General features: G+C 38.1%; 3 protein-coding genes and 1 long non-coding RNA gene across 4 annotated transcripts; 3 read left to right on the top strand and 1 right to left on the bottom strand.

The window, feature by feature from the left end:
* Positions 1-6,675: 6,675 nt before the first annotated feature.
* On the top strand, positions 6,676-9,929 carry LOC125179199. The gene is made up of 2 exons (XR_007157175.1): positions 6,676-6,799; positions 8,828-9,929. It is a non-coding gene; the product is annotated as an uncharacterized LOC125179199 (long non-coding RNA).
* Positions 9,930-10,900: 971 nt separating this feature from the next.
* Positions 10,901-21,514, bottom strand: LOC108678492 (D-2-hydroxyglutarate dehydrogenase, mitochondrial). Its single transcript, XM_018166938.2, has 8 exons — positions 21,397-21,514; positions 16,031-16,149; positions 15,243-15,360; positions 14,013-14,188; positions 13,376-13,604; positions 12,741-12,912; positions 12,010-12,160; positions 10,901-11,582 (listed from the first exon to the last, which is right to left on the bottom strand). The coding sequence occupies exons 1-8, from the start codon at positions 21,512-21,514 to the stop codon at positions 11,370-11,372; spliced, it is 1,296 nt and encodes a 431-aa protein (XP_018022427.1). The 3' UTR covers positions 10,901-11,369.
* A 2,210-nt stretch (positions 21,515-23,724) lies between these two features.
* Positions 23,725-31,610, top strand: LOC108678490 (kinesin-like protein KIF1C). Its single transcript, XM_018166937.1, has 5 exons — positions 23,725-23,880; positions 24,383-24,517; positions 24,789-24,958; positions 25,581-25,613; positions 31,493-31,610. The coding sequence occupies exons 1-5, from the start codon at positions 23,725-23,727 to the stop codon at positions 31,608-31,610; spliced, it is 612 nt and encodes a 203-aa protein (XP_018022426.1).
* A 5,190-nt stretch (positions 31,611-36,800) lies between these two features.
* On the top strand, positions 36,801-70,112 carry LOC108678489 (kinesin-like protein unc-104). The gene is given in 38 exon segments (XM_047884592.1): positions 36,801-36,840; positions 37,515-37,597; positions 38,159-38,246; positions 39,768-39,934; positions 40,429-40,594; positions 40,892-40,947; positions 40,949-41,034; positions 41,657-41,796; positions 43,470-43,532; positions 47,082-47,219; positions 47,643-47,742; positions 47,744-47,867; positions 48,325-48,475; positions 49,596-49,798; positions 50,890-51,007; positions 51,650-51,822; positions 52,121-52,170; positions 53,377-53,664; positions 55,592-55,729; positions 56,256-56,374; positions 56,730-56,912; positions 57,593-57,761; positions 58,519-58,609; positions 59,887-60,002; positions 61,262-61,318; positions 61,729-61,877; positions 62,501-62,665; positions 63,334-63,454; positions 63,941-64,043; positions 64,329-64,512; positions 64,902-65,421; positions 65,653-65,710; positions 66,819-66,921; positions 67,208-67,727; positions 68,223-68,383; positions 68,649-68,770; positions 69,799-69,857; positions 70,007-70,112. Coding segments are annotated over 38 exon segments (5,478 nt in total).
* The last annotated feature ends 1,977 nt before the right edge of the window (positions 70,113-72,089 follow it).

Raw genomic sequence — 72,089 nt, 5'->3', positions numbered from 1 at the left:
AAATGCTGTAATGAAGGTTTGGTCAATGCATTTATACTCGTTCGATGTTTTTTTTTTAAATTAATGACAACTTCTGCGTAAATTCTAAAATTCCAAATTATCATAGTTAGATAAAGTGCGGGCTGTTATGCAAAGTCAATTCTACTTTAGATTAGGAAATGACGGATTCATTGCAACTTATCATATGAACTAATCATATAAATAAATAAAAACGCAAAAAAAATAAATTTTGTCTGCAGTGAAAACTTATCGGAGTCCAGCTCCATCATCAGTACAAAAACTTCATTAATACGATTTTGATCAAAATAGAACCTACAAATTGCCTAAGGAATGCAAAACCTATTGCATAGGTTTCCACGGTTTCAAGTGGATACGAACTCATAACATCGTTTACTCAGGTGACGTCATAGTTTAAAGAAGATGAGAGAGTACCACGGGTAGCTATCGCTATAAAAGTTTCACCACGATGGTATGCTGCTAATCTATCCACTGCAGCTATTTATAACCGTCCAATTGTCAAACTCCAAAGAAGATAATGTGATAATAATGATTGAACGGTAACCGATGACGTGAGCTCTAGGTACATGAGCAGCCACTTAAGACTCTGCATCAACGCGCACAGCTGCGTTGGTCGCTTACGGAGTTTCTGAACTATTACTAGGTTCAATAACTCCCCTCATAAATAAGATCCAAGTCTGAAATTTGGAATTCTATCTTGGCTAATTATTTTAAATACGTAGACATTAAGATAAATTATGTAAACTTTTTATTTCAACTGTTATCAGGCAGGACGAAATTTTGCACCCCGGTGTTCGTAAAGTGTGTGTCTTTTCCAGCATTTTCTCGATATACGTCAGTTTAACTATTTTTTCTTCATTTATGGCTACCACAAAAACATTTCCGAATTATTATTCTAGTATTAGATATGTATAAGCACTTGAAGCCGAAAGGTAGGTGAAACTTCCGTAGATTAAAGCACGACCAGACCTTTGGTTGTCATGCTCTCCTGCAGGCATTAAATATTCTCTTCAAGGCATACATGCACTCTTCTTTCCCTGCCCACTGGTCTTGTTAATAAATTAATCATTGAATTAAATGAGCTGGAATATAGCATTTTAAATTCTATACGTACATGATCTGTGCAGTAATTAGAACATTCATGCAAATGTGTAAATTTTTATCAGAAGTTCGTCAAATACTGTTAAGACATGCATTTGAATTGATATTTTATTTCTGTAGATATTTTTTAAAGTCTAAAAATTAGCGTGTAACAACACATTGCACATTGCTTAATAATTTGTAATATTAATATCAAATTAAATATTATAGCAGCCCACTGAATTATTAGCATTCTGAATTACTTATTAAATTATTATTACTGTGATTGTAAAAAATATGATTTATATGATAATAAAAAGGCAAAAATAAATACTTGATTTTAAAGCAAATAACAGGAGCGAAAACCATAATGATGAGAAGTAACATGGTACGGATTACCATTATAAAAAATTTGCAGCTACAGTTACGCCCATATTTATTGGCAACTTTCAACTCTAAATTTAAATATTGCACTTATGTCCAAGATACTGACAAAATATTAATGTGCTTGTATTAAAATGCTAGCCTGTAATCGTGTAAACTAATTTCTTACCTTAAAAATATATTATTCAGTTAATATTTTCAGATATATCTTATTTTGTAATTGATTGTTATTTTCCTCGTGCAAAATTAATGGCAACCTTTACATAAAATAAATTTAACTCATCATTGTTGATCAAGAATATTCTAGGCTGACCTGAGAATTCTTTTGCTTGCGATGTTTTTCTAATAAATATAAATACAACAAATCTCTAACGCTTTACTATCCGTTATGCACAATAATTAGATGTTCTTTGATCAATTTAACTGAAAATAAATTCAGAAATTGCAATAAATGCTTCAAATTATATTATTTCTCAAATTAAACATTTTTAAGCGTGTTGCCAATAAATATGCGCAACTGCTACATTAGTATTACATGAGACTACATGTTCAAATAAAGTTTGTATCCTTAATTGTTGAAGTCAAAACATGCCCATGCAGTGGTTTGTGAGGGAACCGCAAGCTCATAAATCTCTCTCTCGGCGCTGTCAAGTGCCCCTTCAGTGCCTTCTTTCCTTCCCGGACCGTGGGTGGCCCTGAAACTTTAAACGCGTGCTGCGTCTAAGCTTTACCAGGATTTCTAAGTAGAAGCCAAGCCAACTGCCACAACCAAACATGATTGAGACTGCATCTTTCCATCACAGAAGACCCGGTGCGGTACTCAATAGTAGCTATATCGTCCCCTTAGATAATATAATTATTAGAAATGATACATGAACGTGCGTTGATGTATACAATGGCAAGTGCGGATCCTAGGCCATCAAAGTTCGTTGATGCATCATTGCAAAACAAACAATTTTTGTTTTCTTCAAAGTTCATCTTATGAACAAATAATCTATTTACTCGATGAATCGATACTGAACTTTTTTTCACCGCGACATTGACACGGCAAACTGTTTAAACGTTGCTAAGGCGTCAGTAAAATCTAAAGGCTTCAACTATAAATGTAGCGGTAGCGGCTAAACCTCGTATCGCTACTTAAATATGAAGCGGATGCTACCGCTACCGCTACACTGTCTTAAATGTAACGCCGCTACCGCTACCGCTACTGAAAATGTAGAGGCCGCTAGTAGCGGCCGCTACATGTAGCGCGCTACTGCCCACCTCTGACTACTAGTATAGATAGGAGAGAGACTAAGAGCCCGATTCAAATTTTATGATTGTATTGATAACGACATCCGGACAATTGGAAATTATCGGTCACAAGGCCTATTTAACAATGTAAACAACTTTTGAGGAACTATCTTTATCTTTGTTAAGACGACAGCTATAAAGACAGAGCTACTGAGAAAGGCAAACGCGGGGACGCGTGGCGACCGCTGTAGTACGGTTTGTGTCAACAATACGGCCGCAAGCTTTCACGTAAGGAACGGTCGTTTAGGACAGTCTTACTACGCAACGGAAATGAGCATCGGATCAACATTTCTGTTAAATAAGAAATTCGAGTTATTTAAACTGATGGATTCCCAACATTGATTGTATTACCCTTTTCTTGTGCTAAAGATTTTGTATTACTAGAGATTTAAAATTTGCATGCCTATCGACATGAGCGCTCCATTGATTGTATTGTTGTGTGAATTGTGTTGTTTATGCATTCGTTTGCTTCATATTTTGAAACGCAATTAAGATTATTTCTCAGTAATCATCGTAACGCATGACATTCATTTAAGACCAGCTTAACAACATTTCCATATTATTGACTATGCATGTAAACATGTATTGTCAGTCTTGTGAATTAGTAAAAGCCACACAAGCACCAAACAAGCACATTGAAATCTGAGTGGACTGCAAAGTGTGTGGGGAGGGGGAGCGGGATGTTTATCGAGGACCCACAGAAGATTTATAGCCATAGGACAGACCTGCCTTTCGTCCGAACTCCGAACTACGACAACGGAGGGGTAAATCTCGATTAAATCTACGGAAAATAACACCATAAACATGATTCAGAAACGCTTGGTATAGCGATCGATGACGAATAAAGAGTTAAACCTACTGGTATCGCGAAAATGTTGATTGCGATTGATTCACCTTAAAATAAGGTGATTGATTCACGTTATTTCATCACTCCGCACTCTCTGGGTTGAATATTTTCTGAGTTATAAGCGTTGAAGTAGTTAAACCGTACGAGGTCGTTTTGCGGTAAGCACTATTGGCGAGTGCTAAATGTTGTGGTCGAGTGCGGAGTGATTATTTACAGTGAATAAGTAATTGATTCACGTTATTTCATCACTCCGCACTCTCTGGGTTGAATATTTTCTGAGATATAAGCGCTGAAGTACCGTAAGAGGCCGTTTTGCGCTATGCACTATTGGCGAGTGCTAAATGTTGTGGTCGAGTGCGGAGTTTTACTGATAGTGCTGTGTGGTGGTTTAAATCGAAATGTGATTGATTGATTTCCGCCTTGTTTATATAAGATGCTTTCATAGTCGTAAGATTCGACTGTTCAAACCAAGATAAGGCAATAAGTTTAATTGTATGAACATGAGTATAGTGCCGTTTTCAGCATATGTTATTTGTCAGATTTTTTAACTTTTTGATTTGTAGAACACAAAAAGGAGATATGCGTAGTTTGAGTGCTTAATTTTTCAACATAGGATAATGAAAAACGTTACTTTACTTCTTGGTAAATTCGCGGAATTCGTTCAGCCGCGGCGTTCCATCGATCAATCGTTCGCCACTTCAGCGACTTCAGCGTCTTCAGCTTTTAAGTGTTACCCTTCCACTTTTCATGTTTGCCATTGTCAGAGTGTTGTCAGGAAATGTTCAGCATCAGCTACCTAGGTATCATTAGGCTCCAAGCCGCCAAGGCAAGTAGTAATTAGAGCTTTCAAAATGAGTGCAACAAAATGTCGGTGACGATTCGAAATTCCAAATGAATGAATTTGATGAATAGCAGAATAGGTATTTCGTATGAGTTAGTCATAGAATCATTAGAATTTATGTACCTAGGGTTCAAACACGTCAGTTAAATCTTAATAATCTAAGGCACCACTGCCAGTCTGCCACCACACGTCCTCTTCTTCCAACGTCCTACGGTCCTATCGATAAAATTAACAAGAACTGAGATGAGTTACCTGACGGCGGACATGCCAGCAATTTTAATGACTGACTGGCGTCTGGCAGTGGCAGGAATCGTCTACGACTCTATACCTACGTTAGGCTACGAGCCAACGACGCGACGTAACCTTCAGCGGGCTGAAGCTTTCCCAGAGTCCCACTCCCAGACTCGGCTCGGCAGTCGGCAACAGTGCGAAACTTCTCACCTTTCAGAAGCGCAGCCGTGGGTAACAAAATTTACTCGTAAACAGGCCCTGGGCCCAACGCCAAACATCAGCATGCAATATCTACAGACTACACATAGCCTCAGATCAATGAGCTGTGGGTAACTCCGGCTAACAATAAATCCGCTTTGCACAACACGGCCACTACTTCACAGAGCCGGAGCCCAACTGGCCGGAGCGCAACAGGCCCTACCGCAACAGGCGGCGCAGATTAGGTTAGGTTACGTTACGTTAGGAGTAGCTGTTGCGGTAGGGCCTGCTGCGCTCCGACCAGTTGGGCGCCGGCCTGTGACTGAATGGCGCTGTTATGGTGGCGCTTTGTGTCAAAAGCCGTGAAGATGCCCGGCTGTGTTACGCTCGGGAAGGTATATGAATAGCACTGTGGACTTGGGCTATGCTGACCTCTAGCTATCCACCCCACCTTTCCACATGAATTGAAAGCGTAAATTCTTACCTTTCCACATGACTTGAAAATAAAGCGTAGGCGTGACGAAACTGATGACGTGAGGATCACCATGTTTATCCTTCTTCATCACAGTTCTTGATATATCAATAAATTACCAGCTTAATTGTTTAATGATTTTATTTTCATTTTGAGCCATTTGCTGGCGGCAACAACGCGGTCAGTAAGTATTACGCGGTGTCATATCATATCGTATCATATCAAATTCATAGTGAAGTCGGCGCTGAAGAATAGAAGCATGACTATATTATAATTATTTGGTTGATTATCTTACATTCATTTAATATTATTTACGTAGTAAAATCTCTTCACTTGTGACCTCTGAGAGTGACTTAACTCACAGTTCTTGGTTTCCATAACTTGTAATTGTATTGTCAAACGTCCACTTGTAATTGTATTGTCAAATGTCCACTTGTAATTTGAATTTGCATTTTTGGGGCCTTTTAAAGACTGGTAATGTGACGAAAGGTTGGAAACAAATAAGTATTTACACCCAAAAATTGAGTTCAAGTTTTTCACTTAGTGATGGACTAATGTCGGTGAGTAAAAAGGTCTAAATCGGCGGATTAGTGGAGCATATTTTATAATAAGCGTTTTTCATAATTTTATCAAGTGTTGGTAGGATTTTTTGTGATTGAAAAATATTGGGGGTTGGGGGCTTTCATCAGTTTACTGTTGACTGAAGAATGACGAAGAACGGCACAGACCGGCAACGTCATGGTCATCAGAATTGGTACATCAAATAACCGCTTATTACGATTTACGAGATGATGATTACTAATATTCCTAATAGTCATTAATGCGGGAATCACAAACAAAGGAGAAATAAAATGATTTTATTGTTCCTAAGGTTTATGATGGTTTAAGGTTTAACATGATGTATGGCTTCTTGCGTATGTAAACCTGAAAACTTGCGAACCTGCATTCAAAATAATTGTTTAATAGTTAAAAATAGAGGTAATAATATTCCTTGTGGCATAATGCATATAATTGAATAAGATTTTCCATATATTATGTTGATTGCCACTAGTGTGGGGGGGAACGAATTATGTCAATCATGGCACGAAATGATAAATAACATGATAATTTAATTGCTCATTTTGCAACAACGATTGGGATTCGCTCATCACTTTTGAGGAGAACTCAATATAAATTAAATATTTCTACCACAACATTGATGCGTATTAGCATATAGCACCCGAGCACAACTGGTGCAAAGTTTCTTGTCCTCATCAGACAACCATATAAACTTCGTATGTTTACTGTGACATTGATAATTTATTTACTTCTAATCGGAAGCTTGGCGGCTGCACTTTCCCATGAGTTTATCTGGCATGTAGCCAGCTGCTCGAGGTCGAGCTGTGGCGCTGATGCTGATGCTGCTTCAGTGCGACCTAGGTCGTGGTAGGAAAAGGTGGGTGTAATGTTATCTTCCTAATGTGCATCCAAAATTCGCGAAATGTGGGGTGCATGACAATATTTTTAGCAAGTTTTATTTTGGAAGTTGTTCTAAGATGACACTATAACAAAGTTATAAGGTTTCACCCATAAATTATGACCTATAGACGGAAAAATAATTTTTGTCCGCTTCTAACCTTGAAAATTAAGATTTATCGATTCATGCCCCGCGGCAAGTTGGGGCACAATTTTCGCTCTCCACATTTTCATTTCCGCTTATTATATGTCTAGCTGTTCATACTCACTTGCTCAAAACTCACTGAGTTGAAGTACACTTTTTTATTTACCGGCACTCATTTTATATTCTATATTATATTTAATATACAATATAGAAGCCAATATTTATATTCCATATTTTAAGCGCATTTTCTCATTTATGGAAAAAATTCGCTATTGTGCTCGCCATGTCCGTCTGTCCGTCCGTCCGTGACCTCAAGTTTTTGTTGACGATAAAATGCGCTCTTTGTCACTCACTGCAGTGAGTCATGAGTTATATTTTTTATATTCTATAAATGTTTATTATAAATTTATAAATATTATTATAAAAATTTACCTCTGTTTGATGTTTAGCTTCTAAAGAGTAAGTCATTCGTTCCATGTTCTTATGCTAATTCAATGTTTGTAAAAAATATATAAAGTTCTTTAAAGCGTTATAGATCTCGGTCGTTTAAGTAAATGAAATGCATAGTGACAAATCCGTGGATTAAACATCGGATTTGTACACGAGTAATCTGGAGCCGAATTATTAAAACATAACTAAGTGTCTATTTTACAACTTACATTCATACAGAATTCTAGATATAATATCATTAAATATACGTTGTTACGTTGCGATACACGGTTATTCCGTATGTTTTAAAACACGAAAGAGCTGGGCACCCGAATCAATCTAATTTCAATCAATCTATGAAATTGGCACCTTCGGTAAAATTGGGACTGGTAGGGTTCGTATCCAGTATACTTATCGTGTCCTGATGTCACTCAAGACCTGAAAATTTAATCTTAGAGGGAGAATAATTAGACTTAGAAAATGGAAAATATGAGGAAAGTATTGGATCAAAAAATGTCATTTGTGATTAAAATAGTTGCAAATAATTTGATTTGAAATACAATTAAAATGTTTTTCAATATTTTGAACGGTAGTCAAATGGGAGGAGTTGCTTGTAAATTATGATTTTAAAAAAGGCTCATTAAATAATAAATAATCAATAGTAAGAACAATTATTGTTTATTAGAATTAATAAACATTAAATTAATTCACTTATACGGGATTGCAAAATTGTATGCAATATCGATCATAGGCAACGTCGGGCTAGTCTGCTAGTTTGCAATGTGGCTCAAATTTAGTACGAAATTTTTTGCAATGTAAAAAAAATCCTTCAATCGCATTTGGAAGACTCAAGACATGACCAGCCTAGTATTGTAACATCTGTCGTTAAAATTTATCACTTAATGTTTTTACATCATTTGCAGTTGAGCTTAGTTGGCGGATCTACAGTATTTTTTTTTTACTTTTGGCCCATTGAATTCGTGAATACAGTGCTTTATAATAGCTGGAAATTCTTTATTTTTAGAGCTCTTCATTGAGTGTTAAATAATATCAAAACTACCCCATGGTGTTAAAGGCGAATTGCATCTTACTTGCTTTTGAACTACCTATGACAGCCCAACACTCAAGTATCGTAATTGTTCAAAAGCTCTCACTTACTTGCACCCAACTACACAGCACACAGACTTTGTTTGACCTTTCAAATCCAGGCGAAGATAAAGAAAATCTTGAAGATCACTCAACTGTTTGTATAACTAGCGAGTAGATGACTTAGATGTACAACTTAGATCTCCCGTAGACAAGATAGAAAAAGTATAAGAATCAGTAACAGGCCATGGGTCTAGATATATTTCTCCAGCGCCGATATTACTATACTATACTTTAGTGTCGCATTGGAACTTGATGGCAATGAAGTAAGCATTGTTCGTTCTCCAGTGATGGATGACGTCGGCACTTTGGACGTCGAGGAACCCAAGCCAATAATAGAAGACTTCGGAGCTGCAGACGCGTCCGTGGCGACCGTCACGGTCGGAGGGACGTTCGAGGCCGCCGTTACGCTGATGGTCGAAGACGTTCTACTCCTCATCGACATGGACTCAGAGGCCATGTTCCTGCAGCACATTTAGTGAGAATGAACTGTGTATGTTCAAGTGTAATTTTGTGTTTCAATTTTTCTTCGGGACCAGTATAAATATCCGTAGTGTTTAAAATTATACCGGTTCATTATAGGGAATATTGATGAAAAGTGCATTTCAAAGGCTTTATAAGAAGGAAGTGTAAGTCAGAATACTTATCTATCCGAATTTCCAGATTACCATTATTTTTTGGAGTAAATGAGAACCGCATAATCGGGAGCCGACCGTAAGCCGTTGTCTCACCTCGCTATAATTAGATGTGATATCTTTACCAGAAATTGGTAAAGTGAATTCTTTTATGAAGATATACTTTTACACAATATTTCTTCCACAATTTAAGCGTTATCGAGTGTCCCAGTTTTGTGTACTGTATTTTTACAATGATAATGAATCATTGGAATATTGAATGATTTCCAATGATAATTAATCATTCACATGCTTATGAATGACGGCGAATTTATGCAATCCATTCTTGATGTATGTCTTCCAATGTGCTTCCATTAGTGTGCAGAAAATCAAATGCAGAGGAACTCTGTCTTTTCGTTTGACCAATCAGCAGATTTTTGATTGGGTAGACTCTTATATTAAGCATCTTTATATTTCACGCAAAAAAAGTCTCTAGTTGAACAACAGCCCTAGGTATTTCCCAACAAGCTCGTGATTGGGATTAGGTCCTTACTTCGAATATTGCATGTTGCTGCGAACGTGAATTTATTGTTATAATTATACACTTTTTCTTGTATTTGTACGGGGCTTTTATGCCTAGATTGTTCAATATTATAAAGGAGTAATTCTCTAAGCAATTATTACTTGAAGAATGGAGCGTTGCAGCGGTTCACCGTAGGCCGTTACAGGTCTGCGAAAGTGATGACATGTACATCCTAATAAATTGTGAATTTACAGTGGTTTTATTCATAACTTCATACCTTATGATCGCCCTAGACATGATTATCAGTAATCAATATAGAAGTCACAAATGCTAATCATCAGCACACGAGTTACCCCACGCTGCAGCCTCCTTACACAAGAAGACCGATGCTTAGCTTAACTTCTATAGACATGAAACAGCAACAATTGTAGACCACAATATTTAATTCAGGTAAAAGTGTGTAATATTTATAAAAAAGCTTCTCAAAAAATATTTGATATTTGTACGAAAAACTCTCCCTGATGCAGCATATTTGGCAGCTGCATTTAAATTACATGAGATCACACAGTAAAGATGGCAGGAGCGAAAGGACTAAATTTCACTCTGAAACGCGTAACAAAATAATATTTCACTTTGTTTGAATGCTTCAGCAAAATAAATAATCTTTTACTGCATTTTGTTCATATTGTTACAAGTTAAAGGAAGATGGGTTCGATACAAGCCCATGAGTTGTACGAATACAGGCCACGAACGCGAAACACGCAACGAATCTCCCACAGCAGCACATACACTATCACAAACTCCATCTTGCCTGGACGAATTCAAAGTTATTTTACAACCATTGAATACTTCAGTTAGCTGCAGAGTATATTAGATTACCAACAAAAAAACACGAAAAAATTAACTTATTAACAATATTTTAAATAACAATGAGAAATATTTGTATGCACGCTATCACAATAAAATAAGGAACATTGTACCATAACAACAATCTACTGTTCATGAGTTGGAACAACCGAAAGATGAAATCTAGGTTAAGCTACAGGTTCATCAATGGCGTTATTTGAGCATTACTAATGAACTAAACTGAGCATCTAACTTTATAAATTTCCTAAACGAAATAAAAGGTGAATCCCTTGACAGAATGAGCGCGAAATGATTGCAAGCAATGAAATAATTGCTGTATTAAAGGCTGAACTTTGTACGTTAGGGTAAAACTTAATATAAGACATATAACCCACATGACAGACATAGACGTTTCTTTGTATTGAGGTATAAATTTTTCGAATATATTCAGGAAGTATCAAATAGGCCTGAGAGAGTAGACAATTTATCTCAAGGAAATTTGTTCTTTTTTAGGCCGGGTTCACACCAAATTGCCGGACATATGAAAGTCACGGTCCAGTCCATTATTCTTAAATATATTTCTGTAGAAGCATTCGCACCCTGGACATGGCAGGTGCCTTGCACGGCTGGTGTGAATGTTTCTTTACAATCGATCAACTCGAAAAATCGATAAATAATATGTGAAAGGCATTTAATTGTGATTCAGGATCTATGAGTTTCGCGTTTGGTTTGCGGTTAAACATAGATTCAGGAGAATTCAATTTTTGTTCACGATGTTAGGTAGATTGAAACTGTCTTCAAATGCACGCAAAAACATTCTCACATCACCAGATTCTAAAAAGATGAGTTAGTATATATCTGGAATGCATTTATAGGGGTTCAAGATGGCTTTGGGGTCCATAAGCTTCTTGATTTGCTGCATGAGAGCGACGGCGGAAGCGGCTTTGGAGAAGTGGATATCGTTTCGCTTCTTGAAGCCCAAGCCGTGCTCGGCGCTGATGCTGCCACGACACGCGGCCACCTGCTCCCACAGCCACGGCTCCAGCATGCGGGCAACCTCCTGCACTCAAATACAAAATAAAACTTTAATGATATCAGGACCTATACTTGCAATAAAAGTTAAGAGATCGTAAGTTTATCAGCCAATCATTGAAAGTCTTTCAAGCAAAATCCACCAATCCCAGACAAGAAAATAGAGCGTAAGTAATTACGTTCACTTAGCGAGTTTTGAAAGTATGGCTCCAGATTAATACGTGGAGTTTGATCTCAAGAAACTACTCATATGAAGTTATTTCAGCCAAAGAGAAAGCATGCGTGTCACTCCCTGCCCTCAAATAATGAAATATGAATTTTCTAAATTAATGTGCAGGGCTTAATCTCACGGCGATCTCTCAAACAATTACTCGTGAAGATCTTCAGCCAGAGCTCCAGCATGCGGACAACCTGAATTAGTGAGGGACGGTGATTTTAAGGTGTAGTTTACTCACATGACTGTAGTGAGGGACGGTGATGTTAAGGTGTAGGTTGCCATCTCCGAGGTGTCCGTAGCCACAACATCGCGACACTTTGTTTCCGAGGTGTAAGCGAGTTTTCTCAACCAGAGCATAATATTCGGTCAGGGGCAGCGAGATGTCTTGCCTGAGTGGTAGAAGAAAAAATTTTTAATTTTGCAGACTGAAAATCCATTTCCTTTAAAATTTCAGTGAGTAGGGAAAATATGTTTTTTTTTTAACATAAGCATCAAATATTTCAGGACGTGCAGCATAATTTTGACCCTGTCCATAGATGACTGATTTTCAAGTTCAGTTGAAAAAAGTTGATGATTCTTCAACTATGACTAAATTTTAGCTAAAACAAGTAGTACAGAAGAGGATTAATTTCATGAATTAGATTGTATCGATTATTACAATACATAGAGTAATTACATAAATTTGCCTAGCAAATTTGAGACAGAACTTTGCAGGGAAAGAATGTTGAAGCACTTGGCAGTTAGACTCAATTTATTCAATTACGTATAAAATTCAGAAGAAGTAGAATTCGTAAGAATTTTGAATTATCAAAAAAAAAATAAAATAAAAGGATTGATGATCTTAAAACTACTACAAAAAGTTAAAACTTAACGTCATCAACCATTGATCATACTGTCGCCTAAATTTAAACCATACATAAACTTGCAATAATATTAAATAATCGAAATAAGAAATCAGGGGCAGCTCACTTGAAAACATAACCTTCGAGCAGCAGAGCTTCAGCAAGTCTCTCTCTAAGCTGCCAGATTTTGCTCATGCGTGAGGGCTCGCTGGCCAGCGTACCGTCCTGTACGCCCGACTCTTCCATGCTCCGCTCCAGGAACGCCTCCAGCTTCGCTTGGTCGTGCTCGCCGTTTGAACCTGGAACATCCGATTCATATATCAATTAAAATAAGCAAAGAAATCGACTACGATTATTATGTTACACCATTAATGTTGAACTTGGAATATTACTCAGAAAAAACATACTGAAGCTATATACTGCCTTTCAACATGCCGAAATATACAAGTGAGTATTTCTTACTTGCTTGTGAGTACTTATAGGCGAAAATTTGATAAATGAAGTTTAGATATTTACAAAAAGAATGAAGTCACATCGAATTCAATGTGAAGTAGAACATGAATTGAAATCCGAAGTCTATAAACAAACTTGAATTTAAGTGACCGGTACTGCATTATGTGAGGTTCAAAAGCATGCAGAGAAGTGACTCATAAAAACCAAGCACGTTCAGGAACAAAATCTTGGCTAGAAATAAGAAAATAAGAGCATCATAAGTTTTATATACGACAATCAGCCAAGGTGTTTGTATCCTCACAAGCTGACCGGAAGTTTCAAGCAGCAAGTAGCAGTTAGCAGCGGCAACAGGACACACGAGGTTCAGGTTCTTGGTGACGCACTCCATGGACGAGGCGTCGATGAACTCGCAGGAGCTCAGGATTTCGCCGAGCATGGACTTGGCACGGCAGGCGGTCGCGAGGGCCGTCGAGAAGCTGTCGAGGCTCAGCAACGCAAGGCTGATAGCTTGTGGCCGGACAGGGCACAGGATAGCTACCTGAGAAGCAGAAACACAAGGTTTAATCCTCCTGTCGTCTTCGAGTCAAACTGACTCGCAATTTCAACCTTATGCCCTGAAAACACAGGGTCATATACCGGAAATGAAGACCATAGGAGGGTTAAGTTGATGATTTTAAAATTCCTAAGAACCTAAGCAATAGTACTATTTAGAGCAGAATGAAGTAGTACTATCACCTAGTCATTTTAGTTGATCTCGTTAACTATTCTATAAATTTCAATAATGACCGAGTGCTACATTATATAGACTTTCCTATGACGCAGTTTCGACATCTGTAAAGAAATCCACTGTTACATAAAGTTACCTGTTAATTACATGCAAGATCATAATTGACTCATGAATAAGAGTCAATTACATGCAAGATCATATATTCATAAGCACAGCTACCTTAGTTATAATGCCCAGCGTGCCCTCGGAGCCGATGAGGAGATTTTTAATATGATAGCCCGTGTTGTCCTTCCTGAGGGACGACATGCAGTCCAGCACCGTGCCGTCTGCAGTCACGGCCTCCAACCCCAACACCGAGCCCTGCAGGCTGCCGTACCGCAACAGACGCAGCCCTCCTGCAAGTTTTGGTGATATCCATTGACATTTGCGAATAAAACACATTGGAATTAACACCCTAGTGGTCGGCATTTTATCGGAAACGACTCGCACATGATGAAATGATTTTTCTACGTTTTTAGTAACTGCCAAAGGGAGTTTTTGTGTTAGTGGTCGATATTTTTCTCATGAAGGGCTCAAAAACGAATAATTTTCTATACAATTTTATAGTCCGAAAGCCAAATCATTCATTACGTGAAAATAAAAAAAACTGTTCACTGTACATACAAGTTCAGAAAAGATGGCCAAGCTAGTCAGAGCGAGAGCAGCATAGTTTATACATTACTATACATTTCCCAACTAAAATTAATCTAAGCAACAAGTAATTTTAGGCTATTTTCTATGGTAAATGACAAACTGTCTGTTGGAGTACATAGGTGAGTTGGATTTAAAATTTAATTTATGAGCGGGAAAAGATTTTGAGAGAAATATATTAGTTAGCATATACCTAGCTTAGTCAATGGCTCTCAATCTGGGCGTAAATCATTCAGTGCCCTCTATCAATTTTTTCTGGAAATTAGCAGGCAAAATAAAGTAATTGTTTAATTCATTAAATATAATATTCTGGGGTAATCAAGTGTTATTTGTTGTTTGACTAATGTCAGTTTATGATAATTTAGCATCAATATGTGGTGCTCTTAGTCCCTAAATTTGGTAATAGAGTCTTATTCTGGGTTTGTCTGGAGCCTGTAAGTGCTAATCAACGATAATTTAATATCAATCAATTCTTATCCAGCTTCAGTCATTAGTTATTTTGAATCAACGCATGGTAATGTAGTGTCAATACATGCTAATCTGATAGCATTGCATGTACCGTAATATAATGTCAATCGTTCATATTTTGTAAGCAGCCTATTTGCGATCAGTCAGGAATCTACTGACAATCATCTTTAATTCAGAGGGATTTCAAACCAGTTTAGATGGCAGCAAGTTTCAACTCCTTCCAAAACAGACGGCAGGTTCACGATTCATTATTTTAAATAATGCAGGCTGCAGCCAATAACATCAACAGACCGGCATTGGTGGCGACGTTGCCGCCGATGTGGCAGCTGCCCTTAGCACCCAAGTCTAGTGGCATCATGAAGCCGAACTGCTCAAGGTGCTGGTCAATAGTTTCCAGCACACATCCTGCCTGCAAAACCAACCATTAATAAAATTAATATGATTCAAAAAGAATAAATAATCTAATTACATGCTATTGATAATAAAAAAATATAACTCAGTACCGTACTCACTGCAGTGAGTGACAGAGAGTGCATTTTCTCAGAATAAAAAAATGTGAAGTCACGGACAGACGGACAGACAGACATGACGAGCACAATATGGCATTTTTTCCATAAATGAGAAAATATGCGAAAAATAGAAACAGTTTCTTCATCTAAAAACAATTAGGGAAGCTGAACTCTCAAATAATCAATAGGTAATTATTTATTGATTACCGGTAGCTGTTGTATTCACGTATCTTGCAGCATTTTTAGAATTCTCCCCTTTTTGATAGAGTTTTGTAATGGAAATTCAAAGTCACTACATAAAGTGAATAACTCAGTATGAGCAATCAATTAATTTGGTAAAGATAAGCTGAGTCAAATAACAATATAAATATAGCAAAGTATAAAATCTAGCAAAGTATAAAATCTAGCAAGTGCTTGATGATGAATATTGTTTATCTTTAAAGGAATTGCCATATTTACTTACATTGTTTTTTGCAAGAAGTTACAGAAAATGATGTTTGCAGTGAAAAGTAATACCTAATATTTAAATCTTTAGACTTTTAAAAAGTAAGAAGATAAGCAGCAACGCACCTGACAAACAACAACTCCACTGAGCTCATCAACACTCTCAATATTTGACATCAAAGATGTAGAGATGACTACTTCATCAAACACAGGGACACTGCCTCCAACCAGTCCAGTGTTGCCACCTGAAATGTGGTTATTATAAACAAAGATATAGACATGACTGAATCATCAATTATACCTAAACCTAAGAATTGTTGTTGCCAGTCACCTGTTTCCATAAAAAAATACAATTTTTTACACGAGTAATGTTGAAAACCCATCTATACTGAAATAGGAATACTGCTACTTGTGATAATCCATATTCTAATAAATATGTATGCCTATGATTCGATGAACAAAAGACAATACCTTTGTCAGCTAGGTATCTAATAATTAATTTCTATGGCAAGTTCAAAGAGTCCCTTTGAATCTTAAAAAGGTGAAATGTTTTTTCATGCAGAGATGGTACCTACTAAACAGGCAATTAAATAAGTTCATATGGTATNCGAACAAAATGCGAGTTTTTTTCCATTTTACATATGTGTACCAAGTTTCAGAGTGATCCGACTGTAAATAGCCGAGATAATTTTTAGGGTAGACGCTCCCCTTAATGTTTATATTGGATTTTGAAAAAAATCACCAATTGGAGAAAATCACTTTAAAGAATTTGCATACCTTTTGTGTGTTAGCTCCACTTCATCCTTGAAATGAACTATTGATGAAGACAGCAATCTACAGGTCTGCACTTCAAAAGCCACTAATTTTTTTGACATTAAACATAATGGAGAAGCTAGAAGCAGTTTTTCAAGGGGAATAAGAAATTTGCTCTTAGATATAAGTGAAAACATATTTTTAAAAAAGTGCCTAGTTTAATAGTAAGAAAGTTGAATGAAATAAGGCACTGAAACATAGATAACATTGAATTTTAAGAGAATTTAGTGGCACTGGAGCTTAAGTAATAATTAGATGCAAGAATATTTGAGACTTCAATGTATTTCTGCATGAACCCATATAAATCTACTAGGAAACTACATGAAGACATGGTATCCCTAATCCCATAGCCTAAAATATGTCAGGAAATTATTATTGACATGTAATTCATGTTCTTTACTATGTATGAAACTGAAAGTAAACATGTATACTAGATAATTAACAGTTGATATTGACAATAAAAATTACAATTATAAAATTAAATTTTACCAATTCAAAGTAAATTCAAAACATTAAAGCTCTAATATAGCAATAGCTCCTAACTTGGCCTCTATGCTCCTAAGTTTTTGAGCAAAAATGTATTTTACAAGTTGATCTCTAAATTATATAATAATATCTACCATATTATATCAATTGGCTAAAAATGTCTTGGCATGAGAAAATGTAAACTCTACCTTGTACCTTCTACTAGGTATAAGCTTACCTGCTTACCAAACTAGAAAATTGGGCATTTGAGTGAGACAAAACTGGCTTTAATTTGATCTACTTCTAAGACTTTTTACTAACATATAACACCTTTAATTATTCACTGCAATTTTTTATTTGTACTAACGATTCTTCAGTTAAAATAAAGAATAGCATAATTATGCCTAGTTATTTTTTCAAATTACATATGAAATTATTTTTAACAGTCAATTTTTAAAGAAATGCTGTTACCGGGGGTTGTAAATACTATTTTTATAGCACAACCTTCCTGCGTTCATGATCTTTATTCTCATTTTTAATAATATATTGAGTGGACAGGTAGATCATTCATTTTACTTTGTGTTAGTTAATATTGTTCTTTTCTTATTTTCTTTACAGTATTACAGAATTACAGTATAAACAGAATTCAACTCTTTATAAGAACATTATTTTTAATACTGATAGCTGGTTAGTGGTTTATCATATTTCTAAAAGAAAAAATATGATAATGAAATGAAGTAATGGAAAGGACCGCTAAGAAAAAAGTAGCAACGGTCCCTACATTTCTAAATGCGGATACGTTAATATACTCCGGAGTACGGATTTACTCTGTGTAGATCAGTCCCAAAGGAAACACAGGCGTCGAAGTTGAAGGCCAAGAAATTCAATTCAAATCCGTGTTTTCCTTATAAATAAAGTGAAATGATATAAATAAATAATAACATTTGAAAGTGCTACTTCGTAGATGTGTTGAAATGTGAGTAATTACTTGCAATAAGTGCATTGTCTCAGCTTTAGTTTCTGGATCCCAGTGTCAACATTGGTCAGCTGATCAATGATTCCGGAAATAATTTTTTGTCCGCATTAAATTTTTAATGGGATAAAAGTAAAAATTCCAGAATAGATGTTGTGTTGTTCTAATTCATACCATTAGTAACTTCGCATAATATTTGGTTGGATATTCAATTTAGATTATTTGAAGAAAAGCATCATTCATGTAAAATTATTTTATATATGCTATCATTATCATTACGAGTTGAATCTTCTTGAATGATAATTGCAAATTTAAGGAGAGTTTGTTAAGTAGAATGGTCGAGCAAAAACTCTAATAATGAGGCCTAAATTCTATGTTACTCTGCGGAATACGCTCACTGTGTATATTATTTTGAGCCATGAACTGAACTCGAAGAGAAATAGATTAAAGAATCGTTTAACTTTCCCTATGAACAATAATTTCATTCTTGTTCTGGATAATTTCTTAAGCTTTATCTTAGACAGCCATTCTATTTTCCTATGTGTATCCCACAAAATGAAGTCAGATATGGAAATAATTGCGATATAATTATTACATTAGCTAATCATCATTCTGATTAGGATGCCCATAGGAACCCATGTAGGCCATTGGAAGATGTGAAACCCAGATTTATTATCTCCGTATAACTTGCGATCATAGCAGAACTTGGGCCACCACAAGAATTTGCAAGCATATCACCGTTGATACTTTGAAGGCCTGTCATCAGCGGCCATGTCCCTCTCCTGAGGCCCCATTTGCGTAGTTAGAGCCTCTAATTGGCCATGAAGGAGAGCAATGACGTCATCAACATGTGGGCGAAGCGTGCCATACGGTCTCCTCTTCTTACCCACTTATTTTTTACTTATCATTAAGGGGAATGTTCATCCTATGGTAATAATTAATACAGACAATTTAGAATTTTATTTTTCATTTCGTCTTTACGGCGAAAGAAAAAAGTTGTTGACCATCGTTTCTTCATTTGCTACTTTTTCGTGATATCATTATATTGCCGTACCACTGATTTATTCATATTATATCAGCGTATCACTATTTTGTGGAAGTTTGCTCTCAGCGCAGTTATTTTAAGAATATTTTTGATCGTATGTCGTCATTTGGATGGAAATTGTAGCCGTTGTGTGAAGGAGATTATTTATAAACCATTAATTCAAACGCATTTATTTTCAATGTTACTAGCTTTTTATTTTTTTATTATGATTATCTCATAGTATAGTTTTTACTATATCGCCCTTTATTTACTTAATTTGTCCTCCTTGGCAATTATTGACCACTGCAGATATCTGAAATTCGCTTGTGACAATCAACCTTTTCCTCTTAGTATTGGGTAAGAAGTTCTAATTCTTATCAATGTTCATGTGAAACATTAAGATTTTATGTGGAAGAAATTCGAATTGAATTTCATGGTAAATTCAAGCATGAAATTTTGCTTGTAATCTCTTGGTGATCATTATAATCTTTAGTAATTGTATGCTCGCAAATCCGGAGTTGTTTTCGCTAGTGTAGACTCAAGCTGAGATAGAATATTTCCGAGTAACTTGCAGTGTAAGTGTTAACAATGCATCTCACTCGTTTACGATTATAATGGGACGTGTGATTGTTTTATTAGCACTTAAATTTTCAAATTCTATTTTCTGAGTTGTCAAGGTACTTGAAATAATTTGCTTTTCACTACGGTGACACACGCACCTGACTTTCGAAATGAATTCACTTAATTGCAGCATACGTGTTGACAGAGATATTTTTTTTACAGTCTTTGGTGTGAAGTTCCTGTCCAAAACAACGAAATGGGTGCGTGGTTTGACGAATCTTTTAGCGTTCGAAAACATCCTATTGAGGTCGCTTTCCTTTTTGAAATAGATTTCTTCTGCAATTGCAATTCGTGAATATTTAAGCAAATTTTTTGTTCTCTCAGCGTTGGCTGTGTCGTCATAATGTCGCTCGAGGAATTCTCCTTATTTCGTTTGACTGCTAATTGGCTCGTTTACGAAAATTTATTGTCTTTTTTTTTTCATTGAAAAAGCCATGATCTACTTCATTCAATTTTAATTTATCCCTATCATGTTTGGAGGAGGTGAGAGTTTGTTCATCGGGTTTTATTCCCAGTAAAAAATATTAATAATTTTCTTCTAATAGATTAATTTTTATCAGTCGAATAAATTTTCGGTTGGATTGTTAATTGTCTTTTTTCTCGACATATATAACTCAACTCCCTTTCAACCAATTCCAACCAAAATTTTCAACCAAACCAATGCCAACCGCAATTTCAACCAAAATTCAACACGTTGCCTTGAATTTGTCTCTCTTCGTATCACCAAAGCGCTGGCCGTGCGAGTTCTAACCAAGCTAAAGAGTCGCTCGATACGCTGCCCCTGGGTTCGTCTTCATAGATCGCTACCCTGAGCGGGGCGCCGCCGTGGCGCCAGCTCCATGCGATGCATGTCGAAACACGCGAAAATATGGCGAGCTAACTGCAGTGTCCCACGCACAGGTCACGGGAAAAAATACACAGACTTTGTCCAAATAGCGATGCACTTCTTGCACTTGTATGGGCCATCCTAACCCAGTTTAATCCTGCAAATGGGCATATCTGTGCTGCGTGCTGAAAGACATATGTCGCTTTTTGAGCTATATGACCCATTTATTTTGTGAGTGCAGGTCCCTTGGTCATTTTGTTCTCTAACATTCGATGAGGACTTAATTAGTGAAGTTTGACTGGCGTTTTGATGTGTCGTAGCCTCGTCCATTGAATGTAAGGCAAGAATGCGTTGCGTCCAAATTTATGGACCTGTCATTATTTGACTGTGAAATGCTGCAAGTTTTCTGTTTCAATACTTGGCTAACAATGAAATTCTTGAATGATAATATGTTTATATGGGATGAATGATGAATTTCAGAATGAGAAATAACATTTTTGATATAATAAAATTGTTCAGCTATAATGATATATGATCAGAAATCTAAAACTTCAAGTCTAAACTTTTGAAGGAAGATCTCTGCTAATATTTTTAGTTTCCTTGAGGGTAAAAACTTGATCAGGCCGTCACGACCCCAACTTGAGCTTAAAACTTTTCCGCCCTCTTGACCCGACAACTTACCTGCTGCTAACACGAGGAGTCGTGACCCTACAAATTTACGGTTAAACTTGCTAGTTCGGTCGAAGTTTTGGGAGTTTATACCTCCTCACTTGTCCATCTCTTATCCATTTCTTGTCCATCTCTTGTCCATCTCTTGTCCATCTCTTGTCCATCTCTTGTCCATCTCTTGTCCATCACTTGTCCATCTCTTATCCATCTCTTGTCCATCTCTTGTCCATCTCATGTCCATCTTTTGTCCATCACATGTTCATCTCTTGTCCATCTCTTGTCCATCACTTGTCTATCTCTTGTCCATCTCTTGTCCATCTCTTGTCCATCACTTGTCCATCTCTTGTCCATCTCTTGTCCATCTCTTGTCCATCTCTTGTCCATCACTTGTCCATCTCTTGCCATCTCTTGTCCATCACTTGCCCATCGCTTCTCCATCATAATATAAATTTAAGATTTCCTCGGCATTATTTTTAACGTGGTAAATATTATTTTAACTATTAAAATACGACATTCCCTTCAATTAGCATTGCTCATACATGATCATTTTCGTGCGTGAAGGAACTTTTTTTTTTTGCACTAATTTTTCTTCGATAATTAATAATGCGAAAATCATTTGTTTTCAAAACATTCATTATGTCGCTTTGGTTCTAGTCCCTTATTTATCTCGTTAAATGAATGGCATCAGGGCCCGCACCCGAGTTTTTGGTGGGAAATGCTTCGATTTGTAATGGTTATCATGATAATGATAAACGTGTAATGGTTATCTTGATAATGATAAACGTGTAATGGTTCTCATAATAATGATAAACGTGTAATGGTTATCTTGATAATGATAACCGTCAGCTGCGTGTAGCTGGTCACTGCATATCCAGGTGGATGGTCCTGCCGATAGTAGCGGTGGTGGTGGTAGCGTTCTATTTAATATAGTTTTCTTGCAAGCGTTGTTGTCCCGACTGTACGACTTTTTAAGTTGCATTAAATTCTAATGGGTCATCTGGGTTCACAGTGTCATTCATGTAAATTACAAATGTCCCCATGAACGCGAATGAGATTAAGTTTCGACGATACATTCTAAGAAAGTGAATGATCTAATTATGTTTTGGATTTCCGACTAATTATTGACTAATGGAAGATTCTGGCAAAAAAAATCGTCGCGTTTTCACAGAGCAATCTACTTGAAGTTGATTCAATGTACTTAATTTGATTCAACCTACTTAGTTCAATTCAACCTACTTAATTCAATTCAACCTACTTAGATTAATTCAACCTACTTATTTCAATTCAACCTACTTAATTAAATTCAAAATACTGAGATCAATTTAACCTACGTCATTCAATTCATCCTACTTAATTCTATTCATCCTACTTAATTCTATCCAACCTACTTTATTCTATTCAACCTACTTAATTTATTCAACCTACTTAATTCGATTATTCAACCTACTTAATTTTATTCCACCTACTTAATTCTATTCAACCTACTTAATTCTATCCAACCTACTTTATTCTATTCAACCTACTTCAGTCAATTAACCTACTTAATTCAATCTAACGTACTTAATTCAATTCAACCTATTTAATTCAGTTCAACCTACTTAATTAACCATCCCATAAGGCCTTATTTCCTTGCAACAGTTTTTTTTTGTCAATCTCAAACTCTACGGTTTTTATTGTCCAGCCCTTGCAATTTATCCGGTTTCTATGGGTAAGACGCTGGCTGAGAATCGTGATATGATCAAAGGGAGAGAATCTATCTTTTAACTGGGTGATGATTATGTAGGTTTATACTGGCACTGCGGCTCGAGATATTTTGTCTGCGACTTATTTTCCTCTGGTGTTTCATTTTAAATTTAAACCTCCGAAATTGAAATTAAATATTTAAATTGCTGCATCACCTCGAACATATACCTCCGAAATTGACGGCTATTAATTACATTGTGCGTTAATCTTTACGTCTTATTTTATAAATTTCATGTTGAACTTCACTCATTATATTCACTAACAAAAAAAATGTAACAAGATTCCACGAAATATTTATCAAGAAAATTTTCGCCGAATAAACTCTCAAGACTCACGTTGAATAAAAACTATTCGTACACGTAGCGCTGTTGCCTGAGCATCCAATCCGCTGGTGACCTTGCGTTCAACGTACTGTTCACCATCACTTTACAATTATTTCAAGCATTTCTTCAATAATTAGACAAACTCATTGAGCATTCAGTTTCTTGATAACCAGCTTAGCCTGATATTCTAGCCCCTCACCAAATATTGTAATTCCAATGACGTAATTTTATCGTTTGGATAAAAAATTTGAGATAAGAAAAAGTAAATTAAAGGTTTTGAAAGTCTACTATATCCTATAATAAAAATATGCATTTAAAAATTACTTTTTAAAGACAACACTTCGGAAGAATCCAGTGTCTCTGATGTTACATATTTTGCTGGCAGGCAACAAGGCGCGCACGGTGGCGGCGACGAACATGAACGAGACGTCGTCGCGCTCACACGCGGTCTTCACGATGGTGCTCACGCAGCGTAGACATGACCGCACTACAGACCTCTGGTCTGAACGCGTCTCAAAGGTCTGCTGGGCTGGGGTCTAAACATGGGGGTTATGAGGTCTGCTGTGATGCATACGTAATAACCTATGTGGGGCAAGGAAGAATAGAACTTACGGTGATATATTCATGGAAACGCTTTTAGGAAGAGGTCTTATGGCTGGGGTGGGTCCAACGCTTCGAGTTTCTTAGTTTTTTTGTAATTGGAAGAGATGCCACGGGTTATTTATTCTAGTAGCGAATTTTTAATTATCTTGTTTTCATCTTTCAATTTATAAAGATTTTTCTTGTGCATGAAATTCATTTTTCAATCATCCTGCACAAGATTTTCCTTGTGCAGTGTGATTTTTCATGTGAATTTTCTGTTATTTTAAGTTTGACTATGACGCGGACTGTTACGTTTGCTGGTGTACATAACTGTGTCTGACCTAATTTTAGTTTTTTTTATACTTTAAGCTGATTTTTGTGGTTCTTTGTATTTTTTTATTTTTTTATTTTTGTTATTTTACGTTTGACTTTGACACAGATCTCGCTGGTTGACTTGGCTGGATCAGAGCGCGCCGATTCAACAGGAGCTAAGGGCACGCGTCTCAAGGAGGGCGCTAACATCAATAAGTCCCTCACTACCCTCGGCAAAGTCATCTCTGCCCTCGCCGAAGTTGTAAGACGCTCAACATGTTACTACTTCCATCGATGAAATTTCATCATAGAATTCTAATTTTTATTGAAATAAGTTAAAATATTTTTTTGAGATACTAAAATTTTCTGGATGTAGTAGGCTGTGTTAAACTTAAACTTAAAATCGGTCGTGTTAAACTTGAAATCGGTTGCTATTTGGCGATGAGAAAGCAGCCCAAAACTATTTTTATTACTCCGTATTATTTAGAAAAATTGTAGCCTGTTTTTGTGATAGATAAAACTGATATTTTTAGGCTTCCAAGCCGACGGGAAAGAAGAAGAAAGGAGATCAGTTCATCCCGTACCGAGACTCTATCTTGACGTGGCTGCTGAGGGAGAACCTTGGTGGCAACAGCAAGACTGCCATGGTGGCAGCCATCTCCCCTGCTGATATTAACTATGACGAGACGCTCTCTACACTCAGGTGACCTATTAATCAGTAATTATTGCTCTATTATTATTATGGGCCAATATAATTACCAATCATTATGTAGTAAATTATTTTTAATTAATATAATAACCAATTATGATATGGGCAATTAAGATATGGTCTCCCTTGCTTATATGAACTATGACGAGACGCTCTCAAAACTCAGGTGCCTAATTAATCTGTTATTATTGTTGCTTAAATATTAATATGAGTCAATATAATTACCAATTATTATTCAGTCAATTAAGATATGGTCTTCCTTGCTTTTATGAAATGGCGAGACGGTCTCTATTCTCATGTTGCTTATTAATCTGTTATTACTTTAGTTTGAAATGATTAACGATTATTATATTAGTCAATTATTGTCTTCAATAAGCTTCTAATTTATTTTATTTACTACGATTTATTTTGTGAACAAATCTTTTAATCAATTGGGTCTGGAGCGATATATTCTACGAAGAAAACTTGCAATCAAATTTGTCTGCAACGATTTAATTTGTTAACAAAACTGTCAACTAATTGTGTCTTGAGCGATATAATTTGTTACAAACTTTCAACTAATTATATCTTGAGCTATTTGATTTGTAAACACTTGGTATTTATTAACATTTGTCAGGTACGCGGACCGGGCAAAAGCNCAACACGACCAGTGAGTGGTGTTAGGGCACGACAACACGACCAGTGAGTGGTGTTAGGGCACGACAACACGACCAGTGAGTGGTGTTAGGGCACGACAACACGACCAGTGAGTGGTGTTAGGGCACGACAACACGACCAGTGAGTGGTGTTAGGGCACGACAACACGACCAGTGAGTGGTGTTAGGGCACGACAACACGACCAGTGAGTGGTGTTAGGGCACGACAACACGACCAGTGAGTGGTGTTAGGGCACGACAACACGACCAGTGAGTGGTGTTAGGGCACGACAACACGACCAGTGAGTGGTGTTAGGGCACGACAACACGACCAGTGAGTGGTGTTAGGGCACGACAACACGACCAGTGAGTGGTGTTAGGGCACGACAACACGACCAGTGAGTGGTGTTAGGGCACGACAACACGACCAGTGAGTGGTGTTAGGGCACGACAACACGACCAGTGAGTGGTGTTAGGGCACGACAACACGACCAGTGAGTGGTGTTAGGGCACGACAACACGACCAGTGAGTGGTGTTAGGGCACGACAACACGACCAGTGAGTGGTGTTAGGGCACGACAACACGACCAGTGAGTGGTGTTAGGGCACGACAACACGACCAGTGAGTGGTGTTAGGGCACGACAACACGACCAGTGAGTGGTGTTAGGGCACGACAACACGACCAGTGAGTGGTGTTAGGGCACGACAACACGACCAGTGAGTGGTGTTAGGGCACGACAACACGACCAGTGAGTGGTGTTAGGACACGACCAGTGAGTGGTGTTAGGGCACGACAACACGATCAGTGAGTGGTGTTAGGGCACGACAACATGACCAGTGAGTGGTGTTAGGACAACACGACCAGTGAGTGGTGTTAGGGCACGACAACACGACCAGTGAGTGGTGTTAGGACAACACGACCAGTGAGTGGTGTTAGGACAACACGACCAGTGAGTGGTGTTAGGGCACGACAACACGACCAGTGAGTGGTGTTAGGGCATGACCGGTTTAGTTATAATGATGTCATCATCGTTGGTGTGCACTATACATCACTTACCACGACACGGTCCAGCTATATCTTGTCTCTAGAGAACCTTTGATGCCGCAGAACTTTTTACTCACGCCTGCAGAATATGCAGCGCCGTCGCCCTAACCTATCGAGTTTCCGCCGCATAATCTCACGCAATTCATTCAATAACCTGTTTATCAACGCTTAACACGTTGACTCCGAAGTGGTACATATGCGTACCACGAAATGTATTTCTCCAGGACGTAGTGGTACAGAATTCAGGTTGCCTGAACACGTGAACACGTTGACTCCGAAGTGGTACATATGCGTACCACGAAATGTATTTCTCCAGGACGTAGTGGTACATAATTCAGGTTGCCTAAATTTGGCCAAATCCGAGAACAAAAAAGGCCAAAAAAAGACCGATAACTCAAAATATACTAGTTCATTTGTAGGTTTCACTATAAAAATTCCATTCATTTTCTTTTTGCAGTATTTAAAATTTAATTAGGAATTAACCCTATCATAAATTTTAGCCGGCCAACGCAATTGAGAAAAACTAAATCCCGGAATTTGTCCGGAAAAAATGACCGTCTGGCAACCCTGTTTAAAAACAGTACAAAAAATGAAATAATAGTATAAGATGAAGCAATCGTAGTCAACGTGTTAATTGATCTCTTCTTCATAATTATTTTATATCCTCTCCTAAAGTGGTGTTCGTCCACGCAATATAGCGCCATGATGGCTCCAATTATGAGCTGCTCACGAACACTTCTGTGTGCCTGAGGCTGCAGGTGCCGCATTGTTGTGTGATTGGCTTCGTATTTTGGCCTCTTGTATTGGCCTCTTGTATTGGCCTCGTGTCTGGGCCTCTTGTATTGACCTCGTGTCTGGGCCTCGTGTATTGCCTCTATTCGCCTCGTGTATTGGCTTCGTGAATTGGCTTTGCGTATTGGCCGCGTGTGAAGGCCTGTTGTGTTGGACTCTTAATGCTACAGCCAACAAAGTGATCATAATGATCCGCTTGCCATCCCTAGCAATGACCGTGATATTCTGCAGCGACCCTAATGATCTGCTGTCCCTGGCAATGATTAAGATGGTCTGCTGCCACAAATTGTTCAACTGATCGCAATGTTCGCTGCAAGTGGATAATCTAACTTATAGTCACAGCTCGGCACTAAAATACGCATATTCGTGCACTTGCAGCAGTTGATGCGGTAGCAGCTGTTACAGCTGTTCAATGTCTATGCACTCGTAACTGTTCCTGGCTATAGGGTATTCATGCAGTCACAGCTGTTCTAGCTCTGGCAGCTGTTCTTCCGGCCGCAGCTGTTTCAGCAGCCGTCGACTATTGATTAGAAGCATACCCATCCCTTCGGCACCTCCCCCACCCCTCCCGTCTATACCTCCCTATCCCCCACGCCTCCTACAACCCCCCTCTGCCCCCCTTATAATGTTAACACCGCCCCCGCCATTCCCCGTGACAATTCCTGCCCCCGCAACGGCCGCTTGCGTGCCCGTGCCCTAGTTTCCGTGAGCGGCTAAGAACAAAACTGGGTCGCAGTGAGCCGAGGATTTGAATAATGTTTGTCCTTCACGATGTTATTGATTGGGTTGAATCTTCGGCCCTTCGAATTTATAGAAAAAAGAGTTTGCTCTGTAATTTTCATCATGCAAACCGTCATGAGTTTCCATGATGAAAACGTTTCCCACTGCCGAATTTTTACACGCTGCATTCCCACTTGCGCACTTTTTACACGTTATGTTGCTGCTCCTATGGAGCAGCAACTCATCTACACTCTTGTGTGTTTAAATCCTTTTGTTGTACGCCTAAAATTGGTGCCACTCGTGTCCGGAAAATGTTGCAATCTCCGACGAAGACTTGAATTTTTCAAAATCTGGAATTGAATAGAATACCTATTTAGAATGAATGAATTCACTATTGGCAGATTTTGAATTGGACCAATTATGTTTACTTTCTCATAATTAATTTAAAAAACTACAGTATTCCAGCAATTCCGTTGATTTACATTCAAATCAGCAATACCATCCCTTGTCTTGCACTTCGAACTAGCATACAAGAAAAAGGCTTTCGGGTTCTTTTTCGAGTTTATTTAAATTGATGCATCACTTCCTCGAACATATATTCCTCCGAAATTGACGTCGATTAATTACAGTGACGCTTTTTTATGTTTTATTTTATGAAATTCATGTTGAACTTTACTATTTAGATTTACTAACAACAAAGGGTAACAAAATTCGCGCTAAATATTTATCAAGAAAATTTTCGCAGAATCTACTCTCAAGAATCACCTTGAACAAAAACTATTCGTACACGTATATACATATAAATATAAATATTGGTGTAGTTTGGCAGAAGATTTTCTTTAATGCAGGTTTCATTGAAGACCAGAGAGTATTTCTTATTGACAATTTTCTTATTGTTTTTCTCTATTCGGCGAATTAAGCTCTTGATAGGAACTGAAAAGTCAAATATCAGGTTTCCAAGGGACATTTTATTATAATTTTAATTTTACGACGTTTCGAATGCAACTTCATTCATTATCAAGTACCTGTCTCTTATACACATCTAGATGTGTATAAGAGACAGTTTCATCACTCAATGCGCCTTTTAACTTGATAATGAATGATAGAAACATTCGAAACGTCGTTAACGAAATAAAAATGTCCATCGGTAACCTGATTTTCGATTTGCCAGTTCAAACTAAAAATATAGTTCGATATATTGAAAAAAATAATAAGAAAATTGCGAATAAAACAAATTCTCTGGTCTTCAATGAAACCTGCTTGAAAGAAGAAATTCTGCCAACCTATACTAACATACATATTTATATATATAGCGCATTTGATAGGGTAGGTTGTGAATGTAAATGTGTATAGTGTGTATGTAATGTATATGTATGTATACATTACATAAATAATGTGTAGGTATGTAAATATGTAAAGCGCATATTTACTCAGCATTCAACCTGTAGGTGACTGTGCGTTCAACGTTCTTTTGTAAGATTTCACAATTATTTCATCAGGCGTTTCTTCAATAATTAGACAAACTCATTTAGCATTACGTTTCTTAATAATCAGCTTAACTGATATTCTAGCCCCTCCCCAAATATTTTAGTTTTCCAGTGGCGTCATTTTCCCGTTTGGATAAAAAAATAGAGACAAGAAAAAATAAGTTAAAGGTTTTGAAAGTCTAGTATATTCTATAAAATGCATTGAAACCTTAAACTTGAAACCTTAAACCTTAAACGTTGAACCTTGAAACCTTAAACCTTAGACGTTGAACCTTGAAACATTAAACTTGAAACCTTTAAACCTTAAACGTTGAAACCTTAAACCTTAAACGTTGAACCTTGAAATCTTAAACTTGAAACCTTAAACCTTAAACGTTGAACCTTGAAACCTTAAACGTTGAAAATTTATTCAGCTAACGAACTTTATTTCACGGGAAGCCAAGGATTGCATTGCACCTGCTGGACAAACCTGCAAAATGATCGCAGCTTCAGGCCGAAATGCATGAATTTTTTTTCAAGCGTCTCCATATTTTGTTTTCAATTTCCTATGTTGGATTCGTGTTTAAATAGTAACAAGTTCCTCTACCCATATCCTGCGTAAGATTTGTTTTTTTTAATAGTAATAAGATCCTCAGATCCTCTATTCCTAAAAAATTATGAATAAATTTCCCACTGCATTTGTGCTGGTGATTATACTTTGGCATAGCATACGCGACGAGCTTCATTGGAATTTTAAATTTGTTTATTGCAAATTTTAAACCTTATCTTCAATGGTGATCGTTAATTCATCAATTGAATTCAGAAACGGATAAGTGAAAATATGAAATATAAAGCTATTGCACGTATGTTATTTTAGTCATTTTATCTTACCTTTAAATTAGTTATTAATCGTGCATATATTATCCATAATAAATATTTAGCTCAGCATGCATGGAGCTTTCATGGAATAACTCGGGCAGCTCGAAAATCTACGCATTACACGCTAAACTTTTGAGTTAGAAGTAAAAATATTTCTACGATCTTCTCATGGGTAATGGTTAGCACTATCAACAGGTTATTAATAGCTCTGGTATTGTATATCAATTATGAGTGTGGATGAATTTGATGCTAAATAATTGTATAAATTTCATTTTAAATCACAAAGAAATATACAGCGAAACACAGAAAATTCTATCGTTTAATTTGGTTGATAGATAAGGATTCTCCATGATAATATTCATGTAATAATCTCAGTATGCCATATGCCAATGCAATATATTCTTCTGATACGGGAGTCGTGATGCGAGTGGAATGAATTTCATCTCTAATTTGTTTAATAGGTCTTGAAGCTGGGTAATTATTAACTGAGTTTGTTTTTTGTGAATGATCGAGTAATTAATAACTTTTTATACCTAAGTAGAAGTAGAAGTTTGTATTAATAACTTTGTATCACGAAGTAGATGTAGAAGTTTTTGTTAATAACTTTGTATCACTAACTAGATGTAGAGTTTGTGTTAATAACTTTTAATCACTAAGTAGAAGTAGAAGTTTGTTTTAAAAACTTTGTATCACTAGGTAGAAGTAGAAGTTTATATTAATTACTTGACTTTAGATCGATAGGCTAAGTGCAAGCACATCTGTTACTTGCCCCTTCTGTATACCCAAGCATCAAACCCCAACATATGTTCTAAAATCACATGTTATAGGAAATTATGTTAGGCCAATCGGGAAAAACTCCTTTAAGCGAAATCAATTCGTACCCAAGGATGGAAGAATTGTAATCCGACATCTGTTACTCAAGTACTACTCATGATCCTGATTATTAGTCATTCTATTTGAGTTTGTGATAATTATAATGAGTTGTTTTAGGCTCGTTGTTCGCCTCAATGACTCTTCGCCTGCTGGGGCGGGGGTGTGGGGGCGGGGGTGTTCAATGACTCTTCGCCTGCTGGGGCGGGGGTGTGGGGGCGGGGATGGAGGCGGTTGAGGGGAACCGGGATCGATATTCATGACGTCATTTTCGTGGCAGCGACCCTGAATCTAACCTGCATAGAATTCTGCTTTTCTATTGCATATTTCTGGTACTCCATTTAATTGAGATTATTATTATTCCATCCCCACGCCTAACATGTGTTGAATTAGATGTTACATTAATGTTACGTGGTATATTCACTGCTTAATTAATCACGGAGAAAAGAACACCACGAGTGTGGGAGTTGGAGCATGCGCAAAGGACGCCACTGAGTCACCAGCGAAGCTGGCTGGAAGCGGCGCAGCAACAGCGGCAGCAGCAGCAGCGGCAGCAGCAGCAGCGGCAGCAGCAGCAGCAGCAGCTGCAGCAGCGGTAGTTCCAATAATATCGTGGTGGTGTTGGCAGCCATGAACTGGATATTGCTGTGGCTGGCTGGCCCTCTCGAGTCCCTCTCTTCGTGAACCAACACCCAGTATACTAGCATCCGTGGTCGGTAGTACACACGCGCTGGTGCTCCCCCAATGGCTTAGATATATCAGTAAACCACGTCTGCGTGGTGGGTGTTAGTGAACGAATATTTACACGAATATTTGTACTGCTTCCATAAGCAGGCTGTGAAATAGCGTTCGTGCAGTGAGTGCCTCAGGTCTACGACATCGAGGCGTAAATCTTTGAAGCTTCGTTCGATATTTGCGAGGTGGGTAGGCTTTACTCACCGTGAATTGTGTGTCATCTTCTGCGCCTGTCACTGTCCCTGCAACTCCTGCTTTCTAGGACACTATTATCATAAGGCTTTTTTCATGGTGAACGCAACATTTGTGTAATGCTAATAATTTTCACGGAGGATTCGTTTTCAATTGATATCATCATCTGTATTCGATGCGCTCATGCACCGATGCCTTCTTCTCTAATCGTTACTTGCCGATATACTTTGTCAACTCTGATCACAATTTCGAGCAGGAATTACGACTGTCTGATGAATTCGATACTTTTTTTTCAAGGAGAATAAGAGAAATTATTCATGATGCTGTAAGTGGCATATATAAATCTATTAGTGGAGGTACATATATTGAGTAACCCAGCGTGGTCAATCGTAGGAGTGAGACAATGAGGTACCGTGGAAACTTTGTAGAACTGTAGAACTTGCGCGTACGGTTCCACTCTCAACGAAAACGTCCTCCATTTTACAAAAGAAAGTTTTGAATGAATTTTTAATTGCTTGACAGTTTAAAGGATTTCTTAACAACTTGAAATTTGACCAGCTTTTTCATAAAAATTGATAATCACATGTCATGTCCATTGCTTCAATTGTTTCATTATTCGAATTTTCAAGTCAGGCAACTTCGAATAGCTTCCAATATATAGTAGTAATATATAAGCTACAGGACTATGGTCATTGCAGAAATCGTTACAGGTTTTGAAAAGGCTGGAAGAAAAATCTGTCGGATCACCGAAAGCTCCATTACTCACTAGTCGTTTTTTGGTCGCTATCGCACATAGCTGACCCAGCATGTAATCGTCCCGCACGCAGCGTCGTTTGTTAGCAGCGAGGCTGTCACGTTTTTCCGATTACGTGACCCAGAAAGATCGCATTTTGGAACATGAGTTAAAAAACTTCAGTCTATACTGGGACCAGGTTAAAAATTTTCTCTGTAACAGCTGAGGCATTCATTTTATTGAGTTCATGATGAAATCGAAAATTTTTCTTGGATTTTGGAAGCATTTGAATATTAAAATTCATTTTGTGACTCAAGCGATAGTTTTATCGAATTTTAAGGTTCGGTTCGCGTCACAGTTCGATGATATTTACATTTGAGAATAGGATGCAACTTTATATCGCGGTTGGTGTGATCTTGTGATGCAATTGATGAATTTCAACATTATTGCTGCATTACAAATAAATTGGTGATTTCACTGAGCTTCATAGCGAGTTTTGGGCTGGAATGAAATTTTAAATTTGACTTTGGATACAATTGAATGATATTGTTGAGATTGTGATGCAATTTGACATAACTGGTGGGTTCGGAACACAACTGAACTGCAACACAACTGCAACGCACGTGAATCTGCCACCGCATTAGTATTAACTACTTTCTGAGGTAGCACCCATTTAGTAAGTTTATTAACTTTAATAAAAGTATACAAAAATTAAATATAATATAAAATAATATGTAGCACTGACAAATTCAGTCAATTTTTTGGCCAGCACGTGCAACTTAACAGCGTTGCCAGTGAGGCGCGGCAAGGCTCCTTCTTACCAGACAAAGGACGTTGGATAAGCGTTGATTAAAGCAAATAACGTTTAATTCACCGTTAATTCAACGTCAAATGACTGGCAGGGTGTCGCTGATACCCAATTGCCTAGCGTGTACTCGCGATCATTAAGTACAGCTGTTGAGCCTTGCGCCTGAATTGAGTTTTGATGTTCAAATAATACGGCTCTCTATAGTTTATTCTGCGGATAACTTCTATATACCAATGTATGTGTTAGCCTCTTCAAGGAACATTCTAGCGACTGTTAATTGGCTCTATAGGTTAATAAAATAAGTCAATGGAGGTTAATTGGTATAATAATTAACTTGTAAATTGAGTTTATTCCTGTCGATTAAATTACCGGCAAAGAAATAGTGGCAGTTTTGTTGGCCTCTCGCACGGATTAATTTGAATTTCTGACGTAATGGCATGATATTTAAAATTAAGTTTTCGTAATAACCTTTTCTTTCGTAATGACACTTTCGTAATTTTAAAATTATCTAAGCTCGTGGTTTCTAAAAATGTATGTGCTGTTAACCCAGTAATGTGTTTGTTCGGGCAATAATTTCAACCTTAACCGGAGCCGCAATCAAAATATGCTTATATCTTTTACTCTTTGTCTTGTTCAACAAACACATACAGTCTCGTCCTGTTCAACAAACGCATACAGTCCCGTCTTGTTCAACAAACACATACAGTCTCGTCCTGTTCAACAAACACATACAGTCCCGTGCTGTTCAACAAACACATACAGTCCCATGCTGTTCAACAAACACATACAGTCCCGTCTTGTTCAACAAACATATACAGTCCCGTCTTGTTCAACTCTTCAACAAACACATACAGTCCCGTCTTGTTCAACAAACACATACAGTCCCGCCTTGTTCAACAAGTCTTGTTTATTTCCTGCTGCATTTTTCCTTTATTCTGAACAAGAATATCGCCAGCCGCGCGTGTAGTGCATGGTTTGGAGCAATACGTATCGCTATGATTTTTTTGTTCAAATCAGCCTCCTATAGTTGTAACTTCGTAGCGGAAGCGTTTGAATTCTTTGTAACTTGAGCTAAAGTTGAAATCTTAATGCAAAGTTCCAAGGTTAAGCAAGTTATTTCAGGGAAGTTGAGCTTCCTGATCCCCGAATTTGCTAAGCCGGGCCATTGGCTTAAGGGCTTGGTGCGAGTTTGCTCTTCCTCGATAATTAGTCTATCAGTGGAAATTATCTATTTTTAATATATTTAAACGTTCTTATTTTGTTCAAAGCACTTTGGCATGCAATGAAGACTAAAAAATAAAGGTTTAAATTTTATTTTTTATGCCCCTTTCTTACATTTTCATCATTTCTCAACGTCAAATACCCAATATGACGTTTTTTCTACGACATTGCGCACTGAACGCATCATCCAAATTTTTATGTGAAATCATATCCATAGTTACGACAATTTGAATGCATGAAAAATCTATGACAATTCGGATGCATACAAAATATACGAAAATTTAATGACANATTGATTAGAAGCATACCCATCCCTTCGGCACCTCCCCCACCCCTCCCGTCTATACCTCCCTATCCCCCACGCCTCCTACAACCCCCCTCTGCCCCCCTTATAATGTTAACACCGCCCCCGCTTTTCCTGTGACAATTCCTGCCCCCGCAACGGCCGCTTGTGTGCCCGTGCCCTCGTTTCCGTGAGCGGCTAAGAACAAAACTAAGAACAAAACTGGGTCGCTGTGAGCCGAAGATTTGAATAATGTTTGTCCTTTACGATGTTATTGATTGAGTGGAATTTTCGGCCCTTAGAATTTATAGACATAAGAGTTCGCTCTGTTATTTTCATCATGGACACCGTCGTGCATTCCCACTTGCGCATTTTTACACGCTGCATCCCCACTGGCGCATTGTTCTACACGTTGCATTCCCACTTGCGCATCTTTACACGCTGCATTCCCACTTGTGCATTTTTACACGCTGCATTCCTACTTGCTTATCTTTACACGCTGCATTCTCACTTGTGTATTTCTACACGCTGCATTCCAACAGGCGCATTTTTTACACGCTATGTTGCTGCTCCAATGGAGCAGCAACTCACTTAAACTCCTTTGTATTGAAATCCTTTTGTTGTACGCCTATTTGGTGCCACTCGTGTTCGGAAAATGTTGCTATGTCCGACGAAGACTTGAATTTTTTAAATTCTGAAATTGAATGAATAACTTAGAATGAATGAATTCACTATTGGCAGATTTTGAATTGGACCAATTATGTTTACTTTCTCATAATTAATTTAAAAAACTACAGTATTCCAGCAACGATTTTCGTTTGACGTAGTAATTGTGGGCTGCAGTTAGTAAATTAACTGAAATTTATTGTATATAGTCGGTCAGTTTTTCCCGTGGTTAAATGTACAATATTAATTGAATGGCGTGCAAAATTAATAGAATGGTGCTTTTTGTAAGTCCTGTTATGGTTTGGAGTTACTGGAAATATGATAAAAAAATCAATATCGCTTGATGTTTAGCATACATTGCCTCATACCTCATACACAGCAAATGCGGCAACTTCAGCCAGCGTATTTTAATAGAACTCAAGTGTCATAACTGGTTTCAATGAAACTACAAATATTTTGAAATGTTAAAATGTTCCAAATATTTTGAGATAGGACAATGTTTGCATAATATTCTTGAACATTGCGTAATTACGTTTCTCCTCTTATCTTTAAGAGCGTTATCGTGGTTTATACTAATTTCATCACGTTATCATTCGCAAACTGTTAGTTCAAAAAATGGATGATGAGTTTGCTTGTATCAATCACGGAATGCAGCTTTCACTCATCACACTCTTTAGCTGTGACCTTTCATTATGAATATTTGTCAACCTCTTCGGATCGATAGAAGTTATGTTGATGTATTGTTTACGTTCATTGCTACTGCGCATCGTTTTTACTGGGCATCGCTACTATGCGCCTCACCGCGTCGAGTTTCAGTGAAGAGGCTCAGCGTAATGGCCCTCGAGATCGCTTTACGACTTCTTTCTAATCTCCTGAGCCACAAATTCTCGAGACAATAACTATCTTTCACTCTCGATTGTCCATAAATTCCAAAAGACTACTTCACACGCATTTTTTTCTTTTTCGTTTATAGTTTGTTATTTCCATCGAAAATTGTGCCAGATTTTTAGGTTTCGTAGAAGACCAGAGAGTATTTCTTATTAACAATTTTATTGTTTCTAAATTCGGTGCATCAGGCTTTTGGTAGGATTAGATAGTCAGGTTTGTAGGTACTGATGTCATTTCACTATTTCAATTTCAAGTGATGCAAAACTCTTCACCAACTTGATAATGAATGTAGAATATTCGAAACGTCGTAAAGTAAAATTATTATGAAATGTCCCTTACCTGATAATCTAACTTTCTAATCCTACCAAAAGCGTGGTTCGCCGAATAAAGAAAAACAATAAGAAATTGTTAAAAAGAAATATTCTCTGATCTTCAACGAAATTGTAATAAAGAACAGCTTTTGCCTAACTATACCAATATTTGTAGGTTTGTAGATAAATATTTTGTCTTTAAAATTTACGCGTATAATAAATAAAATTACAGTAAAAAGTTCCAGGCAAGGTACCAGTCGCCGCACAATTTTATTTCCCTGTGCTAATCAATAACTTTTTTCCAGCGATCACAAACCCGAAGGCCCCCGCAGGATCCAAGGAGGCCGTAAAGAGCTTCAACTATGACTACTCCTACTGGTCACACTCTGTGAGTGTATTTCATCTATTTTTATCAGTGTATTTAGTTTGTTATAATTTTATTTATGGCTGTCATTAGTATTTTATTTTTTTCTGAAGGTATCTTCAGTATTTTATGCACACCTCTGCCGCCGTCATAATGGCCTATGATTGCCGTATATTTTATTTCCAGTAAAGCGGTTGTCCAAGTTACCCGGACGTATCATCTAGGTAGAAGTAAATGAATCTGAAAATTATCTGCAAAAAAATCTTTTTATATTTAACGCGCTTTTTGATTATTCAATTGATGAATACTTGAATGAATACTTGAATTCTGTTGTATTTTTGGCAACGAGATATTCGTCTTTAATTGCAATTCAGCGTTTGTGTTCTTTGAACTGCGTACACGGGCAGAATAATGCCCAATAGACGTTGTCCGAGTTTTTTGTTTTTGAGAAATTATTCAATATTCTATTATAAGGTTGCAATTTTGAGACATGATTCAATATTATATTACATGGTGTTTAGTAATTAGATAGTTTTAAATTTCCTGATTGTTTTATTTGATGATTTTAATTTGTTTGGTTGACAGCACGACACGGAGGACGCGCCGCCGTTCGCAGAGCAGGCGCACGTGTACAGCGACATCGGCGAGGAGATGCTCCAGCACGCCTTCGAGGGTCAGATTTATATATATACTCATATATAATCATTGATAATTTATTTTATAGTTAATAATTTATTTTATCACTAATAATTTACTTTATTAGTAATAATTTATTTTATCAGTAGTAATTTATTTCATCATTATTATAGATAGTTTATTTGCATATTAATGTATTGAAATTGTTGTAGATGTTTGTGCTGCTAAAGTGTCGCTATATGATTCGTCGTATTATATACATTGTAAAAAGACCGTATATTCCGGGTTTCCTGTGTTTATAAAGACAAATGTTTTCATTTGCCTGCGTTGATGACATTTTTATTTCCTTGAAGGTTTTGTAAATAGTTCCCAGAACTGGAATTCATTTCATAATTGATACTTCAATCTGACAGATGACAGACTATTATTAGTTGCATTTTACTCGAGGATCAATGAAGGCTTTACTTATACGAGGCCTGAGCGTCAATTTAGAGACGAGCTTTGTCTTTCTCTCAACGCCTGAGATATTCTTAGTTCTATTCTCGCAATTTCATTTGTGCTTCAAATAGCCGCAAACTTTGTCGTGCGTTCGTTGTATCTACGCAAGTTCTTTAGCATTTAGTTTTATGAGTGTTGGCCGAGTCGGGTTTCGAAAATGTAATTAGTATCTATGGTCCATTTAGGGATTGAAGTCTTATACATTATGTATGATATGAAATTAGTAAAGGTTTTGAAGTCGTATACATTATGTATGATATGAAATGAGTAAAGGTATTGAAGTCTTATACATTATGTAGATATGAAATGAGTAAAGGGATAGAATTCTTATGCATTATGTATGATATAAAATGAGTAAATCGATATCCAGTAGTGAATGAGTGTGCTAAATCGTTGGGCCGTTCTTGGACATTATTCAACAACGGAACGAACGGCATTCGTAACCATACTCATTCGTTTTAATACTTAATATTCATTTCAATACTTATTCATTTAATGAATGCGGGAACTTTATTTGAAGATGCAACGAGAATTTCTGTATTATAAGTTGATAAAAAATGAGCCTCTGTGATGAGTACTCTACGGTATTTTCTCTCAATATTTCAGTATCTTTTCCTCTAATTCAACGACGCGTTGTCGTGTCCTCAGCCGGTTGATCTTAACGTCGCTTCGATACGTTATATTTACAAGCCATTATACTTATAATACAAATTAAGTTTCTTCGTTTTCTGTACATTCTCGTATTATGACCAATTCCCTCTTTTACAGTATTATCGGTACAGGAATTTGAAATATTGCATTTATATCATTTATAATTTTCACCCATTATCTAATTAAAATGAAAAATTACAGTCGTACCATATCCATGTGCATATTCGTGAATTGTTTATATTTTTAATTAAAATATAATATCTCTACATTCTCATGTTCCTCAATTACTTAACATGTACTATGCTAAATGTTTACTAATACATCTACACATCTATACAGATCCTCATTTCCTCAAAAATGTGTCGTATATATGCTCATATTTCGCCCGATGATGGCAATGATGTTGCAGGCTACAACGTATGCATCTTCGCATACGGCCAGACTGGGTCCGGCAAGTCCTATACGATGATGGGCAAGATGGAGGAAGGCCAGGAAGGTATCATTCCTCTCGTCTGTGAGGAAATGTTCAACAAAATCAGCGCCAACGTCGATGATGAACTCCAGTATTCCGTTGAGGTAAAACACGCTATATTTTTTACCATTACTGTACATTAATTATTAGATGAACCAGTCTCTTTTGGCCGCAAAAAATCAAAAGTGATGTAATTTTTTTCCGGTGGTATACAGGGTAAACTGCCGCTGACGAATAAATCGTTTTATGAACCTAAAGAACAACAATTTTTGATTAGTGATGGCGCTACTCAGTACATTGATGATTAGATTAACCAGTCTCTTTTATCCGCTAAAAAGTAAGAAGTGATGTAATTTTTTCTCTGGTGGTACTGGGCCAACTGCTGCAGACGAATAACTCGTTTTATGAACCTAAATTACATCAATTTTTGATTAGTGATGGCGCTACTCAGTACATTGATGATTAGATTAACCAGTCTCTTTTATCCGCTAAAAAGCAGGAAGTGATGCAATTTTTTTTCTGGTGGTACTGGGTAAACTGCTGCGGACGAATAACCTAAATAACAACAATTTTTGATTACTGATGGCGCTACGTGCAGGTGAGCTACATGGAGATCTACTGCGAGCGCGTGCGGGATCTCCTGAACCCGAAGAACAAGAGCCACTTGAGGGTGCGAGAACATCCGCTGCTGGGGCCCTACGTCGAGGACCTGGCTAAGCTCGCCGTCATGAGCTACGATGATATTCATGACCTCATCGATGAAGGTGAGACAGATATTTTGTTCTGTTGTATTTACATGTTTTGGAGCTGTAAATAATTGTTTTGATACACTGTTTCGGTAATAAACCTCAAATTTAATTGAATTCACTGCGGATTTGCTGTTTTTTAATCCCTGCCCAGAGGCCAGAGATACCATAGAAAAGGATACTATAGAAAGGAATCTTATAGACAAGAATAACATTGATAAGAATACTATAGATAAGCATAATATAGACAAGAATACTATAGATAAGAATCCTATGCACGAAAAAACATCCTCAAAGTGTATATTTTGCTGGCAGGCAACAAGGCGCGCACGGTGGCGGCGACGAACATGAACGAGACGTCGTCGCGTGGAGAACCTTGGTGGCAACAGCAAGACTGCCATGGTGGCAGCCATCTCCCCTGCTGATATTAACTATGACGAGACGCTCTCTACACTCAGGTGACCTATTAATCAGTAATTATTGCTCTATTATTATTATGGGCCAATATAATTACCAATCATTATGTAGTAAATTATTTTTAATTAATATAATAACCAATTATGATATGGGCAATTAAGATATGGTCTCCCTTGCTTATATGAACTATGACGAGACGCTCTCAAAACTCAGGTGCCTAATTAATCTGTTATTATTGTTGCTTAAATATTAATATGAGTCAATATAATTACCAATTATTATTCAGTCAATTAAGATATGGTCTTCCTTGCTTTTATGAAATGGCGAGACGGTCTCTATTCTCATGTTGCTTATTAATCTGTTATTACTTTAGTTTGAAATGATTAACGATTATTATATTAGTCAATTATTGTCTTCAATAAGCTTCTAATTTATTTTATTTACTACGATTTATTTTGTGAACAAATCTTTTAATCAATTGGGTCTGGAGCGATATATTCTACGAAGAAAACTTGCAATCAAATTTGTCTGCAACGATTTAATTTGTTAACAAAACTGTCAACTAATTGTGTCTTGAGCGATATAATTTGTTACAAACTTTCAACTAATTATATCTTGAGCTATTTGATTTGTAAACACTTGGTATTTATTAACATTTGTCAGGTACGCGGACCGGGCAAAAGCTATCCGCTGCAACGCCGTCGTCAACGAGGACGCCAACGCTAAGATGATCCGCGAGCTGAAGGAGGAGATTCAGCGCCTGCGGGAGCTGCTCAAGCAGGAGGGCATCGAGGTCGAGGAAGGTTAGTTCACGACTCTTGAAAAACTCTTCAATATACTTAAAAATTGTTTAGAAACTCTTAGGATGTTTAGAAACTCTTAGAAAACTCTTAATAACTCTTAATTGCTATTAGCAATGAACTGTTAGAAAGTTTAGTGCATCAAGATGGAGGAAGGTTAGCTCACAACTCTTAAGAATTATTGAGAAACTAAAAAACTCTCAAGAAACTCCTAATAACGAACTTTTATGTAAGTCAGAGCATCGAGATAGAGGAAGATTATTTCATGACTTATATATAGATGTTAATAAACTCTTAAGAACTATTAATAACGAATTTTCAGAAAGTTTAGGGCATTGAGGTGAAGGATGATAGGTAGCTGGGGCTTAAAATAGGTTCGATTTTTAGCGCATTTTCTCATATATGTAAAAAAAGGCGCTATTGTGCTCGTCATGTCCGTCCGTCCGTGACTTCACGTCACGGACGGACGAGAAAATACGCTCTCTGTCATTCACTGCAGTGAGTACTGATCTAATTTTTTCAAGTCCGTCAGCCAATCTGATCTGGTCGTAAGTTTAAACGTTTGCTATGTGTTGTAATGATAAGATTCTTAAATCGCGGTCCATAATTCCTAAGAAAAAAAAAATTGGTTCTTGTTACTGCTTAACGACAAGTGTGCAAATGTGGCATGGAGGATATGCTGCCGATGCTTACATGCTTGAATTTATAGACCAAGCGTTTGTTAAATAGGGCTCAGTGGTCGGGGCCTGATAAAAGGTTTTACAGATAAGGCTTCGTAGGGAACGCGGCCACGCTCGAAGTGTAATCAGGTTTATTTTTAATTTCTGTCGAACATTTGAACTGTAATTTGAAATTGGCTGTTAGAGATAATAAGTTGATAGTTCAGCTCCCCTAAAGTAAACATTGTATACGTTCGACAATAGCATAATTTTAGATGTGATTTCATGTAAAGCTTCTAGATAGATATTTATTAGTATAAGGATATGTATATACAATTTTTTATTTATTTTTTATTCAGTAGTCATTCAAGCCTTGAAGAAAATCATCATATTTCTTGAGGAGAACTTTGAAGCTGAATACTGATAATTAAGTACCTACTTAATAAGTCATATTCCTGCGAGTGATGCGAGAAGAAATCCCTTGTTAAGCCAGATTTTAATTCCCTTGAAAACCGAAAACAAGTTTCCTGTTCATGATTTCATGAATTTGTAGAAATTATCTAATTCTAAGAGGGATTGTGTGTACCCTTTGTGTGTAGTTGTTTAAGTGCACGTTTTATTAGCATGTGTTGAACCGAAGGTGGAAGCGTTCCGAGAATATAGAGCCTGAATGATGCAGAAATAGCTTCCGATAATTATGAAATTAAATTATATTAATGTATATTTTGTAATTGCTATCTTGAAAAATGCCTTTGGGCACATAAAGGATTGAAATGCTATTTAATTGATGGAATATGTGTGTTGTGTTCGTTGGTGCGACCTAAACACCTCTGGGTCTCGACTGCCATCAAAATACTGTGCAGCGATGTGTCTCGGTTATATATTTTGCTTTTATAATTGCTAAATTATATTTGGTATGATATGAACTGTGTGTGCAGCGATGTCTCTCACTTATATATTTCACTTCTATAATTGCTAAATTATATTTGGCATGATGTAAAATGGTGTTCCGTGCAGGCCCAGAAGGAAAAGTCATCTATCCTAACGAGAATAACCGACCTGCTGATTTGGGTCCTCATAGTGAGTACGGGCGTGCATGCTTCGTCTTGCGCTCTCAGTCCTGGCAGGTCCTTTCCCACCAGGCATTTTACGTTCAAATAACGTTGATTTTACGTTGTTTCAACGACATTAGCTTGTCATCGACGTTTTTTCAACGTATTATTTAGCCCCGCCGGCTTCAGCTTGTCAATTTTGGATCAAAATTTTTGCGTTTTATTCATTTTGTTAATGAAAGCGCAAGGAACGGATTAAATTCAGGAAAAAAACAATTAGTTTGGAGGTAATTTTATTTCAGCGAAGGAATACATTTACAGCGAAAATATGTATTATAATCGAAATAATTGGCACAAAGCAGGTTAAAGCTGATAGGATAGAAGCGAACTTCCTTCCATATAAATTGACGTCGTGTGAGGCTTCCAGGCTTCAGGGGAGAAAATTTTTTAGCAAAAATTAGCAAAAAATTTTGATTAAATTATTTTGGTTGTTCAGAAAACTTGAAGTGAAGAGTTACGTATTTATTCGACTAGTGGTCTTAAGAAGTGGAACTAAGCCGTGCGATGATCCGAAAAATTTTAATCTAAATTACTCAAGATAAATAAATTTCAAAATATTTTAAACATAATTGCGCTAGCTTGTAAGAAGTGTGCTGGTATCTTCACGTTGCGACATGAGTTCGGTCTATTGGTTTTGTGTAGAATTAAATTAAGTGCATCGTTAAACCCTAAATTTAGAACAAATCAACTCATAGGTATTAATTAATTATTATTTTTAATCTATGCGGCAATCAAATACCTACTACTTCATTTAAAGTTTTCAGTCACATTACAAATTAAGTTTAAAGTGAGGCTTGAAGAAGTGAGGTTCCTTGCTGAACTTGTAGCTTTAAAGTCACTTCACTTCCAGCCTTTAGTTTCCACATTCTTTAATCAATGACTAGATTATTTTTCAATTAATTGTTACTAAATTTAACGGTGAATGGGGCTTTTGCTTGTGGATGTGCTTCTGTTTTATGACGTAGCAACCTGACTGTTGTTTTTCCCATTGATGTTATTTTTAATCTACTATATATCATATTGGTTTTTAGCTTGACCCTTTAATGGTTTCAAGCATATATATACTCGCGAATATGGCTTGTTGTTTGAGAAATGTATTACCTTTAGACTGGTGCATCCATCCCTTTGTACCCCTCGGCTACCTTATACCGTATATTTCACCTTGGCTCATTATTCCCTAAATCATGAATTGTTACCCTATAAAATTACCCTGTTTGTTTCCCTACGCTATTTTCGCACAAACTTATATTCTATCAGGAAAATTTCTTCTGTTTTGCTGTACGTTCCTAATTTGAGTAATTATTTTTGTCGGGTACAAAGCATTTTAAATGCCTCTGTTGAAGTTGCGTTTTCCTCTGCGAATCACTGAACTTTTGTCATGTGGCTTTATTAACATTTAGTTATAAAACTATTCACAATTTCGTGGGACCAGTACGTAGTTAGAGTTCATTCTGAACTGATAAATCTTATTATTTTTTGACACGAACGAAAGTCTCACAAACATCAACAGAATGTTGTGCTGTTCTCGTTTGTTCAAATTGATTGATTTTTTGTCGAAAAATGCGTTTTTGTGTGAAGAGTTTAGCATCTATAGGTGTAATAAAATCACAAGAATTAGCTTACCTCTACGATGCTGCATTGCTAAGGCATATAATAAATGTTCCTATCATCATATGATACTTATTGTTACTTCTTCTAACGTAGGAATAACACTTGTCGTTTTTTCGTGTGGTTAATGATAAATTTCTATGTTAAATATTCAACCTAAAGCATAAGGGAACGTATCGTTGTTATTTTTAGTCGTATATTTTTTCGATGTCTGTTATTTATTAATTTAAGGATTCACTTAAACGAGTTTTTCCTTTCATAAGGACCATAAAATGTTATGAAAATCTCATGAATTGTTTGTCAAAATTTAATGAATTTTTGTTATCTTCTATTATATTATTCTGACAAAAAACTTATGATCCATTATAGATAATTTATTTCTAAGCTGGATTACTGAAGAATGTTCAATAGTGCCATTATTTTCAAAGGTTTTTACTACGAAATTTGAAGAAAAAAATGTGTAATATTTATATCATTTAAAAAGTTCCAGAGTATATAAATTGTATTAATTAAAGAATTTTTAATTTTTATTATAATCTTATTTCAAGGCGCTATTGAAGTAATTTTTGTACTCTCTGAGTTTGTTTTATTTATATGCATTATTATTGAAACTATCGAAGTGCACGCTCACTTCACTGCATGGCAACTCATTCAATACATTCATTCATTATATTGTATGTACCTATATATTTTGCTTCTGACATATCACTTTATTTGATGTCATTTTACTGGTACAATATATATGCAAGCGCCTTCATTTTTAGTTGTTTATATTCCTATCAATCTAATTTTTATTCACTATGTGTACTATATATACGCGTAATAATCAACACTTTTCTGTGCCTTTAGTTCCACTGTTCTTACGGTGCAATCAGAGAAATGAGTGAGTCTTTGTCCGAATATTGATGCACTCCTTACACTTGTGTTAGTCATCTTGGGCCATACTTTCAAAACTCGCTAAGTGAACGTAAGTACTTACGCTCTATTTTACTGTCTTTGATTGGTGGATTTTGCTTGAAAGGCCGCCAATGATTGGCTGATGAACTTACGATCTCTTAACTTTTTTTGAAAGTATAGGCCCAGGTTTTAGTCTGGCTCAGCACAAGAACGCATCAGTGCTACATGCAGGGAGTGTGTCACTATTTGGGCAATAAGATCCATTTATTTGCATGTCTATCTACCAGGCAACCGCGTCGTCTGGAAATAAAGTTCCAGGTACAAACGATTGACTTCATATTTTCTGATTCGATTTTTTATCAGGGGCCAAGCAATTTCTATTAAAAAATTATGGGCCGGGCTCTATTGCAAATTCATTGGTTCTGGATAGCTTTATATTGACTATGAGGAAACGGTCGGCAGTAATTACATGTGTGAATGTCGCGTTGAGTTGTTAAGGTCGTACAATTCATTATGTATTTTTAACAAAATTTATAATTTTTTTCATAGTTTCATGCTTTGATAATCGTATTATGTGATTGCTATTATATTTAAGATATAGAACGTAACAGCACTTTGTTATTTCAATAAGAAGCTATGGAGCTTAAATACCGTCGGCTTTAAGCACACCGCTGTCATATTCGAATGGTTCAAAGAGTTCTAATTTGGCGGCCGAGAGGCAGGCATTAGATGAGGGATGATATGTCATTATTATAAAACATTTTTTCTTTATTAGCACTGTTTTAAAATTTCCAATTTTGCGGTAGACAGGCAGGCATCAAATGAGGAAAGATATGTAATTATTATAAAACATTTTTGTCTTTATTAGCACTGTTTTATAATTTCCCATTTGACCGCAGACAGATAGGCATCAGATGAAGGATGACCGATTTTCCATTTATATAAACCACTTTTTTCTTTATAATAACTCTTGTATAATGCCTGTAATTCACGCGTGTCTCTATACTTGTAGGCCAAGAGATCTCAAAATTAGCGGCGGGAGGCCTACGCACGACAGGTAACGGCAGCACCACGCAGATCACATCGCCCGTCAGCTCTGTCGCTGAGGTCGCCGTCGACCAGCTACAGGCCAACCAGAAACTCATCGCTGGTCAGTCTATACAAGCGCGAATTTCATATGAGACTGTCTTCATATGATGATATTAAGTTTAAATGAGACTATCTTGACATGATTATAGTTGGTTTATATGAGACTATCTTGATATGGTGATATTTCTGATTAGCAATCCAATCGAGGGTTTGATTCGAAATTATCTTACCGTATGCTGACTTTGGAGGGTATAGTGAGCAATCTGTGAGGGATCAGATAAGATTTGTTTCACAAATGTTTATTGAGATAATTTGTGATAAAGAAATCTGATATTCCTGTTTTGTGGTGCAGATCAAGGACAGTTGCCAATTAATTGATATTAATATAGTACCAAGATCAGCCTATTGATAGGAAATTTCTTGCTCTTTCTGTTAAAGTAGAATAAAAATTTTGATATAAAATAAATACTAAAATACGCGACAGAGCTGAACGAGACCTGGGAGGAGAAGCTAAAGCGCACGGAGTCTGTGAGGCTGCAGCGCGAGGCCGTGTTCGCTGAGATGGGCGTCGCGCTCAAGGAAGATGNCGGAGTGCCTCCTGTACTACATCAAGGATGGCTGCACCAACGTAGGATCCGCAGAGTTCAACCTCCCGCAGGATATCAAGCTCTATGGCTCCCACATCATCGCTGAACATTGCCGCTTTGAGGTGAGTAGTGATTTCACGCTAATGATTCCGATACTACATTTCAAATGTAAGAGAGCCATGTTTAACAATTTCGAGTTTATTTCTTATTTAGATTTCTGATTAATTTTGACTCTACATTTCATTTGCACAACGTCGCATTTTTAAGTAGTATTTCAATTGTTCAATTTCCGTGTTGTAATGAGTGATGATTATCCTACATTTCAAATGTAGGATAGAATACAGGAACTGTATTAAAAATTTTGCGGTGTTGAGTGAAAAATATTTTATAAATTAGAAAAATTTAAAGGCGTCAGGAGTAAATTTTTGAAAGTAACTGATTCAATATGAATACTCTTAATACTATTAGTTTATTCTGAAATTTATATTTGGTAATAATCCTTCATTTTCCACCTGCCTAACTGAGACGAGATGCTACCAGTTTCAAAATTGTCTGCATATAAATATATATTTTTGACAGAACCAAGAAGGGAACGTGACGTTGCACCCCAACAAGGGTGCGCTGTGTTACGTCAACGGCAGGGAGGTCACAGAACCGCTGCTGCTCAAGACCGGTTCTCGGGTCATCCTGGGCAAGAACCACGTCTTCAGGTTCAACCACCCCGAGCAAGGTACCTCAATTTTGAGCATTTAAATTTAAAGTAATGTTGAAATTCGGTAGAAAACATTTAACTCCCAGGATGGTCTGACGTACATTATTTGACTACATCCTTGACATTTTCATTGAAATTTATTTCATACTTTAGAAATCCATCTAATAAAAATTTAAGCCTATCGTGTCGTATGCTCGGTATTGCTTGAGTCCTGCTGTTTGTCGCAATACTCAGTCAAATGCTTGGCTTTTATTAAATATATGGTGAAACTTACTCGATAAATGCCGGTCCCGTTAAACAATGCGTAATGGACTCGGTAAGTTATATATGCGAGCGATATGCTAATAAATAAATTACATGCATTATGGTATTGAATAAACCATACTGCAAGCTTGCATAATTTGCAATAAACCTTAGACAAGTTACAAACAGTATTGAATATTGTAAATAAATATTACAATAAAACGCTGAGCAGTGCGCGAGCGTTAAAGCAATGTGTAATGGACTCGGTAAGTTATATATGCGAGCGATATATGGTAATAAATAAGTTACAAGCAGTTTAGTATTGAATAAACGCTGAGCAGGGCGCGAGCGTTAATGAAAAGCATCGCATAAAAATTTAGGCATATCGTGTCGTATGTTGGGTAAGTATTGTTTGAGTGTCTCTCTGTCTTAAGACTCAGTCAAGTGATTGACTTTTATTAAAGATATGATGCAACTTACTCGATCATGACGGTCCCGTTAAGCAATGTGTGATAGACTCGGTAAGTCATATATGCGAGCGATATGGTAATAAATAAATTACAAGCATTATGGTTTTGAATAAACCATACTGCAAGCTTGCATAACTTGCAATAAACCTTAGACAAGTTACAAGCAGTATTAAATATTGTAATTAAATATTACAATAAAACGCTGAGCAGTGCGCGAGCGTTAAGCAATGTGCAATAGACTCGGTAAGTTATATATGCGAGTGATGTGGTAATAAATAAATTACAATCAGTTTAGTATTGAATAAACGCTGAGCAGTGCGCGAGCATTAAGCAATGTGTAATGGACTCGGTAAGTTATATATGCAAGCGATATGGTAATAAATAAGTTACAAGCAGTATTGTATTAAATACCCACTGGTCGGCAGTGCGCGAGCGTCGGGGCGCCAAAAGTCCCGTGGAGACGCCTGGGTCTGGGGAGCCCGCCGACTGGCAGTTCGCGCAGATCGAGCTGCTGGAGAAGCAAGGTATCGACCTCAAGGAGGAGATGCAGAAGCGCCTGGTCACGCTCGAGGAGCAGTACATCAAGGAGAAGGAAGAGATCGCCAAGCAGTTTGATAAAGAAAGAAAGGTCGGGGTTTTCTGTAATTTGCTGCATTGAAACTTATTATCTCATGATCTTTAGATTCATTTTTTTGTAAGTTTTTGTGTTTAAGTTATTGTTTTGTTTTTTCACCTTGCTCATTTTTAGATGTTGTCATACTCTAGAGATAATGAATCGCTATGCAGATTAACACGGAAATAAATGTACCATTTTTAGCGCATTTTCTCATTTATGGAAAAAATGCACTATTGTGCTCGCCATGTCCGTCTGTCTGTCTGTCTGTCTGTCCGTCTGTCCGTCCGTCTGTCCGTCTGTCCGTCCGTCCGTGACCTCAAGTTTTCGTCGCTGAGAAAATGCGCTCTCTGTCACTCACTGCAGTAATTACTGAGTTATATTTTTTATTTATTTGTTGAATTAAAACTGATTGGATTTGTGGTTTTTCATGATCTTTAATCTCATTATCGCCAAACAGTTCGATAAGTATAGAAAAATCTGTCGTTTATAACTTTGTAAAAACCTGTATTGAAAGTTATTTTCAATAATTTGCTGCATCAGCACTTGTTGTTTTTTCATGATCTGAAGATTTATGATCTTCAGAGGTCTTTCTACTCAGAGTTATTTAAAATCCCACTCAACATTTATCTATAATTCATTTTTATTTTGTTTCTTGGAGATCTAAATAAGCGTTCTCCACACCTCAATAATAGTCGGGCATTGTGATGTCTGCACGATTATTGTGAGACTTTCGTACGAAATTTTCGCGGCCTGTACAGACCGATTAATGTCACGTGCGAAATAATGTTTATAATATTATGAGTATATATGATAACACGCTTTATGTAATGTGTACAATATTACGAGGATACATGATTATACGCTTTATGATGCATAATGAAGACAATTTGAGGGAATTTCGCCTATAAATTTGATTTTCAAGCAATTACTGACATTATTAGACTTGACCACTTAATTTATGTCTGTTTAGTACGCAGCAGAATAGAAGTTGTCTTTTAGAAGTCAGTTGCAAAGAATTAACCAACAAGAATTCAACACTGTACGTTCTACATACTCTTCTTCCAAATTAAAAATTGCTTAAAATCTTATTTTTTGTGTTACAGAACTACCAAGCTCGCATCGACGCCCTGCAGAAGCAAGTAGAGGAACAGAGCATGACCATGTCCATGTATTCATCATACACGACTGATGACTTCGCCAACAGAGATGACGATATCTTCGGTGAGTATTTATTATATAGTTCTGTAGATTCTGATCTTAATTATGTGTACTGATATCGATTACTATTTTTTTTAAAGAATTGTAAAAAAACTACTGTTGCCATCTAAAAATTGCGTAAATTCCTGATTTTGATTTAATTGTTATTTGTTGGGAGACTAAACGATTATCTGTCTCGTTAAATTTCAAATTTATACTATCAAACTTCGGTTCAGTCGGAAGAGAGACCAAGTTGCTAAAGCAGCTTTTTCTATATAAAAATATAACGAAAGCTATGTAATTTTGAGCATAACTGATTTTATCCGAAAAGACAACATTTGGTAACGGTAGAAGGTTTGTTTGCTGAACCGAAGAATAAACACGGATGCTCTTAGAAGTTTTCAAAATACTCTCAACATTAAGCAAATTTCGTATCCACCTCATCATGTCCGTATTTCATTCATGTCCGTATTTCTATTCATGTCCGTATTTCTATTCATGTCCGTATTTCTCTAACCGTGCGCATAGAAATATTTCTTTGACATGTTGATCCGAAGCCTCGCATGTACTGTTTACTGTAAACCCTTTGACTGTTCGAACTGAACCCTCTGTTTGTTTACCCTAAACCCTCTGTTTGTTTGCCCTAAATCCTGTTTTTGTTTGCAGTAAACCCTCTGTTTGACGCAGAGTGTCACTGGAGTGAGAGGGAAACTTCCCTCGCTTCATGGGCTCTGCGCAAGTGGAAGAACCATCAGTTCACTTCCCTCAGAGACGATCTCTGGGGTAATGCTATTTTCCTTAAAGAAGCTAATGCCATTTCAGTCGAACTCAAGAAAAGGGTAAGTCAGCTCGACTCGAATGTTTTTTTTTCTATTGACATATTAAGTTTTCCTTTCAATTTTTATTGCAAAACGGGGCCCTGGACATGTGTCATTGGCTACAGTCATCTCAAAAAGCTACCTAATCGAGCTACTTAATTTTTTAGATCACTTTATAATGACTATCAAGCAGCTCAAAGTTATATCGCCATATCGTGACCACAATAACCATTTGTGCGCTAATTTCGACGTCACACTTTCACGTGTAATATACATCCCTTCGTGATGAACTCGGTCATTTCTTCTGCCTTGATATGAGTGTGACGGCAGTAACAGCGTCACGCATTACTGGACGCTGAAGAAACTGAGGTGAGTGCACCACGCATGACTCAAGAAACGCTGGTGAGTGCGTGAGTGCTGGACTCATTTAAGATATTGAGAGCCAGCATTTGTTGCTGGTATGTATAGTTAGCTAATTGACGTGGGATCAAAATCTCTTCACAATTTCCCGTGATGAACTCGGTCATTTCTTCTGCCTTGATATGTATAGTTGCTGAAACTCTGCACACCTGCTCCGTTTAGCTTATTCACTCTAGTTTTTATTAGTTTATTTGTTAGTATTTGAATATCAATCGTTTTTGAATGTATATAGAAGTAGTTCCCGGATTTATCCCATGAAGCCTACTAATCTTGAAAAATTTTCCGCTCGTGAAAATATTTATATTAGTTTATTCATTCAGACATTGTGTTTAATCCAAGTAAATGTAATTTAATTAGAAGAATTTTTCGATAAATCATGCAGCCGTTGTAAAATTTTTATTCATTTCTTCACTCATGAGACGTTAAGTTCACTTTCACTTTCGTTCACACTTTCCAAATTTTGATGGCAGAAATTTAATTTGTTTCCCAAACAACACGCATCTTTCAGTTCATTTTTAAACATTGGTTTTGCATGGGTAACCTCACTATTCGTTCACTGAAACATTATGCTGTCTGGACCTACCAAGTTCCTAATATTTTTCCCTTAACAACAAATCCTCTGATTACTAAATTACACGCATGCTCATTAGTGCCGAAATTGGTAGCATTGCGAAATAGTATAATTCCTACTTTAGCGTAATGTTAACTGTTAGCATAGTAAGTTTATTCGAAAAGGCATTTTTCTCCGTTTTCGTTCATTTTTTTTACACTCGTTACGTTTCTGGCTTCCCGGCGAATATTTGTTTAAATCGTGTTTACAGACGACAATTAATTAAAACATTATTTTATACACATCGTAAAAGAACATTCATTGATTACCACAAATCATCCGTGACTATTAAATATGTTGCTACAACATATTATTATTTCCTTTTGAGCACTGGCTGACATTTTTGCCCTTTCACCTTGTATAGGTTTTTGATCACAGGCAACGTATATTGGCAGTTTAGCATACAATCTCAGGTTACAAGAAGTAGCTTCAACTTAACATTTTCTTGCCGTCTTTTGCACTGCAAATACATGCACACATATCCAAGTGAAAGATATTTCTCGAGGAATTTCACTCCGACTCTCGATTTTGGTCGCCGGCTCTAGGCAGCGCTTGACGCTCATGCGTGAAGTCTACGACTCCGGCTGTCTGTCGCCCACCGCTTCTAGCGTATACAACAATAACCTGATTTCATCGTTGTCACACGACATCGTCTCCTCAAAAAACGCTAAAAACGCCCAAGCGCTAAACAACAACTCCTCTGTATGGGCTTTCTTCACCACAAACGCACAAACTATGACTTTGGAAGAACCCTGCGTCACGGAGCTGCCCATGCCTCATCAACCTGCTCCAGATGTCTCCCATGGGTTCACTGCTCGTCTTCGGAATCAAATGTTAGTTTCCTGGAGTTTTTCCAGACTTATTTTTCTCTGTGGCTTCGTTTTTTTGATAACGAGAGAACGAGGTATGTGTGAACCAGTTGACGGGAAATGCTGCAAAAATTTCAATTTTTTAATGAGATGTTGTACTCGTATTATCACGCATCAATAAAATACCATTTACCAGAGCGTGTGCTTGCACTGTTTTATTGGACGTGTATTTTCACTGAAATACATTGAGCAAAACTTTCCTAGCTTGGAAATGAATCAGTGTTCCTTATTACGCATGGCCGGGTTTATTGCATATGTATTCGCGCTACGCATCCTCTCCTTGATTTGCATCGCTCTGAGTTGTCATCAAAAATCAATGCAATCACTTGACAAGGAATGATGTGAAGTTAGATGCAAATTGAATGACGGAATTCGACGCGTCCAGTGTACGATATAGCATCGCCGTTTCATACAGCAGATGCACGTATCTCTTGAACTGCAATAATTTAGAATGTTGAGCGAGAAGTAAGTTATTCAATGCGCTGACAAAATATAAAAGTAAGATACAATTTCAAACCTGCTTCAGAACGGTTTTTACTAGGAAATAAAATGAACATATCTTCTTACCTGTTCACTTTTCTCTCTGCGTGATTTATTAACACCTTCATATTTATCCACTGAACTATAATCATATACCACATCTTATCTACATCCTATATATTCAAAATTCTTCACACGCATCTAAGTCGTTCCTATTAATTTGCTTCTCGATGGTTCATTTGAGTTTGCCGGCTTCGCTGCCGCTCAAGACTTTATTTTTCTAGGCAGCTTAATTTAATGATGTTATGGATAGAATTTCTATCTTCTTGATCACTCTTCTCAATAATATATTTCCTATGGATTTTTCTTTTCATTCTTCTATATTCTTTAGGTTAATATAATTGTAAATTTTAGTCCTAAATTTGCGAGCCTTAAATAAATCCACAGACAATATTTGTTCCTGGCTTCCTTTGCGGTATTTTCTCGTAAAAATTTAGTTGCATAGGAAAAAGTTAAAAATTATAACATAAGAATTTGAAGGAAAATGTCCATTTTCAGACAATGCTCTGAATACGAGTCGCACTTTATACTACGGTCTACTCCGCGCACGTCATTGTTGTTTCGTCAGGAGGTTTTTTCGCATGCTGCAATGCCTGCGTTTTTTGCCCGTGTTTTTAGTGATCATTTTCGAGAGGTAACTTATACGTTGCTCGAGCTTGTTATGTTTTATTTCGGATTGCATGACCGCATGCATGCTTTACATGTGAGACTTGAACGACTGACACGAGCTTCCTTCCTGCATTCTGCTCGCATGAGGCGACATGTAGTTCCCTTATCCGTTGGCTTCGAAAAAAAGGCATGTTTTGCTGGTTTCAGATTGAACAAATATAGGTAATTACGGGTAGTTAATTAAATTCTCACTTACTAGGATACATGCTAGTGGTTCACCATAAATATTTGGTATAGATATTATTTATATATATTATCAATATTATGCGAGATAACTGATATTGATGATTAGGAATAATTTCTTAGTTGAAATATTTCTCTCAATGCTAAAACCGCTCATAAGGTTTTATCCCCCTTTTTATTGCGTGATTTTTTTGTCAAATTGTTTAATTGGACTACTGCGAGCTAATGTTCTATGATTTTCAGATAATTTGGAACTGACATGGCATTAGCTATCAAAATTTGTAAAAATCTTTCAACTACTACATTATAAGCCTCCTGGAATCCTACCCAATTCCTTGAAGTACCGAGAAATTTTTCAATCTCAATTCGACGCAGATAAAGATTGGAGCTGAAATAGCAAGAGCACTCGAAAAGTGTTATGATTTTTGCACTATTATATAAAAAGCCTCATAAACAACAACATTCATCCTGATGGTTTTTCAATTTTTATTGAACGCAGACAAAGGCTGGAGCTGATGCGCGACATGTACAGCAACGACGCGCAGTTCTCGCCTTCGTCGCCAGACTGCAACATCGACAGTCTCACGGGCGGTGACCCCTTCTACGACCGGTTCCCTTGGTTCAGGCGTGTCGGCTGGTGAGTATAAGCGGTTCTCCTGGTTCAGGCCTGTCGGCTGGTGAGTAGAACCGGTCCTGTAGGACCGGTAAGCGGTTCCCCTGGTTCAGGCGTGTCGGCTGGTGAGTGTGAGTGTAAGCGGTTCCCCTGGTTCAGGCGTGTCGGCTGGTGAGTGTAAGCGGTTCCCCTGGTTCAGGCGTGTCGGCTGGTGAGTGTAAGCGGTTCTCCTGGTTCAGGCGTGTCGGCTGGTGAGTGTAAGCGGTTCTCCTGCAGGCGTGTCGGCTGATGAGTGCAAGCGGTTCTCCTGGTTCAGGCGTGTCGGCTGGTGAGTGCAAGCGGTTCTCCTGGTTCAGACGTGTCGGCTGGTGAAAGCAACTGGTTCTCCTGGTTCAGGCGTGTCGGCTGGTGATTCCGAGGTAAATGGCAGGTTGCAAAATAATGAATAAATATAAAATGTTTTGTGAAAGCATTAGAACCTCGAATTATGTAGTTCCAGTTTCTTGGCACACATCCTTGAATACCCTGCTCACGAGTACGTGTACCTGAGNGGGTACGTGTACCTGAGTAACCTGCTGCTCCCTGTACCGCTGGTGCACCGCGTGGCGATCGTCAACGAGCGCGGCGACGTGAAGGCCTACCTCAAGGTGGCCGTACAGGCCGTCGCTGGTGCGTTGTTATCTTGATTATTGTTATTGTTACTATACTTATTATTATTAATTATTATTATCTTGATTATTGTTATAATTTCTATCATTATTATTATTGTTTATTATTATCTCGATTATTGTTATTATTACTATCATTATTATTATTGATTATTATTATTATCATCGTGCTTATTGTTAATTAATTATAATGAAAGGAGGATGTCACTGAGATATGAAACATTATTATCACACCTCGTTGGATGTAATAACTGATGGACGATGGTGAGGATAATGACTTATATTGATGACGCTGCACACAAATATAATGTAATAATGAAATAGAATAAGCAATAATGATGACGCTGCACACTCAGCGGACGAGGATTGCTCAGCGCCCCAGCAGAGCGGCGGCGTCCGCCAGTCCGCGCGCATTAAGTTCAGCCCGCCGCCCCCCGCCCGCCCCCGCCCACACAAACCGGCGGCGGGGGGCGCCGCTCCCGACGACGAGCGCTACGTCGAGGGGCAGTCTGATGGCGCCGACGCCGCCAAACTTGAAGGTTTCAGTCTTGTTTATTGTTATTATTAATATTATTGTTATTATTAATCGGCATTGCTATTGGAATAATTTATATTAACTAATTTTTTGGTATGTGTTGGGTGAGGGAATTCAACTCCCGCGGATCGGATGAACTCGACGATTCAAGCGTACAGTAATTTATATCAGTAATTTTTAATCAGCATTTCTTCTGGAATAATTTCAATTCAATTACTCTTCGTACGATTGTTTGGTGCTGCGACTACGAAGACGTGATGTTTGGTTATATTCAGTTTCTTATTTCCTATCTTCGAGCGACACAAGATTCTGTTGTGGGCCTCAGTTTACTATACACTCACCGCTATCCGATTTTTCCTAATAATTTTTTGCGAGTGACAAAAACAACCACTAATAATTTAGAATATTTTGTATTTTAGCTAATATATGTTTTAATCTATGAATCTGTTTTACTCTTATATTTTCTCAAAAAAATGCAAATCTGAACTGCGACGTTATTAGACCAAAGCTACAAGATTTTTATCATACACATCATCTTGCATCGCAAAGAAGTATACATGTTGCCTCATGGTATTGGATGTTTCTAGCATTAAATCTAGCATTAAAATAAAGTATATCCACTGGAGATCAAGTCATTGTTTTGCTCAGTATATCCACTGGAGATCAAGGCATTGTTTTGCTCAGAGTTGGGTGAGTCGGACTCAGGCCGAGGCGACAGTTGTCTGAGCAGCACAGCTGAGGAGGAAGAGCTTCCCCCTCACCTCAAGCTGGGGCAGGAGTTCACCTTCAGGGTGACGGTGATGCAGGCCTACGACGTCGCTCCTGAGTACACCGACGTCTTCTGCCAGTTCAAGTCAGTTCATTATTTTATTATTATTTAACTCAGTTTATTACTTTATCTGCCATCTCGTATTATAATTGATTTAATTAGCATGGTATTGTTGAGCAATTTAAATGTATCAGGAAATTTCAATGACATAGTTTAAATAATTTTTAAGAATAGAAATAATAATAATAATAAATTCATTGCATTTAGAGTTATTCTGGAAGATTACTGTATTTTGAGGGAATGGAGAGTAGGGCAATATTGTGGTTGAAAGGTAATGTGTAAATGAAGATTCATGTCATCGACATGTTCATTAAATTTCAAGGATGGAGTGTATGTCTATAGAGTTGTTGAAAGGCGGCTTGGTAATGTCAATTGATGCCACTTCAAATAATTAACTTTCAGATTTTTTATATTATGCATGCAAATAGCGTCTTCTGCAGTTCATGTCAACTTTGAACAAACTTCTATCAATCGTAAGAGCATGTCATTGTCAGCTTACTCAGTTTTTTGACGGGTGGACTTTTGTAAGTGTCGGTCATGGATTTATTCTGCAGGCTAATATTCATACGCTCCAACATTTTGCGCGCAAAATCATATTTAGTACAATATTTTTAAAAAGATATTTGGCATAACTCTTGAAACAAGTATGATTGTTGTGTCAAGTCAAAAAGCAAAATTTGACTGTTTTTATTTCACGATAAAAGAGACTAAAATGTTATAACCTCTGCTCATTCCCAGCTTTTATCTCACTTTGTAATGCACTCATGGGAATTTTCTCCAGCTTCCGACACCGACACGACGAAGCTTTCTCCACGGAACCCATCAGCAACACCTGCAAGGGGCCGCCGTTGGGCTTCTACTACGTGCAGAACGTGAGAACTTTACATAGAACTTGGTTAAGAATTTGGAACGTTCCCAGACTTTGATTGGGAACTTAGGCAAACCTAGTCAAGAAAAGTACAAGAATTGGCGACAAGCCTATTCTTCAATGCCGAAGATATTATACTATACTATACTATACTATACTATACTATACTATACTATACTATACTATTTGCTGTGCACCTCGACTGCTGCTGTGCACCTCGACTGGTGCTGTGCACCTCGACTGGTGCTGTGCACCTCGACTGCGGCTGTGCCTCCGTACTGTGTGCCCCTACTACTCTACCTACCGTCGGGCCCCGTACCCCGTGGTCCACTCCACCTTCCGTCATTTAGATTAGGATTGATTGTTTCAATATTTATTTTCGTGTTTAGAATGTTCCGCTAGTTATTTTCGTGTTAGTGTTTTCGCTAGTTATTTTCGTGTTAGTGTTTTCGCTAGTTAGTTCCACTATGTGCTTTCGTTGTTAGTGCTCGTTTTAGTAAATTTAAGGGTATTTGGTTTTCATTTCCTTCGTTGAGGTTCGGTGGCAGCTTAGGGTTAATTCTTCGGACCCAATTGGAGTCGGTCCTGCACTCAATTCCTTTACACTATACTATACTATACTACTAAACCTTCCAGAACTCGGTTGAGAACTTGAGAAACCTTGCCAGAACTTGATTGAGAACTTGAGGAACGTTGCCTGACTCGATTAAGAATCGTAAAAACGTTTCTTGAACTTGAGAACGCCAGGTCGTTGACGTATCATTTTTTTGTGTATTCAAAGCTTGAATTCCATTCTATAAGTACTTCCATTATATCAATGCGATTCGGTTATCCAGAACGTGTGATACTTTCATATAGCGCGACATTCGGATGAAAGTATTCTTTCCTCGATGTACATATTTCTTCCTTACAAGTTTTACCTCCGGACCTCGGTAGTGGTAGAGATCGAAATAAGTCACTACAAGCCTCATATGTCTTTTGCCTATTGAAATTATTATCTCTAATGTTACATTCCTTTTATTTCGCAATTGCAATAATCTTCTGACTTAAATTCCGAATCTTCTTTGGCACTCATCGTTGTGAGTTCCCGCTGTGACGTAAAGTCACAACTTAGAACGCAGCACTCGAGATAATGTTAGAGTTTTTAATATTAGGAGTTAATTGCGCATTTACATTTCCACTACTAACATTTCCACACATCTAGGATAACTTGCAAATGTTATTTTATACTCATAGTATTGCACTTTATCATTAAGAAAAGCGCGAATTTGCATTATGCAGATTACCGTGACAGTGACGAAGGCGTTCATCGAATACCTGCGCACGCAGCCTGTCGTGTTCGAGATGCTCGGCCACCACGACCCCCAGCAGCGCCTTAAGACCGAGCCTCCGCACCCGTGAGTTGCGGTCTTAGCTTTGCAATAATATTATTATATCAGTATTATTAGGATACTGTCATTCCTACAGTATAATTAGATCAGTATAATTAGAACACTGTCATTCGTCCAGTATAATTAGATCAGTATCGTTACAACACTATCATTCGCACAGTATAATTAGATCAGTATCTTTAAAACACTGTCATTCGTACAGTATAATTAGAACACTGTCATACGTACAGTGTAATCAGATAAGTATCTTAAAAACACTGTCATTCGTACAGTATCTATAATTGAATTAGTATTATTAGTATACTGTCATACGTACAGTATAGTTAGATCAGTATTATTTGGACACTGTCATTCGTACTGTATAATTAGATCAATATAATTACTGTATACTGTCATTCGTACAGTATAATTAGATCAGTAGCATTAGAACAGTATCATTCGTACAGTATAATTAGATCAGTAGCATTAGAACAGTATCATTCGTACAGTATAATTAGATCAGTAGCATTAGAACACAGCCATTCGCACAGTATAATTAGAAGGAAAATATCAATAGAACTCTTTAATTAGAATAATATATGTGAGACAGTATCATTAGAACAATTTAATCGGAACAATATTATTGATACAATATATCATTAGAACACTGTTATGAGAATAATATCATCAGAGAGATATCGTTAGGACAGTATCGCTAAAACATATAGCAAAGCGTTATCATTCGAATAATATCATTATAAGAATGTGGTGAGAACAGGAACATAGAAGTTGTTTTGCCAAACTCAGCCCATTGAAGAATTGGTGAAATTTAGAGTCTACTAATTCTATTTCAATATCTCCATTTTAGCAGTCATCGAATATATAAATATTCGTAAGGGGTTATGCAAATCGAATGCAATTGGCTTATACCTGATCCACGTATATTCAGTTATGGTTTGTAGCGACATTGTTTAATAAATGCATTCCTTCGTTAATTAACATTTGGATTGCAAGCTCGATGCCTTTACTGTTCAAGTACTGTTCTTTAACTGAGCTCTCGTGTAAATTTTTTTTTACTAGTTGGATGGTTGATTTTTCCCTCAACAATGTGGCTGATTGTGATCTCAAATGTACGAACTTATATTCTCAGCCATGTGGCTGAGAATCAAATATCATTTGTCCCAATTTATTATCTCAGCCTTGTGACTGATTTTATCTATCAAATCTCAGATATACCAATTTATTTTGTCAGCCGTGTGGCTGATTTTACCTATCAAATTTCTCAGCCGTGTAGCGCCCAAAAGGCTGCAGCCACCAGCCATCCCCATCAGCCAGCCAGTTCGGTATGGGAGCAACGCACGTGCAAGGCAACAGAGCAAACAACAAGCAATCGAGGAGCTCTTAGGCACCACACAACCTGCTCTCGTGGATGCTCAGTTATCACTCTCAGTTAACACGTTAATTAACATTTAGATTGCAAGCTCGATGCATTTACTGTTCAAGTGCTGTTCTTTAGCTGAGCTATCGTGTAAATTTTTTTTACTAGTTGGATGGTTGATTTTTCCTTCAACAATGTGGCTGATTGTGATCTCAAATGTACGAACTTATATTCTCAGCCATGAGGATGAGAATCAAATATCATATGTCCCAATATATTATCTCAGCCATATGGCTGAATTTACCTATTAAAATCTCTGATATAACAATTTATCTTCACAGCCGTGTGGCTGATTTTACCTATCAAATTTCTCAGCCGTGTAGCGCCGAAAAGGCTGCAGCCACCAGCCATCCCCATCAGCCAGCCAGTTCGGTCAGCCAGGTTCGGCACACTTCAGTGCCCGACGACCTCGCAGGTGCACGCCAGACATGACCTCCTCGTCTGGTTCGAGATTTGCGAGCTGGGTGAGTAAACGTTGAGATTTGCGAGCTGGGTGAGTCAACGTCGAAATTTGCGAGCTGGGTGAGTAAATGTTGAGATTTGCGAGCTGGGTGAGTAAATGTTGAGATTTGCGAGCTGGGTGAGTAAACGTCGAGATTAGCGAGCTGGGTGAGTCAACGTTGAGATTTGCGAGCTGGGTGAGTAAACGTTGAGATTTGCGAGCTGGGTGAGTCAACGTTGAGATTTGCGAGCTGGGTGAGTCAACGTTGAGATTTGCGAGCTGGGTGAGTAAATGTTGAGATTTCTGAGCAGCTGAACGCCGCCATCTTCAAAAGCTAATGTTAAACAGTTTCGAATTTTGAAGTTTCCAAACGATGAGAGCAGGTTATGTTCTGAATATTAAGTCTGAAAATATTAACCTTTACCATGCTTCTAATCTCGTATGTTTTTATTCCTTCTTTACAATTTGTGATACTCAGGTGGTTTAAGTACCTATTTTTGCGACAGGCGCTCGAAATTCAAGCTGGCATAAAAAATCATCATTTACTAACCTCGTTCTTATGTTTTCCCTCTTAAAATTTTATGTCGGAGCCTAATTAAGGCAATAAATTGTACCATACTCGACTGAAAGATATATGTCGTGCAGCCCCCAACGGCGAATACCTGCCTGCGGCCGTGGACCACGGCACTGACCTGGCTTGTCGTGACCTGCACCTGCTGCATCAGGGCATCCAGCGCCGCATACGCATCACCATCGTGCATGAGAACACACACGACCTCGTGTGGCGCGACGTGCAGGAGCTTGTTATTGGTCAGTGGCACGCGGTACTGCTTCATTTCTGTTTACTTATACAGTAGTTACCGTCAATAATACTCATATTTGAAAATAGTAATTACCGTCAATAATATTCTTATTTGAAGGACTGGTAAAAAGGGTAACCACGCAACTTTATTTTTCGTTGATAGTGTTACTGCTTCATTTGTATCTGCTTATACTGTACTTACTGTCAATAATATTCATATTTGAAAATAGTAATCACCGTGAATAATACTCATATTTGAAAGACTGGTAACAAGGGTAACCACGTAACTTTATTTTTCGTTGATACAGTAATTACCGTCAACCTCACGCGTTACTGCTTCATTTTGTTTACTTATACAGTAGTTGCTGTCAAAAATATTTGTATTTGAAAGACTGATAACAAGAGTTATCACTCGACCGTAACTTGTGTTTTGGTGGCATCCAAATGTTGCTTGTGCCGACGTATCGATAACGTGTTACTGATGTGTTACTGATGTTGTTGTTATGTTACTGGCATACTGTTTACGTGTTGCTGTTGTTGCTACTGCGTATGGCTGGCGTGTGACTGCGTATGGCTGGCCTGTTACTGCGTATAACTGACGTGTGACTGCTAATGGCTGACGTGTTGCAGCACCTGACTGCGTATAGCTGACGTACTGACCCCTCTGTACGCACAGGCCGCATACGCAACACGCCTGAGAGCCACGATGACGACAACAGCGACACCTCCGTGCACTCGCTGGGGATCTTCCCTGGCGAGTACCTCGAGCTGCCAGGGGAGGACCGCACGCTCTTCAGGTACTCTGCACGCTGCGCAAATTTGTTGCTGACGCAAATTTGCAATTATGCAAATTTGACGCAATGTTATTTGACGCAAATTTGACACAAATTTGCAATTACGCTAATTTGTTGCTGAATGAAAATTGTACAAACACGCCTCGATAAATACTTATAATTATGCATTTATGCTTCGAAGCTTAATTGACTGTTTGTATTGGGTTTAAGTTATATAGATGAGGATATAGTGTTGGTATCATTGAAGTTATATTTGCGTGAGTGTCGATCAACCAACGCTTCACAATCAATGTCTGTAATGTTTAAAGATTATAAGGTTATTTGCATGACATGCCTTACTTTTTTACTGTTTTGTAAGATTTGATAAAACGAACGTTTATTCTTGACAAAACTCCGCATTGTGATTAAATTTGTTGCTGATTTTTCAGTCACGCCTGCTAAATTTGCAGAATTTATGGCTGATTTTGTTTTACAACGCTGGATTTCCAGGTTTGAAGCTGCCTGGGACTCTTCCCTGCACAACTCGCTGCTGCTGAACCGCGTCACGCCCAACGGGGAGACCATCTACATGACCGTGTCGGCTTACCTCCAGGTCCTTACTTCCTTTCTTTCGTTACCCTTAAATATACTTTATTGAATGCGTCCTAAAAAACTACTTGAAAAAGTCAATGTTATCAATATTCCCAAATGAAATTGTAATATTCAATCTTACTAATTTTCCCCACGGCTTGCAACTGTTATCATAGGTGAACGTTTATCAGCGGGCTGATGATGATATTTCCTCTGGCTGACCACTGCTAACATAACATTTGCTATAAGCCCTAACACTAATATCATAATAATAACAATATTAATAATAATCTGATAATCTTGGCAGCTGGAGAACTGCGTGCAGCCCCTGACCATCACGAAGGACCTGTGTCTCGTGCTGTACGGGCGAGACTCGCGCGCCATGCCGCGGTCTCTGCGCTCGCTCTTCAGCGGCGCCTACAAGTATGGGCCTGAGGCCAACCGCATCACCGGCGTCTACGAGGCCTACCTCAAACGGGCCTCTGAGGCCGGTACGTCGGCCAACAGATTCTGGTTGTTGCTAAATGATTATGTGACAGGGGTAAAGCTCGAAAATTGAATGGGCAATATTGTCAAAATAGTGCCAGACTTTCTTACGAAAGCGATAATTTGTCAATTGTGTAGCATAGGTTATTTATTTTCAATTTGTCATTAGTGAAGCATAGGTTAATTATTTTTAATTTGTCGTTTGTGAAGCATAGGTTATTTATTTTTAATTTGTCATTGGTTTAGCATGGGTTATTTATTTTTAATTTGTCATGGTGTAGCATAGGTTATTTATTTTTATTTTTCACTTGCGTAGCATTGGTTATTTCTTTTTCATTTGTCTTTTGTGTGGCCCAGCTTTTTAATTTTAAAGTGTCTTGTTTTTTTTTCTCAGGCACGCAGCGGCGCCAGCGTCGAGTGCTAGACACGAGCAGCACGTACGTGCGAGGAGAGGAGAACCTGCACGGCTGGCGGCCGCGGGGAGACTCGCTTATTTTCGAGCACCAGTGGGAGCTTGAGAAGATCAAGCGCCTTGCGGACGTCGAAGCCACCCGACACAGGATCCTGCTGGCGTCTAAGCTTGCTGCTGATGCCCTGTACAATAACAAACCTACACCTCCGCCTCCTGCCACCACCGTCGTCGCGCATCATCACGACTACACCAAAAGTGAAAAAGAAGTTGCGAATCTCGCGGCTAAAGCCGCACAAAGTTCCCCGGTACGCATGGCGAGTCTCACCAGTAACGGGTCCGTAGACTCCGAGAACCTGACGGAGGCGCAGAAGCAGCTCCTTATGAAGTACGTGCGCCTCATGCAAGGGCGCCCCGCCCAAGAGCCGCCCCTTGAGGCGCCCACCACGCCCTCTGATGAGAAGGACACAGACTCGACGCAGATGCCGGTGTCGGAGGCTCAGTGGTAAGGGCGAGAAATGTTATTTTTGTATGAAATAGTAACTTTAATACGTATTATGATATACGTAGAACAGAATGATGAGCATCTCTCTCACGACTGGATTGAACTTTATATAATTTTTATCACATTTTTCCAGTTGTAGAGTAGATTAGTTGCTCAAGGTAATGCAGCCTGAAGATTTTTTCAGTTTATTTGCGAGGTGGAAGAAGTTCGCATCTCACCCGTGGTGTCCAGGAAGGGATACCTTAACGTGCTCGACAACCGCACCAACACTTGGGTCAAGCGATGGGTGGTGAGTCTCACGTTATTGCTTATATTACTCTTACGTTTCGTGAGTATTACGCTGCTTACGTATTGCTAGAATTAATACAAATATTGTTATGAGTGTGTGTCCACGTGTGTTTTAGTTCTGCTAAGAAAGCGATACCTATTAGCTCGAGATAAGAAAACCATACAAGTTCTAGGTCATAAAAGATACTAGCTCTAGGTCAGAAAGCGATACTAGTTCTAGTTGCGTCCAATTTGTTATCAAAACAATGATAAAATGTGTGCATGATTGACTTTTGAATTTAACTGTCATTTTTTATTATCCTGATTCAAAAATGATTTAATACACTATAAATGATCGTGAAATGAAATATTAATGCATTTAAATGCCATGAAGGATGATTATCGTGATGGATGAATGTCATTGCACATGAATGTCACGGCTCACCAAATTAAAGACTGATAACAAGAGTTATCACTCGACCGTAACTTGTGTTTTGGTTGCAACCAAACGTTGCTTGTGCCGACGTATCGATAACGTGTTACTGACGTGTTACTGATGTTGTCGTGTTACTGGCATACTGTCTACGTGTTACTGGAGTTTTTCTGCCTTGTTATTTTGGTGTTACAATCCTATTACTGAAGTGTCGTTTGAGTGTTGCTGCATGTAACTGCGTGTGACTGACGTGTGACTGCGTATAGCTGACGTGTGACTGCGTATAGCTGACGTGTGACTGCGTATAGCTGACGTGTGACTGCGTATAGCTGACGTGTGACTGTGTATGACTGACGTATTGCAGCATCTGACTGCGTATAGCTGACGTGTAACTGCGTATAGCTGACGTGTGACTGCGTATGGCTGACGTGTGACTGCGTTTAGCTGACGTGTGACTGCGTTTAGCTGACATGTGACTGCGTATGGCTGACGTGTGACTGCGTTTAGCTGACATGTGACTGCGTATAGCTGACGTGTGACTGCGTATAGCTGACATGTGACTGCGTATAGCTGACATGTGACTGCGTATAGCTGACGTGTGACTGCGTATGGCTGACGTGTGACTGCGTATAGCTGACGTGTGACTGCGTATAGCTGACATGTGACTGCGATATAGCTGACATGTGACTGCGTATAGCTGACGTGTGACTGCGNCTTCAGCGAGGCCTACAAGTATGGGCCTGAGGCCAACCGCATCACCGGCGTCTACGAGGCCTACCTCAAACGGGCCTCTGAGGCCGGTACGTCGGCCACCAGATTCTCGTTGTTATTCGATAGTTGCATGGCAGGGGCAAAGTTTGAAAAATGAATGGGCAATATTGTCGAAATAGTGACAGCCTTTTTTACGACGGCGATAATTTGTCATTTGTGTAGCATAGGTTATTTATATTTAGATTTTCATTTCTGTAGCGTAGGTTATTTATTTTTAATTTGTCGTTTGCGTGGCATAGTTTATTTATTTTTCATTTGTCGTTCGTGTGGCCCAGCTTTTTTTACTTTTAAAGTGTCATTGTTTTTTTTTCTCAGGCACGCAGCGGCGCCAGCGTCGTGTGCTGGACACGAGCAGCACGTACGTGCGAGGAGAGGAGAACCTGCACGGCTGGCGGCCGCGGGGAGACTCGCTTATTTTCGAGCACCAGTGGGAGCTTGAGAAGATCAAGCGCCTTGCGGACGTCGAAGCCACCCGACACAGGATCCTGCTGGCGTCTAAGCTTGCTGCTGATGCCCTGTACAATAACAAACCTACACCTCCGCCTCCTGCCACCACCGTCGTCGCGCATCATCACGACTACACCAAAAGTGAAAAAGAAGTTGCGAATCTCGCGGCTAAAGCCGCACAAAGTTCCCCGGTACGCATGGCGAGTCTCACCAGTAACGGGTCCGTAGACTCCGAGAACCTGACGGAGGCGCAGAAGCAGCTCCTTATGAAGTACGTGCGCCTCATGCAAGGGCGCCCCGCCCAAGAGCCGCCCCTTGAGGCGCCCACCACGCCCTCTGATGAGAAGGACACAGACTCGACGCAGATGCCGGTGTCGGAGGCTCAGTGGTAAGGGCGAGAAATGTTATTTTTGTATGAAATAGTAACTTTAATACGTATTATGATATACGTAGAACAGAATGATGAGCATCTCTCTCACGACTGGATTGAACTTTATATAATTTTTATCACATTTTTCCAGTTGTAGAGTAGATTAGTTGCTCAAGGTAATGCAGCCTGAAGATTTTTCTCGTCAATAATCAACTTTAGGGACGTTCATTTCAACAGCTGTGTATGTTCTTACTGGGTTATTCATTGTGGGGGAAAAACATGCAGCGTTGTCCATAGCTGCAGCTTTCAATTACCTTTTCTTTACCAAAGATATTTCTGTACTTCCACTATTTTACTTTCCCTATAAACCGCGATTGAAATTTTCTTTTTTCGCATTCTTAGAGCACTAATTTTTCTACTCATACTGTAATGCAAAACTAAATTAAAAAAATATTTCAGCTGAATTTTCTACCCATATTGCAATTTAAACTTAATTTAAAAACATATTCTCAGTGAGCCGAGCCTTGTCCCCGCTGTGGTTGAGCCGGACGAGCAGATCCCACTAGGTGGTTCAGCGAGCCTGCAGCAGCACGAGCAGCAGCTGCAGCAGAAGTCTGCTCGTGATTCTGCTCCTCCTTCACCCGACGACTCTCGCACCTCCTCGCCGCTCGTTGGTACGACGAGCTATACATCATCCACTGAAATCATTACTTTAAAATTTAACGTTCATATTGCCTTTAAAATCATCTTGTTGCCGTTTACTTTGAAAATTAACGTACCGTAGCAGTTTGAATTTGGTCACATAGTGAACGAACTAAATACCTCATCGTTTATAAAATTTCTTCCTTAATATCACCTCCTGTCGGATAGTATATAGTATATTTGAAAAGTTCATCACAAAGAAGCTTAACCTAACTTATTTATTCCTGTGTTCACCAGGCATGCAAGGACCACAGTTTATTTGCGAGGTGGAAGAAGTTCGCATCTCGCCCGTGGTGTCCAGGAAAGGATACCTCAACGTCCTCGACAACCGCACCAACTCTTGGGTTAAGCGCTGGGTGGTGAGTCTTACGTTATTGCTTATGTTAGTGTTCTAATATATGTAATAGTGGTTCTAATAGGGTAACATAGATTAGGCTATGAGTGTAAGTGTCCGCGTGTGTTTTAGTTCTGGTCAGAAAGTGATAGGTACTAGTTGTAGGTCAGAAAACTATACTAGTTGTAGGTCAGTAAACGATACTAGTTCTGGATCAGAAAACGATACTAGTTCTGGGTCAGAAAAAGAGACTAGTTCTGCTCAGAAAGAGATACTAGTTGTAGGTCAGAAAACGATACTAGTTCTGGGTCAGAAAACGATACTAGTTCTGGGTCAGAAAACGAGACTAGTTCTGCTCAGAAAGCGATACTAGTTGTAGCCTTGTAGGTCAGAAAACGATACTAGTTCTGGGTCAGAAAACGATACTAGTTCTGGGTCAGAAACGTACTAGTTTTTGGGTCAGAAAACGATGCTAGTTCTGGGCCAGAAAACGATACTAGTTCTAGTTGCGTCCAATTTGTTATCAAAACAATGACAAAATGTGCGTCACTGCAGCGCAGTGGTTATAGGGCCGCTGTATGCGCAGTGACGACGGTAGAGCGGCACCGAGATGGAGGAGCTACGTAGACGTGGGTTCGAGCCCCGGGAAGTTCAGTTAAAGTCTCGGTGTCGCTAGTGGACGGCGCATAGTCGCATAACACGCTGTGCCTGAATGTCCCTACACACGCATAACACGCTTCGCCTGAATGTCCCTACACGCATAACACGCTGCCCGCAACACGCTGCGCCTGAATGTCCCTACACGCATAACACGCTTCGCCTGAATGTCCCTACACGCATAACACGCTGCGCCTGAATGTCCCTACACGCATAACACGCTGCGCCTGAATGTCCCTACACGCATAACACGCTGCGCCTGAATGTCCCTACACGCATAACACGCTGCGCCTGAATGTCCCTACACGCATAACACGCTGCGCCTGAATGTCCCTACACGCATAACACGCTGCGCCTGAATGTCCCTACACGCATAACACGCTGCGCCTGANAGAGTGCCCAACTCGTTCAGGTGAGCACCAGGAGGTGATGCTCAGAGTGCCCAACTCGTTCAGGTGAGCACCAGGAGGCGATGCTCAGAGTTTCTTATATCTAATTGTGTTGCATTAAAACAAAAAATCAGTACGTTCAAAATTTAAATAATATAAAAATGAATGATAATGATAATGATATCACCTGTAATAGCATCGTTGTTGTTGGTCAGGGTGATGACGAAGCAGCGAGGTTATCTGCTGCAGACGCTCAGCGACCGCGACATGCAGGACTGGCTGTATGCCATCAACCCGCTGCTGGCCGGACAAATACGGTGAGTGCTGCGATACTTATCATTTAAACTACCATTCATTATTGTTCTCATTGAAATATTTTATATATCCCGGTCACACTTGAATCTGTTCCTTTGTATTTCTCAATTACCGAGGCTAGGCCTTTGACCAGACTATTTTCATTTTGCTCTGCGGTTGTGCCCTTGTTGATTCAAGATTATTTTGAGTTATTTATTACTAAAATATGTCATATCAAAAACCAATAAAGATCAAAAAACAAAGAAAAATATCTCTTCGAAAGGTCACTGTAGATCGGTGAACTAGTCGAGAAAAATAAAAGAATCGGTGACAGGCCTATCCAGGCCTATTCTTCAATGCCGAAGATGTTGTGAAGATGTTGTGCTCTTGCTGATTTGAGATTATGTTGAATTATTTAATGCTAAAATATGTCATATCAATATGATCTTCTGGAGCAATATTCTCGAAAATAATTACGATGATCTGGTGTATATGTCCTTTTTTGAAGCAGTTTAGTAAATTTTCGAAGGAGATTGTAAAGTTAAGACCAGGAGAAAACGGTTTGCACCGATGTAGGCGAAATTTTAAGAAATGCATCTCCAAAAAGTCAATCGAAGTTAATTTTCATGAAAATGTCCATGAATGCAGAAATGAAGCGCAAAGTTTCTCTCATCGTGAGTAATTTTGAGAATTTTACCCCAGAGCATCCATTTCTCTTCAGTTCGCCTTGAAGAATTTCAATGTCGTCGCGCTTTTTCCTCCTCCTGATGAAAATGTTGAAAAATATCGCTTATATGAAATAGAAAACTCACGTAAGAATATCTGAGGTCGATGTTGTAACTCGAGAGGGCTAGATATTTCTAGCCTTCATCAGCTTAGAGTTTGTTAACTCCTGCTCTTCTTAGCTGATACGAGTTGTAGAAACAACACTCGCTCCTCATCGTTTGTCTTATTTCCAATGCCTAATAACACAAAAAAAATCGATGAACCATGCAATTTTGTATGCAGGAACAAAGATCTCATTGCACGCTTGTTTTTGAGTAATCATCATGTGCGGTCAACACAACTTATCGCTCGACTCAATAACTTATCGCGTGGGAGACTTACATTTTGACACTTAAAAACTCATACGTGTCGGAACTCTATTCTTTGAACCTTAACTACTCTACTGATCAAGCTAAGGACGATGTGATATGAGCCACAGTTCTTGTAGTTTTCAGAAAAATTTTTTTTACATCGTGCGGTGCAGGTTTTAAGTTCATTACTTGCTTTGAAATATAGTTGAATTTTGGAGTATCGCCGTATTCAAAATTGGCAGCTAATCAGTAACAGCTAGCCATCCTCCCTTCCATTGCCATCGATATTTTCAAGATTATATGAAATTTTAATCTCTTTAATGCCGTCACAATTATTACCTGAAAAGTTTTTATCACTTATATATCCTGATTTACGAGGTGCAGTTGATAAATGGCCGTGGATTTGTGTGTGGTTGCCTGTCGCCCCACGCAGCCATAATCCGTCTGAAGCGCTTAGTGTCTACTAAATTCAGGTTTCAACGCACTGGCTAGCAATGTTTTCGTGTTTTCCACCGAGTAGTCTGCCTGCATTTGGCAAAAAAATCTGAAAGAATGTCGACCTTCTATGTGAAAATTTTGAGCCTTTATTTCCATGATCAAATCAATTTCTCTGGAGGGATGGTCCTTGAAAAATCGTGTTAAATTCCGTAGAAAAAAATAAACGTATTTTTAGCTCGACTTTGGCCGTTTATTTTCTATGAACGGCAGAAAACAGTTTCAAATATTGTGCTAAGCCTTTTATTAGCTTAGTGTTATTTTCAGATCTACGCTTATTTAGAAATATTTTCGAAGTTGGTTATTTATACCGGTGTGTTAGCTTGAATGTGTCTCAGGATTGCTGGTGCTTCGATTAAATGTTCATTTTTTCAATTGATATATTTTGGAGGGCGAACACTGAATGTATTGTGTCAGAGGTAATGATAAAAAT

This window comes from Hyalella azteca, unplaced genomic scaffold (genome assembly GCF_000764305.2).
Source record: "Hyalella azteca isolate HAZT.00-mixed unplaced genomic scaffold, Hazt_2.0.2 contig15682, whole genome shotgun sequence".
NCBI lineage: Eukaryota > Metazoa > Arthropoda > Malacostraca > Amphipoda > Hyalellidae > Hyalella > Hyalella azteca.
This window is presented reverse-complemented; position numbering and strand designations above follow the sequence as displayed.

Bases quoted from the DNA above. Each gene is read 5' to 3' on its own strand.
- LOC108678492 (XM_018166938.2), bottom strand. From the start codon at position 21,514: ATGGACAAGAGATGGATAAGAGATGGACAAGTGATGGACAAGAGATGG. The intron at 15,361-16,030 runs GTGCGTTGCTGC...TTGGTTTTGCAG, and splicing joins GTGGAGTTGTTGTTTGTCAG to GCAGGATGTGTGCTGGAAAC. The intron at 12,913-13,375 runs GTCAGCTTGTGA...CGGATGTTCCAG, and splicing joins CTTGCTGCTTGAAACTTCCG to GTTCAAACGGCGAGCACGAC.